This window comes from Mytilus galloprovincialis, chromosome 2, assembly GCF_965363235.1.
Source record: "Mytilus galloprovincialis chromosome 2, xbMytGall1.hap1.1, whole genome shotgun sequence".
Lineage (NCBI taxonomy): Eukaryota > Metazoa > Mollusca > Bivalvia > Mytilida > Mytilidae > Mytilus > Mytilus galloprovincialis.
The window spans coordinates 86,547,291-86,619,379 of record NC_134839.1 but is presented as its reverse complement, the minus strand read 5'-3'; the positions used below and the strand labels follow the sequence as shown (position 1 = coordinate 86,619,379).

At 32.0% G+C, this 72,089-nt stretch overlaps 2 protein-coding genes and 1 long non-coding RNA gene across 5 annotated transcripts; all 3 read left to right on the top strand.

Moving 5' to 3' along the window:
- Nucleotides 1-5,910: 5,910 nt before the first annotated feature.
- On the top strand, nucleotides 5,911-20,609 carry LOC143064709 (uncharacterized). The gene is made up of 5 exons (XM_076237742.1): nucleotides 5,911-6,008; nucleotides 8,482-8,717; nucleotides 11,453-11,915; nucleotides 17,429-17,551; nucleotides 20,096-20,609. The coding sequence occupies exons 1-5, from the start codon at nucleotides 5,933-5,935 to the stop codon at nucleotides 20,173-20,175; spliced, it is 978 nt and encodes a 325-aa protein (XP_076093857.1). The 5' UTR covers nucleotides 5,911-5,932; the 3' UTR covers nucleotides 20,176-20,609.
- Nucleotides 20,610-27,409: 6,800 nt separating this feature from the next.
- On the top strand, nucleotides 27,410-52,795 carry LOC143064708 (uncharacterized). Of its 2 annotated transcripts, XR_012975310.1 has the most exons (7): nucleotides 27,425-27,457; nucleotides 30,763-30,787; nucleotides 32,263-32,358; nucleotides 35,522-35,763; nucleotides 38,625-39,018; nucleotides 49,172-49,291; nucleotides 49,989-52,795. It is a non-coding gene; the product is annotated as an uncharacterized LOC143064708 (long non-coding RNA). The 2 variants fall into 2 exon arrangements; XR_012975311.1 differs by lacking the exon at nucleotides 30,763-30,787 and having other exon boundaries at nucleotides 27,410-27,457.
- A 5,644-nt stretch (nucleotides 52,796-58,439) lies between these two features.
- On the top strand, nucleotides 58,440-70,314 carry LOC143064707 (toll-like receptor 4). 2 transcript variants are annotated; one of them, XM_076237741.1, is made up of 3 exons: nucleotides 58,440-58,828; nucleotides 67,728-67,863; nucleotides 68,823-70,314. In XM_076237741.1, the coding sequence occupies exon 3, from the start codon at nucleotides 68,943-68,945 to the stop codon at nucleotides 70,224-70,226; it is 1,284 nt and encodes a 427-aa protein (XP_076093856.1). In that variant the 5' UTR covers nucleotides 58,440-58,828; nucleotides 67,728-67,863; nucleotides 68,823-68,942; the 3' UTR covers nucleotides 70,227-70,314. The 2 variants fall into 2 exon arrangements, with proteins under 2 accessions (XP_076093856.1, XP_076093854.1); XM_076237739.1 differs by having other exon boundaries at nucleotides 67,728-70,314.
- Nucleotides 70,315-72,089: the final 1,775 nt, after the last annotated feature.

Here is a 72,089-nt window from a genome sequence, read left to right as displayed (position 1 = left end):
TCTTCTGTCATGCGGTTCTTAATAAGTTATATTATGCAACCAGCTCAAATTCAGTGGATTCGATATCGTCTTTAAGAAAATTAAAAGACAAGAACATCAAACAATTTACAGTAAATGGGTTATGTCACAGATTGCAGTAAAACTTTGCATACAACCTTGACTCGTTGAACTACAAATGAAAATCGAAAAAATAATGCACTCATCTCTTTTATTATCTGAAATATTACAGATTTATTTATTTCAATATGAGTGAATATTTGTTTAGATAGCTCATAAAATCGGCAAAAAAATCTACTAAAATTTGACTTAAAACATCTAATCTATAATTCTACTCCATAATTTTTCTTTAAAAAACTATAAGTTGCTGACATATCAATTTCTATACAATTGATTGTAAATTGTGTGTTTCATCTGTAAAAGTTTCATTAGTGACGCTCAAATAAAAAAAGTTACAAAGGCTAAATAAAGTACAATAATAAAGATTACAGAGGAGCAACATTCCAACAGGTTTTGTAAAATTAAGCTATGATTATCTGTTATTTGGGAGCCGTATTTCAGAATAAAGGTCCGGAGTAGTTGGCTACAAAGAAACATAATAGAATGTGTACATTATAAAGCTGTCAAGTTATTACACCATTTACCTCATTTAACTCATTCGATGACAATGAATTGCATTCCTAATCAAATTAAAAAAAGTAATAGCGGAAATCAAAGTGATAACATAAAAATCCACAAACAGTAACAGAAAAAAACCCCAAAAACTAGAGTAAATCAACAAACATTTATTCCTGAAAATAAAAAGTCGTACAGAGACCAATAAATTTGAGTGAAAGTATTCTGTAGCAGCATTCAGTGTATAAACTGAGAAAGCGAGATCCATTAAAAACATATTTTTTCTGAGATGAAGTTTTACAAATCAAAATCTTGTTTATGTCAGCACCCATCACTTCAAAAACCCAAGAGTCTGAAAAGTACAATTTTGTCTTAATTTGAATTAACAATTATTCGACATTCTCAAAAAGTATCACTTGTGTCTTAATTTTTTTGGACAAATTCTGATTTATATTAAGTTTGTATGAAATGTCTCGACAGATTCTCGACATTCTTATTTTTTCTTCTTGATGACTTGGCATATTATGAACATATTTGAATTGTGTCTTAAATTTACTTGCCAATTCTGAGTTTACAAAACATGACCATATACATGATATAACTTTATCTTTATTTCTCTTCATGTAATATACTGTTATTTCAAATTACAACAAAAACTAAAGTTGGGCAAGTAAATATAAAATGATTAAAAATTTGGGTACTTAAAAGTTTTTATAAATACAAATATGGCTACAATGTATGAAATTTAAAGTATTAACAATACAAATGTGGGTATGTTGATACAAACCAATTTAAATGTGATTAGTAAATAATTACAAGTGTTGATTCCAAAATCTTACAAATAATTGCTACATGATTAAATCCCATGTACTGTATACATATTTATTTTTGTTGAGCCTTCGACTTTTGTCGAAAAAGCGAGACATGGCGATCCTACATTCCGTCGTCGACGTCGCCGTCGTCTTCGGCGGCGTCCACTTATATTCACTAGATGTGGATTAAGTTTTTGAAATTTTAATAAGTTTCTTAAACCATCCTGAATATCTACCAAATTTTGACAGAAGCTTGTTTATGATCATAAGATAGTATTCAAAAATAATTGTTTTTCTGTATTTTACTTATAAATGGACTTAGTTTTTCTGCCAGTTAACATTACATTCACTCTGTGGTTAAAGTTTTTAAAATTTAAATAACTTTCTAAAACTATCCTGGATTTCTACAAAACTTTTGTGACATAAGTTTGTTAATGATTAAAAGCTAGTATCCATAAGTCAATTTATGTTTCCAGTTTTGAGTATCATATGTTACTTATAGTGTTTCTTCCAGTTAACATTACATACAGTCTGCAGTTAAAGTTTTTAAAATATTTATTAGATTCATAAAGTATGCGAGACACTGGGTTCTGCGGAATGTCGTAAATAAACAATTATTGTACCAACATTTGGTATTAAAATAGCAAAGTATTATTGTATTCTTATTCTTCTAAGGATTTGAATATATTTAGTCTTACTATACAAATCTTTGATTTAACAGAAGAAAATTTGTGTAATGTCATCTGTTGCAATATGTTTCAAGTAATACATGTGGACAGGATGCTCTCCAGAAAATTAAGGTATTCCAAATCAGCTATACACCCCAGGGTACACACAATTGTCATATAGAAAATAGCTGCTTTATCTGTAATCAACCATTCAACTGATAAATTGAATGACTATATAACCACAATTTAAAAATTGAGAACAATTTAATTAAACGTCTAATAAAAAATTAAACAAAATTAAACTACGTAGAGGTCATTTTGGTACTACAACGCAGGGACAACTAAAGGGTATATTTAACTATACAAATCATTGATTCTTATAAGTGTAGTTCAACTATACTAAAAATGAGTATATAACAGCAAAAGAAAGTGTTAACACAGTGCAGAATTTGTCTATACACAATTTAGGCTAAATTTATACTGTTGAGATAGAACAATACTCTTAACAATAACCACAATAAACATAGAGGTTCTACAAAAAGAAATCATCAATTCACCAACATTCCAACTGACTCCATTTTCAGAAAACGACATCTGTAACAAACATAAACTTTTAGCTACCGCTTTACAAGCAGAACCAAAATTAATGAAAGTCCCAACTATGTATTGGCTTTCGAAACTACACAAAACACCTTACAAATATAGATTTATTTCGTCTTCAAGCATTGTTCCACTACTAAATTATCTATTCTTCTTACCAGTACACTTGGTACAAAAAAACCTGATAATAAATTGTTCAAATAAGGCCTTCGAAAATAGTGGAATTAATTACTTTCGGAGTGTCAAAAACTCGTTGGAAGTACTTGATAAATTGCATACTTATATTGGTGATTTTGAATCTGTTCAAAGTTTTGATTTTTCTACCCTATATACCACATTACCTCACATTCTCATTAAGAAAAAAATCACACACCTAATTAAATGGGCATTTAAAAAGTCAGAATGTGAATATATATGTTCAAACTCTTTTAGGTCATTTTTTAGTAGCAATAAACAAAAAAAAAACTATGTCAATTGGACATGCTTTGATACTATATCTGCCCTTGAAATTTTACTAGATAACATTTTTTTCGCTTTGGAGATTCCGTATATCGTCAGGTTATCGGAATTCCAATGGGGACTAACTGTGCACCACTTATTGCGGACCTGTTTTTGTATTGCTATGAGTTACAATTTATGAAAAAATCAGCAAAGACCCATCGAAACAACATCTGATACACAAATTTAATAATACTTTTAGATATTTGGATGATATTTTGGCTCTCAATACTGGCGACTTCAGTATGTATACTAAAGAAATTTATCCTGTTGAACTTAGTTTACATAAAGCTAATACTAACAATGACCACTGCCCTTTCCTCGATCTTGATATATATCATTAACGGAAAGCTTAATACTAAAATTTATGATAAAAGAGATGATTTCTCATTTCCTATCGTTAATTATCCATTTTTAGATGGTGACGTTCCCTTGTTACGGTGTTTATATATCTCAACTTGTACGATTCGCTCGTGTATGTAACAATGTTTTAGATTTTAACGAGAGAAATTTATGTATTACTGAAAAATTATTACACCAGGGTTTTCGATATCACAAACTAGTCAAAACATTTAGTAAATTTTATCATCGGTATAAGGACATCATTCGGAAATATAGCTCAACATGCAGACTTTTTATACGTTCAGGTACTTCACATTCAATATTTTATGGAAATATTCTTTATAAAGCACAAAAATGTCAGTATTCACACCAGAAGCTAACAAAACCTTTAAATAGACTTATTAAGAAAGGATATAGTTACGATACTGTTGTCAGGTCATTAAAGATTGCATATTTTGGCGTTAATATTGATTCACTTATAGGGTCTTTACATCGGTACTAAACATATTTATTATTAATAAACCAGTTGTTGGCATGACACGGGTTATGTTCTTCTCATATATGTTATGATGGTATGATACTTAACCCCTCACGGGGAGGATTGTGCTTGATATTCATATGATAAAGACATAATTTTTCAATCAGTTTAATTGAAGTCTGGAGCTTTCATGTCAGTTAACTGCTAGTAGTCTGATGTTATTTATGTATTAATGTCATTTTGTTTATTTTCTTTGGTTATATCTTCTGACATCAGACTCGGACTTCTCTTGAACAGAATTTTAATGTGCGTATTGTAATGCGTTTACTTTCCTGCATTGGCTAGAGGTATAGGGGGAGGGTTGAGATCTCACAAACATGTTTAACCTCGCCGCATTTTTGCGCCTGTCCCAAGTCAGGAGCCTCTGGCCTTTGTTAGTCTTGTATTATTTTAACTTTTAGTTTCTTGTGTACAATTTGGAGTATGGCGTTCATTATCACTGAACTAGTATATATTTGTTTAGGGGCCAGCTGAAGGACACCTTCTCGTTGCATTGAAGACCTGTTGGTGACCTTCTGCTGTTGTCTGCTCTATGGTCGGGTTGTTGTCTCTTTGGCACATTCCCCATTTCCATTCTCAATTTTATATAAAGTGTCAAGACATCTTTAAGACAGCCAGGAATTTGTCGAGATATATTTAGACAGCTCTAAGACTGTCAAGAATGTGTCAAGACATATTCAGACATTATCAAGAATGTAATGAATATGTCAAGACTGATCGAAACAAATTTAAGACAATCAAGAATTGGTCGAGACTAATCAAGACTCTTTTCAGTCGATACAGAAAGGGTTGAGAAATTTGAGGACAATGTTAATATTGTCAAGACACTTGTCAAGAAAATTCAAGAAAGTTATTAGTCAAATTCCTACTATGTTAAGAATTAAAGAAAAAATCAGAAAAAGAAAGAATGTCGAGTAAAAAATCATGCAAATTCAGACAAAAGTGGTCTTTTCCGACTTTTGGACTTTATAGTGCTTACAAAAGGTAAATTCACAACAATACTGAAATCCGAGGAAATTCAAAACGGAAATTCTCTAATAAAACGCATCAAACGGATGGACTTATTATGTCGAAACCACAATCCTTCATTTTGGGTCGATGCCTTTGTTGGTGGACTACCAGTCCCCGAGGTTATCATCAGCTCAGAAGAGTATCGTCTACTAGATTTATAACAATAACATAGCACTTCAACTGTTTCGGTTCTTATACATCACTGGCCTTCAATTATTCGGCTTCGAGCGTTAATGATAATGGTAAATCCAGTGCTCGATACACATGAAATTTATAACCGATTGTTTCATTTTGTTTTTTTGTATATTGCCTTTATCTGTTTTATTATATCTTTTGAACTATACATGTACGAGCTCCGTTTGTTTTCTCTTTCATTTTGTAGTATGATAATTGAACAAGAAACTCTTTATACTGATATGATCACAATATTTATCTCTGCTGTATATTGATATAAAAAATCTTATAAAACATCATGACTATACAAAAACTGAGTGTTTTCGCATAATTATTATTCATTATCATAGTGAAATTAAAAAAAAAATCTACAATTTTCATTACTTTGTTTTTTCAAATGGTTGGAATCAAATTCACGGTACATAATTTTTGTTTGTAAACAACATCAAGGGAAATTATTTGTACGAGAATGATTATCTGTTAAAAAGATTTTATATTTTCAAAAAACGTCATCGTAGGACACGTACAATACATTTGAGTTAGACTAACTTATATTTGCAGGGCATGTACCGTTTAACCACAGTTTCCCTCGTTAGTATATATACTTGTGCGTTCGTTTCAAGTACTGATTACAGATAACATTGCTTTTGTTTTCAGCATTTTGGTAAACATCAATCATGCCTATAAAGTATTCGGTGTTGTTTTTCTACTTAGCTCTGGAGAATGAGGCGTACTTTGCATTTAAACAGTACGGTACGTATGGCGTATATGAATTTAAAGTTATTACCAATAAGGTACTTTTAACCTATGCCGTGGCGTAGGAGTAGACTAAACAACTGGAAGGAGAAAACTTATTAAAAGAGGGACGAAAGATACCAAAGGGACAATCAAATTCATAAATCTAAAACAAACTGACAACGCCATGGATAAAAATGAAAAAGACAAACAAACAACAGCACACATGACACAACATAGAAAACTAAAGAATAAACAACACGAACCCCACCAAAAAACTAGGAGTGATCTCAGGTGCTCCGAAAGGGTAAATTATTCTACAATCATACACATATCTTAGACAAGTGTGAACCTAGCCAGCCTTAATATTACTGAGCCAATCTGTAATAATATTCACGAGAAGAGGCCGCGTTTGATGAAGTAGTTTGGAAAGAGTAATAAAAAGATAATGTCAGGAAAATAGCCGTTGTTACCTAATAGTTCGTTTCTATGTATGTTGCAGTGTCGGTTGTTTTTTTGTTGCACTTCGGTGTTTTTGTTGTTTCGTTGTTTCCCTCTATAGTTTATGTGTTTCTCTTGGTTTTAGTTTGTAATCCGGATTTGTTTTCCTGTCAATTGATTTATGACTTTTGAAAAGTAGTACTAAACCCCTCACGGGGAGGATTGTGCCTGATATTCATATGATGAAGACATAATTGTTCAATCAGTTTAATTGAAGTCCGGAGCTGGCATGTCAGTTAACTGCTAGTAGTCTGATGTTATTTATGTATTATTGTCATTTTGTTTATTTTCTTCGGTTACATCTTCTGACATCAGACTCGGACTTCTCTTGAACTGAATTTTAATGTGCTTATTGCTATGCGTTTATTTTTCTGCATTGGCTAGAGGTATAGGGGAGGGTTGAGATCTCACAAACATGTTTAACCCCGCCGCATTTTTGCGCATGTCCCAAGTCAGGAGTCTCTGGCCTTTGTTAGTCTTGTATTATTTTAACTTTTAGTTTCTTGTGTACAATTTGGAGTTTAGTATGGTGTTCATTATCACTGAACCAGCATATATTTGTTTAGGGGCCAGCTGAAAGACGCCTCCGGGTGCAAGAATTTCTCGTTGCATTGAAGACCTGTTGGCGACCTTCTGCTGTTGTCTGCTCTATGGTCGGGTTGTTGTCTCTTTGACACATTCCCCATTTCCATTCTCAATTTTACTGTTATCTTTATTAATGACAACAAATTATATTTACTGTATAAGTAATAGTCTAGAAGTAAGTCACTATCGTCTTTGTTATATTAATCTATTTTTTATTACAAAAGAATATCAAAAATATTAAGTTCTATAAGATAGTGTAAGGTACACGGACATTTTTCTTTATAAAACTTTACATTTTTCGGTAATAACAACAAAGTGGTGACTATTAACTTGTCATAAAATATAGATACACCGTTAATAAGGAAAAAAAAATAGAACTCCAGCAGATGAAGTCGCTTTTGATCTGCAAGATCTTAAAAAAAAAATTACTCAAAATTAAACTTTCAATGTCTTCTACCAACAAATCAAAAGATCAAGAAGGCGAATTAGAGTTAATTTTTTCTTCACTAAATGAGCCCATTTCAGGTTTTTCCCGGAAGAAAACTGTGAATTTAAAATAAATCATTTTTGATAGGATTACGTACTCTTATAATCTTGCATATGGTTAGAGTATCTTTTTATTTTATTTTTTATGTTTGACCTTTTTTCTTTGTTTTATTATATGTATTCATGTCATTTCCTAAGACAACGGATGATTATACTTTTCTATGATAATTATAGATTATCGTTGATCATCTCAACGAAATTGATTTTCTCGCTTCAGCCGGGACGGCGAAAGCGTGAAAGGCAATCGAATTGAGATGACCAATGATAATCTGTTGATCGCAATTTTACCTATGACAACATTGTCAATTTCATGTCAATTTCGTTAGCAACGCCACGTGCCTACTTAGTTTCTAGCGATAATTTTACATCTCAAGCGAGTAGCATGATATGAAAAATAATCACATAAAAATACACAAAATATCGATTTTTTTAAATTTTCTACATATCTATAATATACTTAAACTTGTGAATGAAAATGGGAATGCGTCAAAGATCCAACAACCCGACTGAAGAGCAGAAAACAACAAAAGGACTCTTATCAACTTACACTTATGAATGATCATGTTACTTTTATTTTTAATATAAAGCAGGATTATTATATAACTAAGGGTTAACAAATTGATGAATATTAGGTTTTATTTTGTATGTTTTAAACGAACTAGTGTAATAGTAACAAAAGCTTAAATATGCGGCCATTTTAGATCATTTGACATTTTATAGGAGTTATTTACCTTAAACAATTAAATGTGCCATTATAAATTTAATGAAAATAACAATTTATAAATTTGGTGCATTCAGTGCATTAACCAAATCATTGTTTTATTTTTGAATACATCGCCTATTTATCCTATTTTTTCAGGAAGTTTGACAGACAAATCACATTGCTCTTCACCGTTGTGGTCGACTTATCTTCGAAATGAGTTAGATGAAGCCGTGATAATATGGCAAGGAGCTAAAATCGATGAGTGTCGTGTTGTAAGGCCTTTCGAGGAAACAGGTCAAATGTGTGTCAGAATTGTAACAAACAATATTTCATGCGACAAAAATGTGACCTTAACATTGTTTAACCAACCTTTAGGAGATCTTGTTATTATGGTATCTATAAATTTATATCTTCGTTTAAGTTACAAATACATTTCAAACAATCTATAACTTTTAATTGCATTTCTTTGTTTGCATACACCGTTTTGGAGATATGATTCTTGTAAAGAAGAAAAAGACGACAATCAAAGTTTTCCAGGACACTTCAAATTGAAACAAATTCCACTTTTAAGGATGTTCGCTGCTCAGTATCGAAATAAATAACTTTTCATAAAACTAGTATGTAATGATAGGGAATAAATTGAGGAATAAAAAAAGCAAAAAAAAAATATAGGGGTCAATGTGCTTGTTTTCGAGATATTAGCCATTGGAATTTTGGTGGGAAAATGTTCTCTCTTGATTTTTCATTGATTTATCATTGACCAGTTAAAGTTCTCAAATACTATTAAAAAATAAATAAAATTTTATAAGACTTTTACAAATGACTTATAATTAGACATGTAAAAGATTTCTAAAAAGAAAAATGGGGGTTCATGGAGAATTTTTTTAAGGCATTCAAACAGATAAAACCAGAGGATTCTGAAAAATTCCAAAACATGACAAGCAGACATCCTTAACAACATAATTTAGCATTATTTGAATTCAAGAAAAATTAACAATAAAGCACTACCATAACACATCTGACGACAAGAAATGTTGTTTGATGAAATTTTGAAACATACAAATTAATTCTGCAGATGAAGATGAATCATTGGTAAAAAAACCCGTCGCGCTCAATGGATATGACAAAAGATTGGGCAATGTTTCTCTTAACCGTCTTACATCGTGACATATATCCTCTTTTGTTTTGTTTATTTCTGATATAATTGATTTTTGTTCACTCTCCCAAAAACACGGTTGACGAATATTATGAAGAGAAATCTACCAGTTGATTGCCAGATGTAAAAAAAGCAAAATAATAAAAAAACAGTTGTCGTCGAAGGTCTTTCACCGCATACATAGCGTTGCCAATTAAAGTTTAGATACAATTAAGGTTTTTTATTAACTATTCTACAGAATAAGTGCTCTTGCAAATATTCCCAAAATATATAATTTTTAGTTGTTCTTTCTTTGAGATAATTTAGATAATCAACTCCTTATATTTTCAAAATGTCATCTTAAATGTTAAAAAAGAATCATTAAATATACAATGCTCATACTTTAGAACGTCCGACGTTCAAAAGTTTTGTAAACAGTTAATTCAATAATATGACCATATCAATGATAATTCATGTCAACACAGAAGTGCTGACTACTGGGCTGGTGATACCCTCGGGGAATTAAAACTCCACAGACAAAGACATCGACCGAGTGGTTGTACATAAACGAAAGTGGTTGTAAATTCAAGGTATAGTTATCTTTTATTATTTATAACTATGGCCATATCAATTATATTGTATGTCAATACAAAGTGCTTACTACTGGACTGGCAGCAACCTCGAGAAAGAAACCTTTACCAGCAGTTGCGTTAAAGCGCATGGGACGCATTTAATTATAACGTGTTTTTTTTACAGCCCTGTGTCGATATTTCTGCTAGTGGACTATCAGACCTAGAAGGTACAAACAGCTCAGTAGTCAATATCCCGATACTGAAACGATTTATAACAAATCCTTCAAAAATTGTCCGTTAATGAATGTTATTTTATAAGAAACTTAGGTTTCAACTTATTTTTTTTAATTTTTTTTTTATTTAAACATATTTATTTATAGTGGATTGGGAAACAAGTTTTTCAACTTATATTAATCCCTTTCCACTTTGCGGGTGCGAGTGCTGCCTTGTAGCGGTATTAGCCTACTCTTTCAACTGCCTCATTCAAAGTTTGTCTTAGATGAATTTGGCTATTTTTATTTACTTTTTCTCAGATACTGTTTAACGGTTCAGGTTGCTATACATTCGTGGCTTTCAAATACTCGGCCTTCATTCCTAATTAGCGTAAGACCAGAGAGTGGGCACGAAACTTCTATTATATTCAAAGTTTATATCAAAACTTCTTGCTTTGATTTTAAAAATATTGGAACAATCTTGCTTTGAAATTACAAATCTTGGAAACTTCTTCCTTTGAATTCAAAATATTGGAAACGTCTTGCTTTGAATTTACAAATATTGGAAACAAAACTTCTTGTTTTGAATTTACAAATATTGGAAACTTCTGGCTTTGAATTTACAAATATTGGAAACTTCTGGCTTTGAATTTACAAATATTGGAAACTTCTGGCTTTGAAATTACAAATATTGGAAACTTCTTGTTTTGACCTTAAATATTGGAAACTTCTTGCTTGGAATTAAAAATAATTGAATCTTCTTGCTTTGAATTTACAAATATTGGAAACGTCTTACTTTGAATTTACAAATGTAAAAAACTTTGTGAATAACATTTACAAATAAGGAAACTTTTCGTATTGAAATTAAAGATATAGAAAACTTTGCGTATTGAGTACAAATATTGGAAACTTCAGTGTTTTGAATTTACAAATATATGACTTTACTAGTAGGAACTAAACATGTAACTATATCGTCCTGGATTACGATAATACAAATACAACTGAGTTAGACAATCTTTGGTTTTGATTAAAAAAAGAACACCCTCGCGAAAACGGCCTTCATTGTAGCTTTTTTTCTAATTAAGAGTTGAATCAACCTGTGTGTCATTTGCAAAATATAAATAAATGCATGCCGAAAAATCCTGATTACAGTATACAATATAGACTTACATATTAGAGATTTCTTAACTTTTATTTTTACTTTTCAGACTTATCTGGTAGGGTGTAATGTGAACCCAGTGCAGTGCTTGGTTTTCAAGTCAAATGTAATGTTTAAAATTAAAGCACCTAACGAGATTGCAACACATAACGATGCTTATCGATTGAGGCTGGAAATAATTGTCACTTTACTTCCTACAATTACAAAAGACGTGTGGACTGTGACAGCTGAATATCTTTTAAAAAATTATGAAGGAGTCTGCAAAATACCAGTGGACAGACCTGATATATATTTTGTGACATTAGAATACTGTTTGATTTATAAATGTTCCACATTAGTTGATTGTATAGCAGCGTATAATTATGATCTTCTGTATGAATTTAATATAAACCGATACAGCACACCTGCTACACCAAGACTTCACAACGATGACAATCGTGACAACCATGACAACCATGACAACCATGACAACAATGATCATCACGAATCACCTACTACAGAGTCCAAGCTAGGTATTAATTATAAGATTGGTAGTATTGATGAAAGTTTTGTTGGTAAAAGGTGATCTAGAACAAAGTTTAGGTAAAAATTCTACTTGTTAGGTAAGAAATGACTATAATATATTTTCTGTCTATGAAGAAATAACAACAAAAATGTTATGCACATTGATTAAATTGCGTAGCGAGTTATTCTAAACTGTGCAACATGTTTAACCCCGCCACATTATTTATGTATGTGTCTGTCCCTAGTCAGGAGCCTGTAATTCAGTGTCGTTTGTTTATGTGTTACATATTTGTTTTTCATTAATTTTTTTTTTTATATAAATAAGGCCATTAGTTTTCTCGTTTGAATTGTTTTACATTGTCTTATCGGGGCCTTTTATAGCTGACTATGCTGTATGGGTTTTGCTCATTGTTGAAGGCCGTACGGTGACCTATAATTGTTAATGTCTGTGTCATTTCGGTCTCTTGTGGACAGATGTCTCATACCATATCTTCTTTTTTATATTACGTTTTATTAATGTTATTTCCAATATACAGAAAAAATATTAAAGTTATTTCTTATACTGTGGATCTATTTGCTTTCGTGGGTATCAATTTTCGTGGCTTGCTGAAAACTTTCATTTTTGTGAATTCATATTTGTTTTCGTGGATTTGCCAATCACTGTATACAGAGCCTATCAAAAAAAAATGTTATTCGTTGAACATTTTAATTCGTGGTTCACCCACGAAACCCACAAAAATTGGTATCCAACGAATAATTATGAATTCACAATTATTTTAAAAATTATAAAAATAAGTAAAATATAAAGATGTAAATAAATACTTTATTACTCGAGTATCGCTCGGTAGTACCGAGTATCGATTACCAAAATGATACTGGGCTTATCGGTCTTCTGTTCGAGTTTTTAAAGAGTGGCTCCCGGGAAATTGTAATTTAGTAAGAACAAAATCGTTGCGTCCTGTGTTGACCCTCAGAAAATGATTGAAAGTATTAGTAAGTTCTAACCATCACCTCTTTGTTTGTTATGAAAATGTGTTTTTTTACGGTTCCGAAATACTGTTGTTTGAGTAATCGTTTTTCTCTAAGAAATTAATTAATTACTTGATTAGATTATCGGTAGTTTACATAAATAGTACATGTAGTACACTGAGCTATTTCATTATCTAGCCTAAGATAAAAATATTGAGGTTTTACGCTCATAAGACAACGACCCACAATAGATAAAATGGGAATAATTTTGTGTTTCCATTTGGAAAATGTTTTACCGATCGAGTACTCGAGTATCGCTTGGTAAATCCAACCAGTGATCAATAAATAAATCTTCACTGAGCTGACAATCCTAGTAAATAATGATAAAAACGTCGATGACGTCGCGGTCACATAACCAAGTTGTGTCTATGAGTTGATAGACAAAACACTTTTAGTCAATCAGAAGACGTGTTGCATCCAAAATTAAATTATTTGTAATTGGCTTTAATTAGCATTCAGTTACTGCAATTACTCTTATACCGATTATTTGCGTCTTTTGTCTTTTGTCCCACCTTAGAAACAATATACCAAATTCACCTGCATACATTTCCCAACTTATTCCGTATTCAAGAGCGTGCAGTTGCTAACCAGACTTTATCAAACGTAACCAGTGTCTGAGAAGAAACCAGGATTAGGACAAAGAACATCTCGTCGTTTTTCTAAAATAGTTCATCGGAAGATACGAAGACCTTGTTGATAAAAATCCCAATCAACTTTACAAATTTATAATACGTGATGGTCTAGGTGTATAGATTCTATATACTGACGTTGTTTATCATCTTATCTATGTGTTAAAATGTTCCTTTCTTTTATATGTCTTTGACAATCATTTAACCTTACTGTTTAGTTCTTTGTTGGTAATATTCTTATGGCGTGGCTCGGTAATATGCATCCCAATGTGTTTTTTTTTCATAAAAAAGAAAGGGCAACGTAGATACACATGTCTTGTCTCACGGAAAGGATAAATCCCACTTTGATTTCTTGATTGAGAACATATTTGTTACGTTTGGAGGTGTGTTTTTTAACAAGTATTCGGCATTCCCATGGGAACCAACTGTGCCCCTCATCTTACCGACTTGTTTCTTTATTCTTATGAGGTTGACTTCTTACAAGAACTTCTAAGAAACAAAGAAAAGGAGTTAGCTATATTCGTTAACTTTACTTTCTGCTATAAAGATGAGGTTATCCCACTAAATAATTCAAAATTGTGTGACTATCCAATCGAACTAGAGATAAAGAATACAACTGATACAGCTAAGTCTGCCTCATATCTTTACAAAGTTTTACAACAACAGAGAGGCTTCAGCTTCCCAATTATGAACTTTCCATTTCAATGTAGCAACATTGACCGTTACGGAATATCCGTTGTACAGATACTATCGGATATGTTCCTTGTGACGTAACTACAATCCCGTTCCCTTTCTCGAATGTGACTTTCCGATTAAGATGTTTTACCGGGTTTGTTATAATATGAGCAACACTACGGGCGTCTCATGTGGAGCAGGATCTACTTACCCTTCAGGAGCACCTGATATCACCCCAGTTCTTGGTGGGGTTCGTGTTGCTTAGTCTTTATTTTTCAGTATTTTGTATGTAAACTACTGCATCTTTGTCATTTTTCGTTTTAACGATGGCGTTGTCAGTTCACATTTGATTTATGAGTTTGGATGTCTCTTTGGTATCTTCGCCCCTTTTTAATGAATTTCAATTGTTTAAGAATAAATACGATTTAGGATTTTCAAATGAATGGTCTCAAAAGTCTCAAAGGGGCATTGGCCGTCAGATTCATGTTCTCAGATAAAATATCTATTGCACATTTAAGCTGATTCGTGTCGGCCATGGATTTAATTGAGGTTTTATTGTCAATTTGAAAATCGATAATACATTATCGATGTTTTAGTGATTATTTTGACACAATTGAGCGAAACTGACTCCTTTAAACGAAATATTTTAAAATTACCCATATATCAATATTTGAAACAGAGGAATAATGATATTTTGATTTTTTCCTAAATGGTAGCAAGTGAATAGTACGTTGTTTTGAGCTTATTTTGGCAAATTTGGCCAAGCTGACTGCTTATAACAAAATCTAATTTCAAAAATTCTGCTTTAATTAAAATTTTGAATAAAGGGAATCGTATTCTTATGCCTTTTTAATATTTGTTTTCGCATTTTTATTTATGAATTTTATACTTTATGTTGTAATATACATGTAAGTACATGTATATAATGTAAACTAGTATTTTGACTAAATATGTTATCCTTCTGAAATGAAGGAAATTATTGTTATCAAATTCTGGTTGCCAAAGCAAATAAAGATAGGAGATCTTATTCAGGAAGCTATCACATGAATAATATTATAAGGAAAATTTGTCCAAAAGCCATATTTGTTGTCTTTTTCGTACTTTTGTTTCTATGTGTGTTATCAGTTGTTTTTGTTGCGCTTCAGTACTCCTGTTGTACATTTGCTTTCCTGTAATAGTTGGTGTGTTTGAACAGTGTTTCTCTAGGTTTTAGCTTGTTAAATGGATTTGATTTCTCCCAATCGATTTATGACTTTTGAACAGCGGTATTATTCTGTGTCCTTTAACTAGGACTATCCTAAGACACCTCTGTATGTATCAAATTCTATGATGAAATTTAAGACATATCTTATCTAAGGAGACTTTCGTTAACCTAAGTTAGGACCATAATAAGACAAGTCCTTTTCTTAAGACAATTTCAATGACACGGCCCCTGATTGGTTAATCAAATTGTTCAATTACTTTATTTCAAAGGAATTTGGATTAACTGATTATAATTGTTCTCAATGCTCTCCAAGTTCGTACTTGTTTGGCTTTATAAATATTTTGATATGAGCGTTACTGATGAGTCTTGTGTAGACGAAACGCTCGTCTGGCGTACTAAATTATAATCCTGGTAACTTTGATAACTATCAATACCACTGGGTCGATGCCACTGCTGGTGGACGTTTCGTCCCCGAGGGTATCACCATCCCAGTAGTCAACATTTCGGTGTTGACATGAATATCAATAATGTGGTCATTTTTATGAATTTCCTGTTTACAAAACTTTGAATTTTTCAAAAAAACTAAGGATTTTCTTATCCCAGGCATAGATTACCTTAGCCGTATTTGGCACATTCTTTTTGGAATTTTGAATCCTCAATGCTCTTCAACTTCGTACTTGTTTGGCTTTATAAATATTTTGATATGAGCGTCACTGATGAGTCTTGTTTAGACGAAACGCGCGTCTGGCGTACTAAATTATAATCCTGGTACCTTTGATAACTATTATATACTTTTATTAAACATATGACATTTACATAACGTAAATGTGACGATTATTTACAAATGTAGGACAGAAGGCACACGACTAAATTTCACAAACAAAATGACACGGGCAAAAAAGTAACTAGCCAAAAAGATCCCAACTCAGTTTTAAGTTCTTTGAGAAAAACACTTATTTGAAAAAAGAAAATTATAGTTTCTTGAGTAATTATATGTAAGAAACTTTGAAAAAAATGTAACCTTGAAAATCATTTTACAGCTTGGAAAATTGTTCATAAGTCTTGATAAACGAAGACTAATCAAATTTTAATCAGGCAAAGGATATATATTTTTTGCACAATAATACAAAAACAAAGAATATGGGGTATCCATCCATGACACAAATCAGGACATGCATAAAAAAAACCACAAACAACAAGAACAACAAATCCGTTTATTATTTTAACGCCGTAGTTAAATCTATGACTGTATTATTTATCGGTGTTAACATTGATTTTGTTTTTAATAGATAATAACTTTATAAGTATGTATTGGAATACATATAGCCTTTAACGTACAGTTCTTTGTCCCATCAATACTATGTACTTATAATCTAGCATTATATAATTTCATATTGGTTATGGCGTCTTTACATTTAATCTATTGGATGATTGCGGTTCGTGCTAATTTGACGAGTCTAAATATATCCAACTCTTTTTTACAGTTTGATTATAACATTGTACTGTTACATATGTATTGTCGAGATGCGCATCTGGTGCAAGAAAATTGTTTATTTTATTACACTACTTTTTGCGCTTATGAATATGTTTAACCTCGCTACATTCGATATGTGCATGTCCAAAGCCAGGAGCTTGATATTTAGAGGTTGTTGATTGCTGTCTTTCATATTTGGTTTTGTTTGTTGTTTTGTAATCAATCAGGCCGTTTGCTTTTTTGTTTTGGACTGTTTATTATATGAAAGCGTACTATATGGATTTTGATCATTGTTGAATGCTGCATGGTGACATATGTTTGCTTTAACTCACATCATTAAGATTCTGTTTGGCAAAAGATCCTGCGATGTTCATACAAACTCTATGTTGTTTCACCAAGGAAAGCAGTCTTGTATGGCGTCATTCTCCCATGCACTGTCCAATGTACATTAATTATGCACAATAAACGTCAATGTACTGTGAACCTTACTTTTTACTTTATTTTTTTTAGATGTGAATAGTATCATTGCAATCATTGGAGGTGTTGTTACAAGCTTATTTATACCTATTATTCTGCTAGTTGTTAGGAGAAAAATGCAAACGCCAAAAAACGAAACTATTACAGTTGATAATAGTGAGTATAATTATTTACTGTTAGTAGTAAGAAGGAGCAGACATAAACCTCTAATTTGAATTAGATTAACCTTAAGAGTAAACAAACCGGAAGAAACAAATAAAAAACATTATTGAACGAGGACTATATTAACACATATAAAACAAACATAATTTTGTTTATAATAGATGCAAGTGTAGCCTCAAAATCAAAATAATAAAATTGAGAATGGAAATGGGGAATATTGCAAAGAGATAAGCAACCCGACCACAAAGTGAAGAAAACAGGCCAACAACGTGTCTTCAACGCAGCGACAAAATCCCGCACCCGAAGCTAAGTGGTCCTCAGCTGGCCCTACATAAAATTGTATATTAGTTCAGTGAAAATAGACGGCACACTAAATTCCAAAACATATAAATGAACTTGAATTTACAACATACAAGACTTATAAAGGCCAGAGGCTCCTGATTTGGGACATGCATAAACATGTTGCGGGTTTAAACATGTTTTGATAGTTATCAACCCTCTCCCTATACCTTTAGACAATGTATAATAAAGAAACGTACAGGAAAACTCAGTTTAAAGGCGAATTCGATGTCAGAATAGGTAACAAAAACAAAACGATAATGATACATAACTTATCAAAAAACTACTAGCAGTTACAGACATGACACTTCAATTATACTGATTGAAAGATTATGTTTTCATCTTGTGAACATTGAGTACAATCCCTACCGTTAAGTGTTTAATATCATAACATCAGAAAATATATGAGGAGAACATAACCCGTATCAAGGCAAAAACTAGTTTTTAGAAAAAATGTGTTGGTTTCCGATGTAAAGACCATATGAGTGAATCAATAGAAATACCAAAATATGCAATTCTTAATGACCTGACAACAATATCATAACTATTTCCTTTCCGTTTGTTTAAAGATTTTGGTTAGCTTTCGAGAAGAATGCCGACATGTTTTGCTTTGTAAAAAATATAGCCATAAAATAGTTGATGTGAAATACCTGAACGTTTAAGATGTTGCATGCTGATTTATATTTACGCTAGAATGTCCTTGTACTGATGGTAGCATAAAGTAAATGTGTTGACAAGTTTGTGATATCGAAAACCTCGGTGTAATAATTTTCCATTTAAATCAAATGCGTTGTTACATACTAGAGCGAATCGAACAAATTGAGATATATAAACACCATAAGATGGTGACAAGGGAACGTCACCTTTGTAAAATGGATAATTAACAATAGGAAATGAAAAATCATCTCTTTTAATATAAATATTAGTATTAAGCTTCCCATTAAAGATATATAGATCAAGATTCAGGAAAGGGTAGTGTTCATAGTTAGTATGAGCTTTAATTAAAGTCAGTTCGGCAGGACAAAGCATATTTACTTATAAAGGTAGTTACATTATGACTATATTTCTTAAAATACTTATTATAGTCGATAATTTAGTCTGGTAGTTTTAAAGCGACCAACAAGGTTTAAACAATAAACTCATAATATATACCATGATTTAATTTGGTATCAACGCCAGACGCGCGTTTTGTCTACAAAAGACTCATCAGTGACGCTCGAATCTATAAAAGTTAAAAAGGCCAAATAAAATACGAAGTTGCAGAGCGTTGAGGACCAAAATTCCTAAACGTTTTGCCAAATACAGCTAATGCAATCTATTCCTAAGGACAAAAAGTCTTAAAATTTCAAAACTTCAAAAGTTTTGTAAACAGTTAATTTATAAATATGACCATCTCAATGATAATTCATGTCAGCACAGAAAAAGCGCTGACTACTGGGCTGGTGATACCCTCGGGAAATTAAAATGCCATCAACAGTGGCAACGACCGAGGGGTTGTAAATAAACTCACAATAGGTGTCGATCTTTGTAAACACAAAAGCAGCAAAATGATAAAACGAAAATATGAACACTGTTTATAACTTATTAATATATCTTTGTAATCAATATTTAAAATTGAACGAAAAAAGTATGAAGATTTTACATTAAAAAACAATCATCTCGTTTTTGAAATTTTATATTGAAGGGAAATATCGAAATATCAAAAGTGCATTTAATATTTTGTACTATTTGGTTTGTTAGATACATTTAAATGTTTCTTGTCAGATATAAATTGATAAAATATACTTTTGAAGTTTTAAAAAAATTCAGTTACTGAATTCATAACGGAAAATTATCACTTATCAGTTTTTATGGGCCAAATGGTCTTATGCTTCAAATATTTTATTGATAATGTTTTGGTTAAATATAACAAATGTGACTGAAAAAATTCGCAGAGGTCTTACCTATACAAACTTTTTTATGAACTATAAGCAGTTCATTATGGGAATTTTAAATATCTAAGAGCATCGGATTTTAAAGCTTTTCTTGGTATATTTTTTTAGAAAATATATGTACATGCTTATTGCGTTGGGTTTATAAGTCTATACTGTAATTGATATATCACAGCAAACGTTAAAATATGTCATTTATGGTCAGTTTGCTAGCTGTGTTATCTGCATACGCTCTGAAAAATTTAATAATAATCACTGTATATTTTAGATCCAGAACAGGAAGAAGACCAAGAAAAGGAAAGTAATCGACAATCATTAATAAGCGAAGAATCATTTCAAACAATTTGAACCAACTTTGAATCATCTTAAAAATGTACCATCGTTAATTTTCGTGTTCAGAACTATGTATCGATGGATTGCAGATAATGGTAGTCTGGTTTAGTGTTTTTACTACAAGTGAAAGATTATTTACCAAATGCAATTCATTTTCAAGGTGTATTATACTATCCAACTTACCTCAACGTAGTTTGAGAAGAAGAATAATGGCGGGAAGCGATATGATTCGACTATTTCAGATGAGTCCCTTTTGGTTTAGGAGGAAATATGTGGTGGCTGTCGTATTTGTAGCATGAGAAGATATAAAGAAAAGATCACGTGACATATACCATATACTGTCCTGTTTCGGTTCTTATATTATCCCTAATCGTATTTGTTAAATTAAACTTTCATGTTTAACTTACTAAAATATTTTTCTTAAATATAATAAGAAAAAAGAAAGGGGAGTGCAATTCTAATTTGTTACTCGAAGAAATACAAATACGGAAACGTTTTAAGAACAAACGCAAAATTTGGCCTTTAAAATTTGGGAAAAATTTCGACATTTAAAAACTCAAAATTTCAACTGTTTTGAATATCGATATTTTGTCTGGAAAATCTCAGTTTAAAATTTTAGATTTCTGTTCTCATGTCAAATTCTAGAATATTTTGTTTGGTTTACCGAGTGTCATATTTATGAGAAATAAATGGAGATACAATCCTGAAATTTGGTAACAGCTAGCTAGCATATTTAGATGAAACATTATCCGCATATACCTTTAGTACTTGCTATACTGGGCTGCTGAAACACTTCGGTATATACAGTCCAACAGCAGAGGTATCGGCACAGTGTTAATATTAATGCTATGGCATTTTATAACTATGGGGTATGGGCTTTTACATTGTTCGTACGGTGACTTATAGTTTATATATTTATATATATTTTTGTGACATTTTGTCGCTTGCGAATAGTTGGCAATCATATCACTCTTCCTTTTTATATGTATACGACGGACATCCAACATATACTAGAATACCGACATATCAGTCACAACATATTAAGATAGGCTATATAGAAAGGTCAATGAAAGATTCGGGTCATTTTTATATGACGGACAGCCGAAACATTTAATAATGGACTTTCCTGTTGAATTTTCCTTGGAGTTTTATATATTATTTTTTTCTATACATATAAAGGTAACGGCCAAAACAGGCTTTCTTTTGTCAGAACAGTCAATACAGGTTATGATAATCGATTCAAATGTATGAAATCTGCTTTCTGTAATACAGCAAAACAAAGAAATGTTATACCAATTAAGTTTCCAAAATAGAATGAAAGAGATATTCTAAGAACTCCGCGTTTGAATAAGCACAAAAGTGTTAAGATAAATGAACAAAAGGGAAAAAAATATCGACACATTATGAATTACAAAATATACAAAACAATGTGCCTAAACAGTTATCAAAGGTACTTGGTATATACTTTGATACTCAACACCCGCGATTTGTCTACATGAGACTTATCATTGACGATCAGATCAAAATAGTTAGTGCCAAACAAGTATAAAGTTGAAGAGTATTGAGGACCCAAAATTGAAAATATTTAGTATTTGGAATTGCTCATACTTTTGCAAACAGTAAATTTATAAAATGACCAAAGAGTTCATATACATGTCAACACCCCTTCGTGGACGAAACTTCCACCAGTAGTGGGATTGACCCAGTGATGTAAATCGTTTTCAGAGCTATTAGGTTAAGCGACAACTGTTATTATAAATGGTGGACAGATAGTATACAAATATCAATTATTTAAGTCATACTATGACTCATAGTATTAAACTGTTGTGAGCCTCAAACATTTCTTCTATTATCTTATCAATTACATTTCTTTGAACCAGTGGTCTTTTATTTAAAGGTAGACTCCTAGGTAAATCTTTCCATTTTTTTCCCTTCTTAATACTTTATGGAATGTGAAATAAAATAAATGGTACCAATTTTTCTGCAAAAAGTAAAATAACAAAATACTGAACTCGCAGAAGAATTCGAAACGGAAAGGCCCTAATCAAATGGCAAACTCAAATGTTAAAACACATCAAACGAATGGACAACAAATGTCATATTCCTGACTTTTGTGGTGATGTTTAGGTCCAACAATATTCAAAACACCAAAGGTAAAGGCAACCCCGAACAAGTAATAAGAATTATGAACGGCGGAGATACATTTCCTACTTTAAACTAATTTTCATACAATGTTATGACACAAATTTCATAAAAAAAATATTCACAGGCTATTGGTTTCGAATTGTATTTGGCCGATCATTCTGTGCCCCTAGTAATATTTTATAAGACACCTCGTGAACTCTTGAATATCATTCTCAAGGGCTAAAAAGTGTATTTTCTTGTCCATAAGGTACTGGGAAGTCTTTTCTAATCTCTGACGAGACTTGTATTTTAAGGTGGTACTAAACACATTGACTAAACTACTTTTGCATGTTTAATTTTCCTATTCTTTATGGTTTAACACTCCATTATTCTGTAATTTTATTTTTTTAACCTATTAATCTTTATTTTAACTTTTTGGTATTTATTTTGAAGATTAAGTTAATTAATCTTTATTCGCCTATTGTTTTGGGGGAAGGGGTGAGTAACAACAAATGAAATATTTCATATATATAATATATCCAAGTGAACTTGAAATTAAAGATACTACCGACACAGATAAATCTGCTTCCTATTTAGACCTTTTTCTCAAAATGACTACTGATGGTAGGTTAAATACCAAAATTTATGACAAACGCGATGATTTAAATTTTCCTATAGTCAACTTTCCAGTTCTGTGTAGCAACATCCCAGCGGCACCAGCATATGGAGTATATGTGTCTCAATTGATACGTTACGCTAGAGGTAGCTCAAAGTACGTTGATTTTGTTGAACGAGGAATACTGCTTGCTCAAAAGTTGCTAAGACAGGGCTATGAATCAATCAAATTAAGGTCCTCACTCAAGAAATTTTACGGTCGCCATCATGAGCTGATTGGCAATTATGACAAAAGTAAGTCAGAAATGATATCTGATATTCTTCTTCATTCATAATAACCTTCCATCATTACCGGACTGAACAAAGAAATAACACGTCGGGTGCCGTATACGGTGCAGGAAATGTTTACCCTTCCGCAGCACCTGATTTCACTCCCTGTTTTAGTGGATTTCGTGTTGTTTCTTATTTATTATTTATAACTGTTGATGTAAATGTCTTTTGGTTTTATGAGTCTTTGTTTACTCCTTGGTTTTGATTGTTACTGTCTTTCAGTACTTCGGAGAATATATACCAAAATTTCTAATGTGGATGTTGCACCGCAAAATATATCTAGACATGATTACATGTTTAACACCGAACACATTCTGTTTGTATGTGCCTGTCCCAAATCCGAAGCCTGTAATTAGATGGTTGTCACTTGTTCCTGTGTTACATATTGGTTTTTCGTTTGATATCTGTACATTGATTATGCTGTTTGTTTTCTCATTGTTTTATACACAGATCTTAAAAAATACTTGGATGATTTTCGAGCAATTAACAAAATTAAATCGTGATGTAAAAACATTGACTACTATCTGTGATTATTACACCAAGGAGTTAATATATATGTAGGACTCAAATCTATGGCGGGTTCCAAATATGTGGTAGATTCATAATCTATGGCAAACGTGACGTTACAACCGTCAAACAGATCAAATCTATGGCAGATTTTTTGTTTTCTCCAAATTTATGGCAGATATTTTTCATAACGTCACAATTGAATAACGCACTATTACATCGTCACAGCTGATTACGATGGCGGAACCAATATATCTTCCAAATGAAGGTATTTCCCAATTTGCGGATTGTATAAAGAAAGATTTGACCTTTTATCCGAAAGAGGGACAAAATGTGCTGAATAAGGACATCGCTTTTTTCAGTACCGGATGGTTTAAAAAAGAATTTCTCTAATTCTTCGTCAATTTATCCCTTTCTGCACCCATTGTATAAAAAAAATTAATCAGCGTGTGGTTCGTTTGATCTCAGTACTTCATTGGTTAAAATCCGATTATGACGTCGAATTTTCTTGCTTTCCTGTGAAATTCCTATTGTGACGGCATGAAAAAAGGCGACCATGTCTGATGACGTCACATAGAAAGAACACATCTTTTTGCAGATCATTGGAAAAGAAGGTATAAGTTTGCCTGCATAATGTTAGAAAATCATTAGAGAAACAGTTAAATTTTAAATATTTAAAACGCTCGGGCAAGCCTCGCGTTTTAAATTTGAAAATTTAACTGTCTCGAGTGGATAAATATCGTATTACACTCGATGCAGTGGTAGAATCTATATTTCTATGATTTATATGTGGTATAAGTGCCAATGAGACAACTCTCCATCCAAGTCAAAATTTATAAAAGTAAACCATTATAAGTCAAGGTACGGCCTTCAACACGGAGCTTTGGCTCACAGCGAACATCAAGCTATAAAGGGCCCTAAAAATTACTAGCGTTAAACGATTCAAACGGGAAAACCAACGATCTAATTTATACTAAAAACGAGTAACGAGAAGTCCACTTGTTTAAGACAAGTCATTGGTCGTATATGTACTTCCTTATTCTACGTTTGCACAAAATATGGCATAGATTTGGAATGGCATGACGTCATAGTTACCATAGATTAGGAATCTGTCCTAGATTTGGATCCCACCAAAGATTTGAGTCCTACATATATATATAATAAGATACCTTATTGTATGAATCCTTTATTACACTTACAATATCAGTTATGACCATAGTTATACTTTTGATGACATGGTATTGACCAAGTTGAATTTTTCTTTTGCCAAAGAGGGTCGATCAAGTTGTTTGGTTGATTCCTGTTTAATTCCGCAAACAATCATTGTGTTCCAGCTGAAAATGTTCAAAGAAATTGCTATACTAGAAGAAACAGGCCAAAATGTATTTTCCAATGATTTTTTTAAAATGCTGAAAAAATGAAAAAAGATGGCCCAACGGTAAGACAAATCGAGAAGGGAATATCTTTTTCATATTGCCAGAGAATTGATGTCAATGTGTTGTTTAAAGACAGTGTGAGTCAGACCACTTGAAATGTAATTTATTCAAATTTCCTTGAAGGCTACATACTGATTTGCTGTGCAGGACAAGTCACAAAGTTAAAATAAGAAGTTGCAACAATCATTAAAATGTATAAATGAACGTTCACAGCTATGTTCAACATATAAGGACTAGGGGCAATAAGGGCCATTTTTGGCCCCACCCTCAAGTTTTATTTAATTTGTCATGTTGTAACTCTATACCAACGACCTTCTGAAAATAATTTGCATTTTGAGTCTAACTCGTTTATTCTGTTGCCTAGCAATCAATATAATGGCAGAGGTTAATATACAGCTTAAATCTATCTATATTTGAAATTAAACCCGTTGAGCATGAAGTGAACTTTACACTTGTTCACTATTTAAATATTACATAATTAAATGCACATTTCTACCAAATTCACTGTTGTTTCTCCCTAGCAACACATATGTGCCCATGGCAACGGCAATTTGTTTTCTATTTTACAAGATTTAATTTTAAATAGGTTGCAGCAGAAAGGCAATTTAAGATGCAAATTATAAAAAGTAAAAGCAATATTGAAACATCAACAAACAAAACAAAACAAAAATTGCTGATATATACAGATTGTGCATTCAATGCTGGGTGGGGTCTCGCTTATCAGCGATAAGAAGAATAATATAACGACAAGAACTCCTATTTAGTTCTAAGAAATCTTTATATTAATTATCTAAAATAAATAGATACATACACATGCATTAAAAGGGTGTTTATAAATATCGGTGTATTTCCATTACAGTACTTATGTTTCAGGTATGGAGGAGGGGACACTTCTTTTTACAAGGCGATAGGATCTGCCTCTGGAATAGGTCACCTTTTTAAGCTTAAAATAAGTGAAAAGTTAAGGAAACTATCAGATATATATGATAAGGACAATAAAGTTCCCATTATTTCTTCGGCTTTCAACTTGTTTGGTTGTTCCCGCTGTGTCTTTATCAACCAATTTTTCTCATTTGACACTTAAGTATTCAAAATTTACATAAAACCACAAGAAACCAAATCAATATGGGAAAAGGTATCTTTTTTTCCTACGCAATATATGAAAAGATTTATATTTTTAAAAACTAAAACAGGTTGAGGTTACAACACAGCAGCACCCCTTATCAATTAAGTATTGAAGTACATCATCCCCCCTCTAGACATATATAGATGAACGTTAGGAACACGCCTTTTTGGGACGATCAATGCATTTGAATGGAAGCATGGAAGCATATAGTTGCCCCCCTTTTACTCTGGGTTGGGACCCCCTTTTTTAAATGACTGGATCCGCCCCTGTTATGACAATATTTATAATATATAGGTCAAAATAGTTGAAAAAAAATGTGTCTAAAGTACATGGATGCCCGAATCGCAAGACTAATAAAGGACAGAGGCTCCTGAATTGGGACAGATTTTGTTATATTGCATGCCTATCTAAAATTTCAAAATTAAAAAACAAATGTCCTCAAAGTTGTTATTAAACCCTTACAATATGAAGTTCATTGCTTCCGGATTTTTTTACAAGTTTAACTACATATACCAATGGAAATGATATTAGGAATACACGTTACATTCCTAAACAAAAAAGTAAAGTTCCTACAGGCATAAGAATGTATAAACTAAACTTTGTCAGATGAATAGGTCCAATTTGGATGGCAAATTTTAGCTTTTTATTGCTCCGCTTGGCTAGGAAAATATAAAAAACTATCGCACCAACCTTGCACAAAAAAGATTTTTTATCCAAAGTTTGATATGTATGAACTTGTTAAAATGTTAAAATTTCTAATTGGTTCAAGCATGGTGCGGTGGTAAAAATTTCGAAAAACCATCCAAATTTCAGTATTTTTGCTTATTTTCCCAATTATGACGTCATTGAACCTTTTTTGTTAGATAAAATCAGTATTTTTTAATCATTGACTTATATTCTAATAATTTATGGAGAAAAATCTGCTCTGTTAGAATTTTAATTATCTTGTAAATCTGGGACCATTTTAGGCCATTTTAGCCCTACTCCTTTGCTAAATATAGCTTTTGATTTGCATGGTTAATAAACATTATCCATTCGTCTAATAACTTGATATGATTTTAAATGATCTCGTATTTCATGTAGACTCGTTAGAATTTTGTTTGCACTTTTAGTAGTTTTGTAATACGGACAAGGTATACACGTTAAAATATTTAAAAAGGTATGTAAAATGTATAAAAACATAAACATAGATATTCATTTTGTATAATGTTTGTTTGATACAAGATTGGCACTTGTTGTGGAGAAATAGTTGTATTTCTAGATACTATTATAAAATACTTTTAGTTATATGTTTGAATATCTAACCTTTCATGACGTAAAATATTGACAATAATCTCGGATTATTACACCATTGATTTAATATGTAAGATGTGCTATCTTACTATATAAATCCTTGATTAAGCTAGCACTATCAGTTCCAGCCATTATTCAACTTTCAGATGACATTACATTGACCAATATGACGTTCTCTTTTGCCGAAGACTTATTTGATGGATTCCTGTTCATTATTTCAAAAGATCAATGTGTTCCAGTTATCCAACAAATACTTGGTATATCTCTTTACGCCACTCTTTTAATACATTTTATGGAATTAAAATTATAGTATATTTGCAAAAACTAAAGACTTGTTTAGTTCTAATCTTGTTTGTATCTTTTTAATATAGATATTCTCTTGTTTAGTTAAATTCTGTAAACAGAAACTAATAACTTTTGGTATGATTGCCAATGAGACATCTCTTCACAAGAGGCAAAAATGAAATACAGAAATTAACAACTATAGGTCACATTACAATCAACAGTAATAAAACCCATACTGCATATTTAGTTATAAAACGCCATTTAATGACAAATCTGAAACAATTCAAACGATAAAACTGACGGCCTGATTTATTTTCAAAATGATGAACAAATATGATATAGCAACAAAAGACAACCATGCAATTAAAAGACTACTGACTTGGGACAGACACATACAAAACGTGGTGGGTCAAACTGTTTGAAGGCGCTTATCCCCCTCTTAACCAGGTAAAGTGGTGTAACAGTACAAACTATAAAAATCAGTTGAAAAGAGCATACGTTACAACTCATCAGATCGATACAAAGCAGAAATACATCTACCATATAGTACACGTAATAGGGAACTAATATTTCCCTACAACTACATACTACTTTAAAACTATTTATACACAGACGTGAACAGGAAATTTACACCTGATAGATCTTCCTTATTATCTTAATTACTATTAACAATTTCCATGATTTTTTATCAGACTTAGATCGACATTTTTTGTTTTTGTTAACCGATCATGCAATTGTTTTTTTTCTCTCCAATATTTTCTCCTTTTCTCTATCATTCAATTTAACTTCCCTTTTTGGTCTTGCTTTTTCTTTCTCTTGAACTGGTGTAAAATCATGTTCTGTAGAACTCCATCTCTGTCTAACTGCACATATCCTTATATTTATCTAGTATACATGATTCTGTCAAAATGACAAACCATTCTCATTTTTAAAACATTTTTTTTTATCTTCTACAAAAATAAATAAAACAATGTTTAACTTTCTAAACACATGGTAAACTATATGATCAAAAAGGACTTTGCCCGCAAAAGTTCTAAACATCAATATACTTTTAAAATTTAGACAGAATTAAGAAACTTAGATTCCAAACCACTTAGGTGATTTTGACGTACAACGGATGCTATTATTTTAGGTTCCATTTGGTAACTGGTATTTGGGTCTCCACTTGTTTCGGTACTCATACATCTTTCGCTTTCAAATAAAGTGTGTTTTGTTAATTTTGTTTTATAATACTGGGTTGATACCTCTTGCGGTGGTCTTATAGTTCCGAGCGTGTCATCAGCTTAATAGTTATTGTTTAGGTACTAACAGGATTAACATCTTTCCTATCTTAAATGTTTCGTTTTTTAAATTGATGAATTATTAATGTAATACAAATTTCAACACCCTCAAGCAAAGTGGACCCTAGATGTATTTGGCTATTCCTTTTGTTCATATGTTTACATGTTTCGGTACTCATACATCATTCGCTTTCAAATAACCGGTTTACAGCGTTCTAGATGTAGATAGATTCAGAAAAGGCTTATTTCATTTTTGCAACACTGGGTTGATACCTCTTCTTGTGGTCTTATAGTCCCCGAGGGTATCGTCAGCTCAGAATTCGCTGTTAATGTACGCAATGACAGATATCATGCTTTCTTAAATTGTCCATTTATGAATTAAGGAGTTATTAAGTAATTAAGGTTTAAACTCAGACAAAGTTGACCCTAGATGGATGTGGCTATTATGTTTTTCACAAGGTCCTTTTGGTCATATATTTACATGTTTCGATGGTTTTATTTAATGAAGCACTTCAAAAACAAACAAATTATCAAAGTGTTATTTACATTTTTGGGGTATATTTTTTTTTAACAAATCGTTAAAATTCGAATTATTTCTCAAATTTACAGGTGTTTGCTCTAAAATGTAAGTAGAATAAACAAGAAATTTACTTTCAAAAATGTTAAAAGTTTCATATAATTTTTCAGATAAAATCGGTTTGTGATGAAATGCTGTTAAAAATATCAAATTGTGTATGATTAACATTAACTAGGCTAGTTGCTATTCAGTGATCATGTAGTGTTATTACGTCCAAACAAAGGAAAAAATACCTACCACATTTTTTGTGTTCTCTTCATGGAGTATCATGAAGTATATGAACATCATTGCCTATGTATCATGTTGTTTCTGGTGTCATAATAAGTTTTAGTATACAACCAGCTCAAATTCAGTTGATTCGATATCATCTTTAAGAAAATAAACGTAACAAAATATACACACAAAAAAGCTAGAACATGATACCAAATAAACATTAACGATTTTAAAAGGAAATATGATCTGCATACACTTAAACGCTAGGCACACCATATTAACCGATTGAAAAATTAAATAAATATGTTGAAGCACTAGTAATAGTCATAGTATCGTCTGTAAAAGGAAGGTAATTTGTGATGGCCTTTCGTATGTCTGTCCGTCAAACACATGGTATAAGGGTGCATACTAAATTAAGCGCCAGTTCACAAAATCTTTAAGATTTCGAAAAAATGTTATGTACTGATCAAATCCGGTTATTTTTGTTTTAGCACACTTCGTTCTTTTCGGGGGGGGGGGGGGGCTCAATATCTGTACTAATGTTATGTTCGGTGTTCATAAGCATAAGTCTATTTATACCAATATTTGCATAATCGAAACTAACATATGCAAACCACTGACTCACTACAACTGTTCTTGTCAATGTTATAAAAATTTTCTCAGTTTTTTGCCCAAAAATCATTTCTTACGATACGAAGTTTAAGTGCACCGAGGACCAAAATTCTAGCAATTTTTGCCAAATGAGGCTTTTGTTATCTATTATGAAGTTAAACGACACCTAGTCATTGTCATTTAACGCCAATTGTCGTTTTTCAGAATAAAGGTCCGGAGTAGATCGTGGGTAATATAAATATAAATAATAGAATGCAAGCACTATAAAGCTTTTATGTTTTTACAACATTTGCTGTATCCACCGACAATGAATTGCATTTGTTCTCCTGATCAACGTTCGTATGAAAAGGTTAACAAATTTCGAAAATCGAAAATGACAACATCAAAATACGCAAACAGTAACAGAAAAAAATAAAAAAATACTAGAGTAAATCAACAAACATTTATTCCTGAAAAATTGCAATCGTACAAAGACCAATGAAAATTAAGTAATAGAATTCTGTAACAGCATGCAGTGTAAAAATTGAGAAAGCAAGAACAATAGAAACGTAATTCTTATGAGGATGAAGTTTCCAAATCATCAGCTTGGGTGTGTCGGCAGCCAAAAGTTATTTCGAAACCACAATCGTACATTTTGGGTAAATACCTTTGGTAGTTGGCTATCAGTCCTCGAAGTGTACTCACATAATTTACAACAAACTTGGCTCTTCAACTGTTTCGGTTCTTATACATCATCTGCTTTCAATTATTCGGCTTTGAGCGTTGATGATAAAGGTAAATTCAGATAAAAGCCCTACACTTATGGAATTTATAACATGTTGTTTTAATTTTTGAAATATTTCCATTTAAACTATTACATTTGAACTTAATATATACGATTTCGTTTGGTTTTCTTTTTCATTTTGTAGTATTATAATTGAATAATGACAATAATGATAATAATGATAATAGTAATAATTCTTTTTTTTCGCAAAATTATCATGATGAAATTAAAAAAAAAATCTTCATATTTCCATACTGCGTTATTTGATTGGTGTGAATCAAGTTAAGGATATTAATGTTTTGTTTGTTAACAACATTAAGGAAAAATATTTTTTTCAAGAATGATTATCCGTGAAAAGATTTTATATATTTTCCTAGAAATTGTAAGAAAGGGTATTCCAAATTTTGTACATATATGTACTGTGTCTCTGATTTTAATGTTTATAGAATTATAATGTCAAATTTGCGTAAAGACTTAAATCAAAAGCATTTTATATTTGCTAAATATCAATTGATTTTGTAAATATATTCTCTTGAACTTCTTTGAACTATATGCTTATGTATACGCAGAATTGTTATGTTCCATAAATATATACAACATGTTGACAATAAAACAGAATGAGATAGGTACATGTACGTAGGAAATAAATCCAAAAGCCAGCATTGCATAACTATATAGAAACATTACATAGTTTGGTGTCCTCATTACGTGATACATTTAGAAAATATGATAACAATATATGGATTGGTTTTCTCTTTTCATTGCACCTGTACGTTTTCTTGTGAAATAACAATTAGAAAAAGCGTCATCACTTGGTACGTACATTACATTAGAGTTAAATTAATCAATTTTTGCAGGGCAGGTTTAACAAGTTACCCTCGTTATAATACATTCTTGAACATTCATTTCAAAGTATAATAATACAATTACTACTTTTTCAGCAGTTTGGTAAACATAAATTATGCTTACAAAGTATTCGGTGCTGTTTTTCTTCTTAGCTCTGGCTAATGAGAAGTACTTTGCATTTATACAGTTCCGTGAGTATGGTTTATATGAATTTAAAAGTTATAAGTAACAAGGTACGTTTTACCTATGCCGTGTCGTAGGAATAAACTGCAAAATTAGAAGTAGTACACTTCTGCAATTATTCTACTATTTTACATATATCTTAGACAAGTGTGAAGCTAGCCGACGTTGATATGTAATGATATTCATGAGAAGCGTTGGATGAAGTAGTTTCGGTAATAAGTAGATTGTGACAAATAAAATTTTATAAGTTATAGTCTAGAAATAAGTCACTATCTTAATTGTTATATTATTTTATGTTTAATTACCAAATAGTATTAAAAAGTTTTAAGTTCACTACAAGATAGTATTAGCTACATTATCATTTCTGATTAACTTATAGATATTTCTATAATTACAATAGAGAGGTGACTATTTACTAAAATCCAGATACACCGTCTGTAAAAAAAAGAATAAAACTCCAGCAGTCGAAGCGCTCTTTACATCAACAAATCAAAAGAACAAGAATGTGAATTAAACCTAATTTTTTTCTTCACTTATTAAACACTCGCGAAATATGAGGATAATTATTTCAAGTTTTTACCCGAAGAAAACTAAAAAAATAAATGTAATAATCATTTTTGATAGGATCACGTACCCCTTATAATCTTGCATATGGTTACGGTCTCCTTTTGTTTTGTTTTTCGTGTTTGACCTTTCTTTTTGTTTTATGATATTTATTCAGGTATTTCCCTTATACAACGGAAGATTATACTTTTTATAGCTTCATAAAATTCTGTACAAACAACGGTATATTGCTGGCTCATCTTCATGTTCCACTAAAGAGTTGTCCATTAGATTGACTAAAATTCTATCCGCAGTGAAAGAGAGTCTACAGAAATACTGTGAAACTGTTCACTCGTGTAGTGGTATTAAGCATATGTGGATTCTTAAAAATTCTAAAGAACTTCTAGACAATTTTAAATCTCGGTCTTTTTCTGAAATTAGTTCTATCAAAACTTTTGATTTTTCAACCCTGTATACCACCATCCCCTATGTGAAATTGAAAAATCGCCTAAAAGAAATAATCCACAATGCCTTTCAACATAAAAATGGTAGCATACGCTATAAATTTATTACTTTGGGATTTCATAAGACATATTTCGTTAATAGTGACAAACAAAAAGGTAAAACATGCTACACAGAAGAACAAGTGGTCAGTATGCTGGAGTTTCTTATCGACAACATATTTGTTGAGTTTGGAGGTAGACTTTTCCAACAAATTGTCGACATTCCTATGGGAACAAACTGTGCGCCTCTTCTTGCCGACCTCTTCTTATTTTCATATGAATCGGAGTTCCTCCAGACACTTGTCAAAAACAAGAAGATCAAAGAAGTCAGATTATTTAATTTCACTTTCAGATATATTGATGATGTTCTTTCTATAAACAATCCGAACTTTTCTGATTGGGTTCCATTAATACATCCCCCAGAACTAGAGATTAAAGAAACAACAGACACGGCTTCCTCCGCCTCATTTTTAGACTTACATCTCGAATTTGACTCACACAGTCATCTCAGTACCAGAATCTATGACAAACGAGACGATTTCAATTTTGAAATTATAAATCTCCCCACCTTAGTAGCAATATACCAACTTCACCTGCATATGGGATATATATTTCCCAACTTATTCGATATTCAAGAGCTTGCAGCTCCTACTCAGACTTTGTAAAACGTCATCAGTGTCTGAGTAGAAAGTTGATGAACCAGGGGTATGTCAAAGAACGTTTCGTCCTTTTTCTAAAAAAGTTCATCGGAAGGTACCAAGACCTTGTTGATAAATATTCTGTATCAACTTCACAAATAATACACGATGGTCTTGATGTATAGATTCTGCCTACTGATGTTGTTTATCATATTAACTACGTGTTTTATAGTTCTTTCATTTGTCCTTGTTCTATTCTTTTATTTGTCTTTATTAACATTACTTTTACTATTAAGTCTGTTTTTTTTTTGTTATATCCTTTTGACGTTACTCTGTTCTTATGTATCCCATCATACTTTGAACGACAAAATTATTTTATGATATGTCTCTGTACCTATGTATCTTGTCATGCTTTGAATGACAAAATTATTTTATTTATTAATATTACTTTTACTGTTATGTCTGTTTTCTGTGATACACATTTGACGTGACTCTGACCTTATAATCATCATACTTTGAACCACACTATTATTTTATTTATTATTATTACTTTTACTGTTAAGTCTGTTTTTGTTATATCTATTTTACGTGACTGTATTTATGTATCCCGTCATACTTTGAACGACAAAAGTATTTCATGTCTACCTGTTCGAATTTTAAACGCGCAATTTTACTTAATACCCTCCATCCTTTATGGGTGCATTTTACATAGATAAATTAAATCGTACAATATAAACAAAATGAGGATGTTAATTTGATGTATGCCTTTTTGTGCTTCTTCGTTACATTTGTTGTTTTAATAGTGATTTAGATGATAACACTATGTTGACTGCTGTACCCCTATTTTTTTTACCTTTTTACCTATTGTGTCTGTTTGTTTAGTTTACGCATCGGTGACAATATAATGGAATTTGATGCGACTGTCATACAAGTGAGAGGTTTAGCTAGCTTTAAAACCAGGTTCAATCCACCATTTTCTACATTTGAAAATGCCTGTACCAAGTCAGGAATATGACAGTTCTTGTCCATTCGTTTTTGATGCGTTTTGTTATTTGATATTGCCATGTGATTATAGACTTTCCAATTTGATTCTCCTCTGAGTTCAGTATTTTTGTGATTTTACTTTTTATGATTATTTTTATTTTCTATATATTTATTAAATACTTATCTTCTTATACTTATGAATGATCGTGTTACTTAATTTCTAAATTTTCTAGAAGGATTATTGTGGAATCATAAAGGGTAAGAAAAATTGATGAATATTAGGTTTGAATTTTAGACAAACTAGTCTATCAGTTACAAAAGCTTTAATCTTTGGCTGATTTAGATCAAAGCGATCCTTTGACATCTTATAGGAGTTATTTAGCTCAGATAAATAAATTTGCCGTTATGATATAAAAAAAATCATAAATTTGGTGCGTTCAGTGCATTAACCCAATCATTTTTTTTATTCTTGAAAACATGAACTATTTATCTTATTTTTGCAGGAAGTTTGACAGATAGATCACATTGCTCGGAAAGGCCGTTGCGGGTAATTTATCTTCGAAATGAGTCAGATGAAGCTGTGATAACATGGCAAGGAGGTATAATCGAAAATTGTCGTATAAGTGTGAGGCCTGTCAAGAAAACAGACTATATGTGTCTCAGAATTAAAACAAACAATATTCCATGCGACAAAAATGTGACCTTAACATTTGTAAACCAACCTGAAGGAGTTCACGATGTTATGGTATTTATGAATTTATATCATTGTTTAAGTTTCAAATACATTTCAAACCATATATCGAATTTAATCAAATAAGAACATGCATTTTCTTTGTCTGAAAACCTCGTTTTGGATGTATGTGATCCTTGTAAAGAACAATCCAGGAATCAAAGTTTTCCATGACGCTTCAATTAAAAATAATTCTCCTTTTTGATAACATACTTTATAAATTTTCTGTTACAAAACTTTGAATTTTTCGAAAAACTAAGGATTTTCTTATCCCAGGAACAGATTACCTTGGCGATATTTGGCACAACTTTTTGGAATTTCGGGTCCTCAATGCTCTCCAACTTTGTACTTGTTTGGCTTTACAACTATTTTGATCTGAGCGTCACTGATGAGTCTTATGTAGACGAAACGCGCGTCTGGCGTATTAAATTATAATTTTGGTACTATTAGCATAATTAAAAAAAATAACAAGGAAACGTTACTATATTACGTCTGACTACAAACAATGTTGTTTGTTGAAATTTTCGAACATAGAGATAAATTCTGCAGATGATTTAGTCCGTAAAAGAGGGGCGAAATATATCAGAGGTACAGTCAACCTACTAGATGGAAAATAGACTGACAACGCAATGGCTAAAACAAAATCAAACAGACAATTTACGAACGGATGATTGCAACTTCATCATTTGGAACTCTTGGTTTAAAAGCTTCCATGTTAGCAGCAAAGCTTTATCAAGGGAATCATGATAGGAAAAACAAACCCGAGAATATCGTATCAATTGGCAGATGTATACTCCGTATACAGGCGCCGCTGGAATGTTGCTACATAGAGATGGAAAGTTCACCATTTGTAAGCTGAAATCATCTCTTTTGTTGTAAAGTTTTTTTATCAACCGACCTTCATTGTCAGAGGTATCATTATAATTAAACTACATACATAGAATCATTTTAACTACAGTAAATTTTCCCGAGCAAGCACTCACTGCATATCAAAGGTCAAGTATACCTTATCCAAACTAGTAAGTCTTAGTCTTAAATATTCATCAAATATGTTCTGCAGTATGGAACCATCTGGAGGTAAGCCAAGATAGTAATGTTTTAATGACAGGTCGAGTACGGATTTCAAAATGACGTTAGTTACTACAGTAAATTTCAATTTAAAAAAATTATGCAAAAGGATGTCATGACACGGAAAGGCCTCTTGCGAACACCGATTTGGTCTTGATCGTTTTGTTAAAACAAGCATCTTGAAAAGTATAATTAATAAAACTTTAAAAAATAAGATAAGATCTACATAAATATGAACGTGACTAAAATTGTCAGTAAACTGTTAATAGTTGTAAGTATTTTCTCCAGTACTTTGTCAGTGTCTCTGATGTTTGACTATTAGTACCTGATGGTATCATCAGCTCAGTAGTCAGTACTTCTGAACATACATGATGTATAACAAATTGTCCATTGATAAATTTTAAATTATAAGAAACTAAGGTTCCAACTTCCTCATTCAAAGTTTGCCTTAGATAAATAGTTTTTTAAAATCTTTTTTTTCTAATATACCTCTCCAACTGTTCAGTTCATTATACATTCTGGGCTTTCAAATATTTGGCTTTGGGAGTTACTGATGAAAGTGAATTCATATTTCTTCTGTTTAATTTCTAATCAGCTGATCACAAAACTTCTATCTATTATAGTCAATGTTATTAAAACTTCTTCCTTTGAATTAACAAATATAGGAAACTTCTTGTTTTGAATTTACAATATTAGGAAACTTCTTGTTTTGAATTTACAATGTTAGGAAACTTTTTGTTTGAATTTACAACTGTAAAAATTTCGTGAATTCAATTTTCAAATATAGGAGACATCGTGTATTGAATTTACAAATATCCGATCATTATATCAAAATTTATGATACGTTCAAAGGATCATTTTACTTTTACTCTTATATATTTTCTACGGACACCTTGTCAAGTACGTCTGAATTAAAAACAAAGTATTTGCCTCTCTTGAGTTAGTTCGTCTTTTGCTTTAATATATGGATATATGTATTCATATATTAATTACACCTCATGTAAGAATGCTGAATTTTGATTGGTTAAGAACCAGTGTATTTTTTGCACATTCTAACTTTTTTTCCTCATTTCAAAGAATTCGCCCTTTTTTCACCAATGCCGGTTAATTTGCCTCAAATACCATGGTATTTGCCATTTTGGATATTTCTTTTTTACCCGCGCAAGCATTTTCCCGCTAAATTATTCGGAACCTTTCTTACTTCATCCCGATTATTAAGACTAATAAGACAACATGTTAAGCACTATTGATTGAGTTAGACCGAAAACTAAACAAAAAAATAATAAATGTCAGCGATATACATATATAGTGGAAAAAAATCTATTCAAATAAACGATTTAATGATAATTATGATTAATTAATGATAACAATGACGTTTTAACACATAGATACCATGACGTTACAAAAAGACGCGTAAAAGTACATGTGTAATTCCCGCGGTACTACGATTTCCTTTTACCTGTACCGTCAGTTTCAATCAAAATCTATTCGGTGTAACTAAACAGATATATCATGTTATGGAGGTGTATTTCCGAATAATACCAGTCTTGGGACCAAATTTCCCTCACCTGGCGGCTTGGGAAATTTGTAATCCCTCGACTGCTATTTTTCGCAAATACCCGTCCATAACATGATATATCTGTTCAATAATCCTATATAGGACCCTCATACATTTTTTTTTCTAATTTAGATTTGAATCAACTTTTGTGTCATCAGCAAAATATAAAAAAAATGCATGATGAAAAATCCTGATTTCAATATGACAAAAACACATTAGATATTTCTGAACTTTTATTTGTGCTTTTCAGATTTATCAGGTAGGGTGTAATGTAAACCCAGTGGAGTGTTTGCCTTTCCAGTCAAAAGTAATTATTAAAGCTAATGCACCTTACGTAACTGTATCATATAACGATTCTTTCCGATTGAGGCTGGAAATTGTTGTCACTTTACTTTCTTCAATTGGAAACGACGTTTCCAAGACAGACGTGACAACTGAAACTCTTGGCTTAACTAATGGAGGCTGCCAATTACCAGTGGACACACCTGGTATATCTTTGTTGTCACTAGAATACTGTTATAAATGTTCCCCATTAGTTGGATGTTTAGCTGCATTTATATGGTATGTTAAGAATGGTTTCGACGTTACACAAGGACATGACAACAATGGTCATCATGAATCGAATACTACAGACTCTAAGCTAGGTATTTAATCATAATTCTTATATGATTTGCATATCTCTATATAATTAACTGTTATTGTTCAATTTCACTTTCTATTCTCGGTTTAAATTTCGATAGACTGGGTTGCCGGAACTACTTTTGTAACTAATGTAAACAATATGTCTGCTCTAAATCGGCGAACAGCAATCGTGTAAATATAACCAGGCTTAAGTTAATTTATATTTTATAATTGTATATAATTGTAGTAAAAGTTTAATAAAACGGAGTTCATAATTGATCATAATTACAGCTGTAAACCATTTATTTAATTGTTAAAAATACGGAAATCAAATGACCTTCCATTCATCTGAAAACATCGTCTGCTAAAATCTGTACAGTAAACATGGAGCTTGATGCGGATTTTGACATATCTACGTTGCCAGATCTGTCAAAAACTTTCGAATTGAAACTGCCAGAAGAAATGAATACCGAAGTTGTTGAACTATTTGAAATAATGCACCAAGAAGTTGAAGGTTTTGACAAATGCTACTTCATGCCATCAACAATGATCAAACCCTTCCAGTACCTAACACAACTTCTGCTGAAACAGTTAATTTTCCAGCACAACAACTTAATCAAGAACCTGCACCAATACAGGACTCAGAAGATATAAAACTCTAGACAAAGACGACTTGCTTGAAATAGAGCAAAATCAATACAGTGCATCAACTAAAAAGAATACAAAATGGGGAGCTGGAGTCTTTAATGACAATGATCCGTTTTGACAGACAATATAAATCAAAACTTGACCATTTCCCAGAAAGGAGTGGATTCATCTCAATCTTGACTTTAAATGCCACAAGATAAAATAAACATTAAACACGAATTAACACAACATGATAAAATATTAATCTTATACATTTCGATTTTTATTACCTGACGATAGAAAAAATACTTTTAAAGGGACAACTTTCTAATCTGTGCTCTTTAACCATCAATTCCTAGTTATATCACGGACACAATACTTGTATTATTACCTTACAGTAATATCGATTCTTTTCAATGTCATTGTTTACTCCAATTGACCATGGGTAAAAAATAATAACTTGAGATTCCAGGTGTACACAATGTTTTATATGACTTAATTAATGAAATACAACAAAACAAAGATATATTTTAGAAAATATGAATGAAAGGAGATGGGCATATATGCTATACAAATAGGTTAATTAGACAGCAACCAAACAACAAAAGTAACATTAAAAAAATATCTTCTAGTGTGAATATTTTATATCGTAGATAAAAATAAACATAATCAGATGAACTTGTTTGTAATAGAACTATATTTGTACATCATTACTTTTCAGCTTGGTGTTCTGAAAGACTGGCAAGTACTTTAGACTTTCAGACGGTGTCTGTAGATAGTCTTAATAGCAGTTTCAGGCAATTTTATGCTGAGGCTCAACCTCAAAACATATCCAAAAGGGCTCTAAAATGCAAGAAGAGCACGCACAGGAATACTGTGGATTCATTTATTTTCGTGGGTACCAATTTTCGTGGATAAGGGAAAACTTGGATGTTCGTGGATATTTAATTTCGTGGTTTTGATGCAGTCTTCCTATAAGCCCATAGAAAATTTGTCATTCGTGGAACATTTAATTTCGTGGTTTACCTGTAACCACGAAACCCACGAAAATTGGTATCCAACGAAAATTAATGAATCCACAGTACCACAAAAATTGTTTAAAAATGTACGTGCTGCTTTGAACAGACATCTCAAAGACATAGGCTGCGGCATTGACATTGTCCGTGATTCAGAATTTAAAGCTGCAAATTCCATGTTGAGTGCCAAGCTGAAATTTAACTTGCTCAACGGATTGTCAAGACCAACACATCAACACCCTATATTAACAATTCCTGAATTGCTGAAAATAAACACCTACCTTATGAGAAAAGAGGACCCTGTAGCACTACGTTTCAGAGTATGGTACCTTTTAGGCATTCATTTCGTCAGCCGTGGGGTAGAATTCCATCATCAATTGAGCATTAATTTCTTCAAATTTGAAAGTGATGAAATGGGATCTGAATTCCTGTCAATTTTGCATGAGACACACCAAAAGAATCACCAAGGTGGACTCGATGATGCAACAGAAGAAACACAAGATAAGAGAATGTATGCCGTACCCAATTTTCCGTCCTGTCCTCTTACTACAATAAAGCACTTTCTTTCCAAATGTGATCCAGCCGCGAAATCACTGTCCAACCAGTGCTGCAGAGAAGTCCATCTATGTACAACACATGGTATAATGTAACGCCTGTGAAAGTTAAAAACTTCTCAGCTTTCATGCCCGACATATGTAAAAATGCTGGTGTTAAACGTTGTACAGGGCATTCACTCAGATCTACAGCTATAACTGCCATAAGTGATGTTGGTTTAACAGATAGGAGCATCATGTTTATGTCGGACCATAAATGTGAGGAAAGTCTAAAATCATATTGCAGAAAACCAAGCACAGTTCAGAAGCATACCATTAGTTCGGTGTTAGACAAGGTAGCAACGGATAATTCTTCGTCATCAGTAGCAATTGTACCAGTTACCCCTTCTACTTCAATTTCTACCGCCATTTCTCTAATTCAAATAATGTCACGGACACCGAAACTGGACAATCTGTTCTTACCGAAAGAACCCCACTCCGCTCTCTTGATATACCAAATCAGAACGTTCTAGTAAACAGCCAGTGCACTCTTCAAAACCACAAAATGTCTGGTTTTGAAGCAAAATCTGTATTTCACAATTGTAGTTTCAATTTCACTTAACATGTGAAATTTTTGAACTGTGTAGTTGTGTATCGCGTGTACACATTGATGGCGTGGATTAAAAATCCGGATTATTTGACTTTTGACTGTAAACATTCAGTTATTCACATTGAACGATTTTGTTGTTCTGTTATTGTTTCTTTTATATGTTTTAATACATAATTATTTAGCAGAATGTGTTGTTAATTCTTACTTTTTAGTCTTTTACGAGAACGAGTGTTGGCCTACATTAACTTCCTTGTGTATCGATTCACTCTGATATATTTATGCGCATTGCCCTTATATGTAACCCTGGTGCTCCACAAACGGAAAAAACAAATATATATATTTTTTTTTAACAAAAAACAACTAAATATCTTTTAATTAAGAATTATAAGGATTAAACAAATTTTTTCTAGAGGTTATTTGTGTAATCTAAGGTGATTAACTCACAAACTTAACATAAAAGTCCGAAGACTTTTATTCAGTTTGTGAGTTAATCACCCGAGTTTGCACATCAATAACCTCTAGAAATGCGTTTAATCCTATAATAAGATTGCTATAGTGTGTGATAACATGTTTTGAGGGAATTCGATGTTTGATATACCACTGTTCATTTCAACTCACTTTATGACAATCCCGCTGTATCAATTAGAACGATTTTTTTGCAATGTTTTAAGAAATGATTTTTACTTTGAAATCACATATTATTTGCAAAACAGTAAATGTTTATAAATGACGAATGTTCTGTATTAGGTCAATTAGTATGTAGACTTTTGAAGCCCAATCTTTTTATCACCTTAAATACGCAAATGAAAAATCCTAAAACTATACCAATACAGACCATGTTTTTGAAATTAAAACAAAATTTTGGGTTGACAAAATTTTATTCGTTATTACATAAATCTCAACTTAAAATACCTTACCTTGTTTACTAGTTTTTACTTATTATGTTGTGGACCGGTCATTGTTATTGAATCGTTTGCAATTTAATTTAAGTTATTATTAGTTTACTTTCAACCTGGGTATGCTTTTCATACTAGTATACTGATTAAATAAGACCAATCATGAATGTGTACGGTAACCTGAATGACATTAAAAATGGACACAGGACAAGTTCATATTACGTTTTACCAATGAAACTGAAGATATGAAAGGTGAGAATTGCCACTCCTTATAATTTCACAAAATTGTCCCTATACACATTTGATCAATTATTTGTAAATAGCCTATTGAGGAAGAAGAGAAAGGTTACCAATAAGACGTTGTATTCCATTAAATAATTCATTTTTGGAAGAGAAATGCCGAAATACATTTTTAGCACGGCTATGTCATGTAAAGATATTGTTATCTTAACAGTGTCATTGAAAAATTATAATTCTTATTAATCCTAAACTTATGTAGTCAGTAAATTATGTTAAATTATGTCTGATCTGCTTATTTTTGGACAGCAAAAGTCAATACGATCGTTTTAAGGCCATTTGTGTTTACCTCACACAATCTTGTAAGGCACTTAAGTATTGATTAAATCTCTGTTACTGCGATAACTCGTTTATCAGTGCTTTGCGGTTATTTTCTTTTGCTCCAACTAGTTGCAATAAACCACCTTTAAGCTTTGTTCATTGTTGAAGACAGTTAGTTTTCTCGTTTGAATATTTTTACAATGTCTTATTGGGGCCTTTTATAGCTCACTATGCGGTATGGGCTTTGCTCATTGTTGAAGGCCGTACGGTGACCTATAGTTGTTAATATCTGTGTCATTTTGGGCTTTTGTGGATAGTTGTCTCATTGGCAATCATACCACATCTTCTTTTTTTATATTGTAAAAACAAAACAACAATATCAACATCGACGGCGTCACGCTTTCACACTATTTACATTCAATATTTGTTAGTGAGAAAAAGTTACCCAGAATAAATACACGGTAGAATTTACGCTTACACCTGGTTGTTAACTTCTTTGTTATTGGTCTCTTGTGGAGAGATGACACATTGGCAATCATACCACACCTTCTTTTTCATACTCACCTGCATATGGATATACATTTCCACTCATTTGGTATTCAAGGGCTTGAATCAGGTATCCAGACTTCATAAATTAATAACCTATTAGCTAAATTAGAATGTTATTACGCATGTATTAGTCATGTTCAGCCATTAAAGAGAAAATAACGTCAACATTATGATTGTGAAACTGCTAACTATTTAATTCGTTGACTGGTTCGTTTAACAGAAAAACATTATTATACATGTACAGGAAAAACTATGGAGAAGTTATTCTTTAACCTATAACATGAAATCCAACATACCTAGAAAAGTCCAATTACGAGGTCACTATCTATTCAAATTAATGGTTGTGTTCATCAGATGTTTTTGAATTTGTTTTGACAAATTATTGCCAAGCTGACTGTTATAGGTTGCATTTCTGTAAATATTGACAATGCAATTTCCCATAGGAACTCCTTTTGCGGCTAAAAACGGTCAAAATATAGGGCTATTTTCAACGTTTATATGCCATGAACTTCTCATAGTTGAAACTAACACTAATTTTCTTAACTACCCCTACCTCGAATAAAAGGTTACCACAGATTTCAATATAAACAATATGCACATGTATATTTACTGCTAACATTCCTAAGTTATGTCTCTGTGAGATGGAACACAGAAGCATAACTGGGAACAAAGTTATTTTTCTATGAATATTCAAGATCTTCCCAAAAGAGGCGTGTTTGAGGACAGCTGTATTTACAAAGTGCAACCTATACAAACATTTATTCAAATAGAAAACTCTCTAAAATCATTTTTTTTCTCTCACATTAATACTCATTTATCAGAATGATCGCCCTTAAGAAATCACTGCGTCTACTCTAAGTTTTTCTTTACTATACATGTTATACCCCCTCCCCTGTTTCAATTTTTTTTTAAAGAATTTGAAAACATGACTTTAATTATTGTCAGCTTACTCTATTTGCATATTTTCTGATAAAAAAATGCCTAGAAGCTGTTTAAAACTGTTTTGATAACATATTGAAAGCATATCAAAATACTATAAATGTAATGTTTAGCAGTCAATCATTACAACATTAAAGATTATATAAAGTATCCAATCCAGCCTCTGTCTCCAATCCACATCTTACTTTATGCATATTTGTCAATTAAAGTACACATTTTCTGACTCAAATGGTCGATTTAGAATTCATGTCACAACAGTATCATCTGTAATCATATATCTGACACAATTTAGCTAATATATGTTCTAGAACTGTTCAAACAAAGCCATATTTGCAATAGATGTATGTTTGCAGATACCAGTCTGAGATATAAATTCACTTAAAATGTTATAGAAATGACTGCTAACATCTGATTTTTGCATAACTTCCTACCATAGTTATTCGGTTTTTTTATATCAAGAGCTTTAATATCATAAAATCATATCATTAACAAGTAAAATTATTTGTTTTATGACCCAGGGGGTAGGCAGTTTTCTATGCTTTTTGCCCCTGGGGCTTCAAATTTCCTAAATCATTCTGCTGTTTCTAGTAATTTGGAATATTTAGTACATATCCAGGATAGAACACGTCTTTATTATGCCGTGGTGACAAAAAAAAAACAGATTAAGGTGTTGCGGCTTACTTTTGGGTAATCGAAAGGACACAAAAACCCCATAAATAATATTCAGGAAGGATCCATGAGTTTCAATGACTGCGAAGAGTAAATATAAGCACTTCTTAAGAATTTAACTTACAAATATGCCAAAAATTATGAATTAATTTTGTATCCAGGACTTTAAGTAAACTATGCATACTGTAAACTGTGAATTTATGCTGAGTCATCACATTTAAGGCCTAGTTTTCTATCAATCTTCATTGAATATTCATAAAACTTCATATTTGAGTTTATTTCTTTAAAATCTATGAAATAAAGCAAATTTGGTTAAATTCCGAATGTTCCCCTTTTTCACCCTATATAGGTTGCAATTCTGTAAATATTGACAATGCAATGTCCCATAGGAACTCCTTTTGCGGCTAAAACAGTACCACTTATACTATATGAAGTTTTGAAAACAAACCTATCCTAGAATTGAAAGTTTATATGCAACACAATTTTTTTCAAAAGTAAAAATATAGGGCTGTGCGGCACATTTTCAACGTTTATATACCATGAACTTCTCATAGTTGAAACTAACATTAATTGTCTTAACTACCCCTACCTCGAATGAAAGGTTACCACAGATTTCAATGTAAACAATATGGACTTGTATATTTACTGGTAACATTCCCTAGTTATGTCTCTGTGAGATGGAACACAGAGAGCATAACTGGGAACCAGTATGTAAACAAAGTTAATTTTCTATGAATATTCAAAATCTCCCCAAAAGAGGCGTGTTTTGTATCTTATGTCATTTTAACATTTGTGTACGCAATTGTATTAATGAATATCATTCTTTATGTTGAAATATACTTGTTAGTTCATGTTTATAATGCCTGACTTTTTTGTAAACTAGTATTCTTTTTTATTTTCAAAGAATTATAAACAAATATTTGTGACTTTTTGTCCTCTAATTTTTTATCTTATCACATTTGTGAAGTACTGGCCTGTGACTTTTTGTCCTTTGATTATTTGTCCGATTACCTTACACATACATAAAAAAAAGATGTGGCATGATTGCCGATGGTACAAGTCGGAACAAGAACCTAAATGACATTGAAATTAACAACAATAGGTCACCGTACGACCTCAAATAATGTGTTTAATCCACACGGCATAGTCAGCGCTAAAAGGGCTCGAACCGGCAAATGCATAACATTTCAAACAAGAAAACTAACAGCCTGTATTATATACAAAAACTTTACCGAAAAAACATATATGTAACACAGCAACAAACGTCAACCACTGAATTACAGGCTCCCGACTTGGGACAGTCACATGCATAACCAGATGCTCCGCAGGGCGCAGCTATATACGACCGCAGAGGTTGAACCCTGAACAGTTGGGGCAAGTATGGACACAACATTTAAGCTGGATTCAGCTCTAAATTTGGATTGTGATTAAATAGTTGACACAGCATAGGTTTCTAACACAGAATGAATGTGGTCTAATGAACTTAAAATATTTTTTTTGCCTTTGAGCAATTCACTATGCTGTTGAATATTAATCCTCTCAAAAAAATGTTTGAAGAAATTTTCTTTTTATTTATGAAATCTGAAATGAGAAAAATTTAACCCTCCCCCATTGTTTTCACATCCCCCTTTCCCTTTTTCCAAAACTGATCTCAATTCAAATTCCTAATGGAGTTTGCAACAATAACTACTCATTTAAATACATCATAAAATATTAAAATGTAAAATAAAGTGCTTGTTATCACTGAATGGTAAAGATTGTTTTAATTTATCAGTTGGTAGTAAAAGTGAATATACATTGTATATTGTATCAAACAATGATTTAAGTTGATTCAACTACTATTCTGGACAAAGAAAGATAACTCCAATTGAAAATTTCTTGCTATTGCACAATATTGTGCAATTAGATATTTCTTGCTATTGCGCAATACTGTGCAATTGAAAATATTTGCTATTGCACAATACTGTGCAATTGAAGATTTCTTGCTATTGCTCAATACTGTGCAATTGAAAATTGCTTGCTATTGCACAATACTGTGCAATTTAAGATTTCTTGCTATTGCTGAATACTGTGCAATTGAAAATTTCTTGCTATTGCACAATACTTAATATAATAATTTTGGATCCTGATTTGAACCAACTTGAAAACTGGGCCCATAATCAAAAATCTAAGTATATGTTTTAGATTCAGCATATCAAAAAAGCCCAAGAATTCAATTTTTGTTAAAATCAAACTTAGTTTAATTTTGGACCCTTTGGACTTTAATGTAGACCAATTTGAAAACGGGACCAAAAATTAAGGATCTACATACACAGTTAGATTTGGCATATCAAAGAACCCCAATTACTCAATTTTTGATGAAATCAAACAAAGTTTAATTTTGGACCCCGATTTGGACCAACTTGAAAACTGGGCCAATAATCAAAAATCTAAGTACATTTTTAGATTCAGCATATCAAAGAACCCCAAGGATTCAATTTTTGTTAAAATCAAACTAAGTTTAATTTTGGACCCTTTAGACCTTAATGTAGACCAATTTGAAAACGGGACCAAAAATTAAGAATCTACATACACAGTTAGATTCGGCATATCAAAAAACCCCAAATATTCAATTTTTGATGAAATCAAACAAAGTTAAATTTTGGACCCTTTGGGCCCCTTATTCCTAAACTGTTGGGACCAAACCTCCCAAAATCAAACCCAACCTTCCTTTTATGGTCATAAACCTTGTGTTTAAATTTCATAGATTTCTATTTACTAATACTAAAGTTATGGTGCGAAAACCAAGAATAATGCTTATTTGGGCCCCTTTTTGGCCCCTAATTCCTAAACTGTTGGGACCAAAACTCCAAAAATCAATCCCAACCTTCCTTTTGTGTTCATAAACCTTGTGTTTAAATTTCATAGATTTCAATTTACTTAAACTAAAGTTATAGTGCGAAAACCAAGAAAATTCTTATTTGGGCCCTTTTTGGCCCCTAATTCCTAAAATGTTGGGACCAAAACTCCCAAAATCAATCCCAACCTTCCTTTTGTGGTCATAAACCTTGTGTTAAAATTTCATAGATTTCTATTCACTTTTACTTAAGTTAGAGTACGAAAACTAAAAGTATTCGGACGACGACGACGCAAGACGACGCAAGACGACGACGCAAGACGACGACGACGACGCCAACGTGATAGCAATATACGACGAAAAATTAAAATTTTTGCGGTCGTATAAAAAGTAAAGTTTTTTTATTTTCTCGATATTATGTACTTATTTTGTTGGTTATGGCGCTTTACATTAAATCTATTGGATGAGTGCGGTGTGTGCTAATTTGACGAGTCTAACCATATATTCCCGAAAATTACAGTTTGATTTTTCTGTTGTGCTGTTACACTACTTTTTGCGCTTATGAATATGTTCAACCCCGCCACATTCTATATTTGCACGTCCACATTCTGGAGCTTAAATTAAGAGATTAACGTCGTTGGTTTCTGTCTGTTATATTTGTTATGTTTGTTGTTTTGTAATAAATTAGACAGTTGTTTTGAATGGTTATTATATGAAAGAGTACTATACAGATACTATCCTCATTGTTGAATGCTGCATGGTGACATATTAATGCTTTAATTCACATCATTAAGAATCTGTTTGGCAAAAGATCATGCGATGTTGCTAAAAACACTATGTTGTTGCAACGAGAAAAACATTCTTGCTTTGCGTCATTCTCCTACCGACATTAAATATATACAATAAACGTTAAAGTACTGTGATCTTTACTTTTACTTTTTAGATATGAATAGTATCATTGCAATCATTGGAGGTGTTGTTACAAGCTTATTTATACCTATTATTCTGCTAGTTGTTAAGAGAAAAATCCAAACTGCAAAAACTGAAACTGTAATAATTAATAGTGAGTAAAATTATTTACTGTTAGTAGTTAGAAGGAGCACTTATAAACCTCTAATTTGAATAAAATTAACCTTAAGTGTTAACAAACATGGAGAAACAAATGAAAAACGTCATTACATGATTGAACGAGGACTATATAAACGCAATACAAACAAAAAGTAAAAGATGCAAGTGCAGCATCGAAATCAAAAGCATTAATTATACAGTTAGTTACATTATGACTATATGTCTCATAATACTAATTGTTGTCGATGATTAAGTATGATATGAAGATTTAACAATAAAAAACAATCATCATATGTTTTTCTCTCTATTTTGCATGGGAGATAGATATTTAAACTCAATATTTTGCCTTATTGAAGGATTTAATATTTTGTACATTTTGTTTTTAAGTCTATCTAATTTTTTCTTGTCAGATAAATATGTAATCTCAATATCTTGCCTTATGAGTGCATTTAATATTTTGAACATTTTGTTTTTAAGTCTATCTATTTTTTTCTTGTCAGATAAATATTTAAATCTCAATATCTTGCCTTATGAGTGCATTTAATATTTTGTACATTTTGTTTTTAAGTCTATCTATTATCTTCTTGTCAGATACTAATTGATTCTATATATTTTAAGTTTAAAAGAACATTCAATTATTGAACTTCATAATTGGGACCAATTAGTTTCATGTTTCAAATATTTTATTTCAGATCCAGATAGGGAAGACCAGGAAAAGCAAAACAATAGACAATCATTAATAAGCGAAGATTCGTTTCAAACAATTTGAACCAACTTTAATCATCACAAAAATGTACAATCTTTAATCTTCGTGTTCAAAACTATTTATCTATGGATTGCAGATTATATTAGTCTGATCTATTTCTTTTAGTTACATATGCAAGATTATTTCCCAAATGCAATTCATTTTCATGTTGCATTATGCTATACATATAAATACATTAACGTCGTTTAATAAGAAGTATAATAGCGGGAAGCTGTTATAGATGAAGTGGTCGTATTTTAAGATAAAGTTGTAGAATAATGATATATAAGGATATATAAAGAAGAGTTCACGTGAAATATGACATATACTGTTTTGAGATTTTGTGTTAAGAGCCGAAATGTTTACTCTTTCAAATTCAAAAATAGTGTTTGAAAGTAGAAACAGTTGAAATTTCGAGTTTTTAAAAAGTTGAAATTTCGAGATTTAAAAAGTCAAAACCGACTTCGAAAAAATGTTCAAGCACATTTTACGCTTCCGTAGGGAACACATTGGACATTGCAAAACCTAAAAGAGTAAACAATCTATAGAAAATGTTTCACATAAAACTCAGGGGGGGGGGGGTGTAACTTCGATATTTTTTTGGTAGGGGTGTGCCATTTTTGCCTAAAAAAACGTACCCATAAAACATTCACCGAAATTCAGTACCTGTTGTTATATAAATATTTAAGAAAGAATGACCTATACTTATATACAATATTTAAAATATGACCTATGCTTATATAAGCACTAACTCACCGGAGTTCATTTGGGAACTTATTTGAAAGCACTTTGTTTGAAAGGTGAACTTTCAAATGAATTGATTTAATTTAATATAATAATTGACCATTTATAATGTAAGATTCTCAATAGCATATTTATATATGATACGTAGATCATACCCTAAATCAATATACAGTTATCAAACGCATAAATGCATTTTAATATAGGATGTCATTAAAAAGGAGGGTCATTTTATATAAAATCTCGCAAAATTATGACCCATATTTTTGGCACATTCCCGTATACCCAATAATAGGAAATTACCCCCCCCCCCCCGTGATAAAACTAAAATTTGAGCAACATAAAACTGTGTTTAACTTAGGTGTACAAAGTCACGAATATGACAGTTATTTTCCATTTGGTGATAATGTGTGGTTATTTTTTTATTATTATCTATTGGATAAAGTGTGGTAATTTTTTATTAACATTTTCTATAAAAATCGCTTTTTAAGGATGATTGTAAAAAATATAAGACTTTAGCAATAGAAACATAACAATGAGATTAGAATAAACTCAGATGACGCGAAATGATGTTCAGTTTTTTCTCCATTAGTTAAACTGGAGTTCGTCGTGAGTGACAAAAACAACTCGTGAGAAGTCGCGTTTCAGAAATGGAACTTCACTAATATCGTACGAACTGACAGAAAAATACACCAAACAATGACGTTTTGTAAGGAGGTAGACATAGGTTAAGGGTAATAGCTCTTAAAGTCATCAGTACATTTTTGGCAACCATTTTCATAAATATATTTTAAGCTTCTATGTTACATAAATTATTTCCAATCTGTTTCAGGTAAATGCTTAAAATACACAGATGATTTGACTTTTACAAACGCATTTGTAAAGAGTTATCTGCCTGAACCAAGTTCTTCCCCCTTAACATTACCGTAAATTACCTGAGCTGTATTTGGCACAACTTTTTGGAATTTTGGGTTCTCAATGCTCTTCAACTTTGTACTTGTTTAGCTTCATAACTGTTTTGATCTGAGCGTCATTGGCGAGTCTTATGTAGACGAAACGCGCTTTTGGCGTATTAAATTATTAGCCTGGTACTTTTGATAACTATTATATACTTTTATTAAACATATGACATTTACATAACGTAAATGTGACGATTATTTACAAATGTAGGACAGAAAGTCACACGACTAAATTTCACAAACAAAATGACACGGGCAAAAAGTAACTAGCCGAAAAGATCCCAATTTAGTTTTAACTATTGGCACTATTTTACAATAACTTTGGTGCATCAGTTTTGAAAATTCATTATCAGAACAGAATTTAACCTTTTCTACAAAACTAAGTACTTGAACAGTTTAAAATAATTATTGACAAAAATAACTAACCAGTTCACCTTTAAATATAACTGCTTATTATTAGGAACACTTGATGTAAAAGCGGTCTTGTAACCAATAACCAGGAATCTTTAAAAGAAATTCGTATTAACTTAAGATTAAAATCCATATATAGACGATGTTGTGACGATGATACATACAAAAATAAAAAGGGGACAATTTGAAAACTCAAATAACTTCTTTCGTTGTAACATTAATTTGACAGACATCTGCATAGTTGAACGTTAAAGTTAAAAAAATTGCTACCGTCATTTTACTCTTCAAGAAAAACTCCTGCATGTTTACAGTCTGATATAAATAAAGGTAGATGTTGGCAAATAGAGCATTGTTAATTTCCATAGCCATAGAAGTGCCGATTGATTGTCTTTCGAATGTACAAATATTTGTTTTACATTGAATAACTGCCTTCTGAATATTTATATAAAAGAATTATGGTGATGATGAATATGGAAAATAACATTCTAAAATAAACAATATAATTGTTAAGAAGATATTTTAGCAAATATCCTTGCATGTAGTATAGGTCATTTAAAATCCAATCACATAAACATTATTTGCATAAACATAATTTGATAATCTTATATATTATTGTTGTAATAAAGTGCATCTTCTTTGTTATTTGACTACACACATACAATTAGATCTATTATGTTCTATCCTAATGTCTGTAAATAGATAGTTGACGTTTTGGCAAGGTATTATTCAATCTTCTTTCTTAGCGCAACAGTAGTTTACCTATTTTGAAATCTAATGAATCGATTAAAATGACACATCAAGATAGCAAATAAAAAACTGATGGAGTGACATGAGCTCCTTCAGAACCGAGATCTTACCCGTTATGCCAATCCACACTCAATCGAAATGTCACAAACGGGGAAAGGAATATAATCGGCAAAATACAGATAAGACAGACTTTTCTTGTAGCCAAATACCTAAAGCTGCGAAAACATGCTGCATGTGAGTGTGGGATAAATTCATATCGTAACGTTAAACTTATGTAGTGTCAATTTCAGGCTTCCGTATGATAACCAAATTGGAGCAGTTTTTGTGTAACATGAACACCACCTTTAACCTTTAATTTACCTCCTAGAATGAATGTTAAAATATTAATAATATAACAAAGAAGTTAACTTGCATTAATCAGATAATATGTTGTTTCCACAATGAATGAAAACAATACAGGTATATAAATTCGGGATACAATATAATGCGACTGTAGTTTTCAATCTCGTTCAAATCTACCTGGTCAATACAAAATATAAATTGACCCCGAAATCGCAATGACCAATCAGATAAGTGATTCAAGGTAAGAACCTTTTGAATATTCATGAACCTAATAGAAAAATTAAAATGTAGATTGCCGTTAGTTTTCTCGTTTGAATTGTTTTACATTGTCTTATCGGGGCCTTTTATAGCTGACTATGCGGTATGGCTTTGCTCATTGTTGAAGGCCGTACGGTGATCTATAGTTGTTTATGTCTGTGTCAGTTTGGTCTTTTGTGGATAGTTGTCTCATTGGCAATCATACTACATCTTCTTTTTTATATATTGGATTTAAATAATAATATTCCTTTATCCTTTATCTAATTATATAATCATTAGATGGTGGCACAAGCCTTCAGCTTCCAACTTTGATTGAATGCGACATACCGAACATCAGAGAGGAGATCCCATCTCCAGCTGTAGCACGGCATCACGATCACCTCCGGGAAATCGCAGATTACATATCTGAAATTGATGACACCGTTTCTATCTTACTATTGATTGGTCGTGACTTACCAGAAGCACATCATGTGATAGAGCAGCTTACAGGTCATATTTACTCTCTATACGCACAGAAACAACGTTTAGGTTGGTTGATAGTTGGTGAAACATGTCTTAACCAGTTTCATCGTCCTGCTACAGTTATCGTCAATAAAACTTACCTGTTACGTAACGGTAGATCTTCAATTTGTAAGCCGTGTCCAAATAATTTTGAAATTAAGGAGAACTTATCAGCAGATCCATTTGACACAAATTGTTACCTCTCCGAGTCAGAGTCGGAAACATTCGCAAGGACGAATGATGATGATACCATTGGAATGTCAATTGAAGATAAGGAATTTCTACAAATTATGGATGAAATCGTTTCTAAAGATGCACAAGGTTATTGGGAAGCACCCCTACCTTTTCGATCTCCGAAGCCGAAACTTCCAAATAATCGATTTCAAGTACTGCGACGAGCAAAGTCCTTTTATTTTACCCTTCGAAAGAATGATGTAAAAAGAGAACACCTTTAGCATTCATGCAAAAGATCTTCGACAACACCCATGCTGAAATCGCGCCTGCTTTGTCAGATGGAGAGGAAAGCTGGTACTTACCTATTTTCGGGGTAAATCATCCGAAGAAACCCACACAAATCAGAGTAGTTTTCGATTCATCGGCCAAATATGACAATACTTCATTGAACGATGTCCTCATTACTGGTCCCGATTTAACTAACAGTCTTGTGGGTGTTCTGTTACGTTTCCGCAAATATCTTGTCGCTATCACCATTGATATCCAGCAGATGTTCTATTGCTTAGTTGTGAAAAAACACAGGAATTTCTTGCCTTTCTTTTGGTATAAAGATAACGACCAACAAAATGAACTTATCGAATATCGTATGTGAGTGCACGTCTTTGGGAACAGTCCATCCCCGGCAGTAGCTACAAACGGACTAAAGAAAACCGCACAATCTGGTGAAAAAACTTTATGGATCCGATGTTTTAGATTTCGTTAACAATAATTTCTATGTTGATGATGGACTTATGTCACTACCGACAGCTTCCGCAGCTATCGATCTCAAGAAAAGAACACAGGAAACATTGATGAAAGAAGGAAACTTGTGCTTACATAAAATAGCATCTAACAATCAGGACGTCATGCATGCCTTTTCTGAGGATGACATAGCAAGCAATTTAAAGGACCTTGATCTTGGTGTTTCTGATGTTCCTATGCAGCGTAGTCTAGGACTGTACTGGAACTTGCAAAATGACTCATTTACTTACCGTGTGTCTATAGAGGAGAAGCCGTTCAGCAAGCGAGGAATCTTATCCGTCGTTAACAGCCTCTATAATCCTGTAGGTTTCATTGCTCCAGTTGTGATTTTGGGAAAGTTACTCCTTTGTGAATTAATGACAAGTACAAAGAATTGGGACGAGCCTCTTTCGGAACTTATGTGTGATAAATAGGAACTCTGGAAAGATTCTTTACAAGGACTACATCAGTTGTCAATTCCACGCTCTTATGTAATTTTCTCATGGAGAGACATGAGTCAAAGAGAAGTTTACGTGTATTGTGATGCATCGGAGAAAGCAATCGCTGCTGTTGCCTTTCTTAAAGCTACAGACTTAGAAGGCGAGGTTCACGTTGGATATATCATTTGCAAGGCTAAGGTTGCACCATTGCACGTTACTGAATACACAGCAGGACAAGGAAATTTGACCAAACGTACAAGTTATGAAAACAGGTCTACAGGAGAGTACGCTTGCACTTACTCATCGTATAGAGAGGTCTCTGTTTGGAAACGAGTGCCATATTTTGCAGATATGTTCTGGCAACGATGGAACAAGGGGTATCTTCAAACTCTACAAACACGTCGCAAATGGACAGATTCTTCTCCGAATATGAAACAAGGAGATATAGTGTTAATAAAGGACAAAAACGTTTCAAGAAATGAGTGGCCAACGGGCATTATCGTTAATCCTCTAACAGGTCATGATGGACGAGTTAGAAAGTCAGATGTCCGAGTCGCAAGAAATGGTTCAACTTACACCCGACCTATTTCCAAAATGGTGCTGTTGCTAAGAGTGTAGACTTTGAACAATGGCTTCATCAAACATTATTCTGTTGTCCATTTGCAAGATATGCTAGGGATAAGATTTTTTGTTCATTCATGGTTCATGACTGTTTGATTAGTATATGTTTAAGATAGTGATATTATATATTAATATCAGGTGAGGAGTGTTCTGTAACATTTTTACATGGTTTCCATAGATACTTTTTATATGATTATCTCCCTTCATCAACACAACTCGTGTATGCTCACTTCAGAACTTTGGATCAATTTTTGGCGTATTATTGTCCACCACACTGTAGGTTATGCTATTTTTGTATTAGTATGTATATTTTTATATGTATCGCTAGTTCCATAATGATTTTTATGACGATTTGAAGAAATTTCACGTAAAAGCCTTTGCTTAAGGTTGTTTTTATTTTTTATCTTTTGTAGTTTTGACCTTTTGACATCCAATAAAGATGTGTTTGGAGAACTTTGTGTTTTTTTCATTGCATGTTGGATTCAACCGGTTAAACTAACTGTCACCCCCGGGATCGGACAGATCATACTATGTTAACAATGTAACCAGATGTATAACATGTATAAAGAACTTATTAGTAAAGCGAAGCAGTTACATACATGTGCATCTTTTGAATCAGGGTGCAACTATGTTATTTTCATATATACTGCAGCTGTGCTATTTGAGCAGTCAAATTGCATTGACTGTATATTTATATGTGATATACAGTCACTGACCGTATATCACCTTGTTTATGACGTTGACAATGCTTTTCCGTAAAGTTTTATTTATGACGTCAATAAAACATACAGGTTCGCGGCAATTTTACGTTGTCCGCTCACAATTAAAGAATGACGGTTTTTACCCTAAATACTTCATTTTGAAGATTATAAGAGTTGCAGTATATAAAGAATAACCATACATTGTCTCGAAATATCAATCTGTTATTTGTACTCGGCTCGAAACAGGTAGAAATGCTCGGCACAGCCTCGCTTTCTACCTGTTTCTAAGCCTTGTACAAATAACATTGATATTTCGAGACAATGTATGGCTATTAGGTCTTTCCACTTTTCGTGGAAAGACCTTTTGTTTTTCTTCTGATTTATTTGTTTTTCTTCTTCTGACGTTTGAGATGCTTTTTTGTCTTACAACATATCGAATGGATTTTTTGGCCAATGATGTTGTACAGAAATGGGGGTTTCAAAACTCACCCTGTGTGACCGAACACTTATTTTTATAGGAGTTATCTCCCCACGTCCCCTTTTTCTTGTTATCGCTATTTCTCTAAAACAGTAAAAGATTTTAGCAAACTGTTTTCACCAAATTGTTCGTCTACTTGAAAATGATTTGGTTTATTTTGACTTGAGTGATCGGAAGACATCTTATGGGAGTTATTTCCCTTAGACGATTTGTTGGATAAATTCATACGTTTTAAGTCGTAGAGGCCTACAATCTTTTGATATGAAGTCCTTGGTCCATTTGAAGGAAATTGAGGTCAAGGTCAAAGGTCAAGGTCAAAGGTCAAGGTCATGTTCTAAATTTTGAATTTTGCTTGTTACCGTTATTCCACAGAAACTGTGACAGTAAATGATATGATGTGTTTGCCAAATAACTGTTTACAATTAGGCGCAACTTTAACCTATTTCAGTCAAAGTGTTTTGGTTAACCCTTATAGGAGTTTTCTCCCCTTGTGTATTTCAAATCAGTATTTCTCCACAACCATACAAGTGATTGACCTCCGGTCTTCCGTTTTGAGTTCACTGACCTATGACCTTGAAATTGAGATCAAGGTCGAAGGTCAAGGTCATGTTATAAATTTTGAATTTTGCTTGTTATCGTTGTTCAAAAGAAACTGCTACAGTTATTGGTATGATTTGTTTGCCAAATTACTGTTTACAAAAAGGCGCAACTTCAACCTATTTCAGTCGAAGTGTTTTGGTTAACCCTTATAGGAGTTTTCTCCCCTTATGTATTTCAAATCATTATTTCTCCACAACCATACAAATGATTGACCTGGGGTCTTTTGATTTGAGATCACTGACCTATGACCTTGAAATTGAGGTCAAGGTCAAGGTCAATTTGACGTTCTAGATTTTGACCTTTGCTGAAAATGATTTTCTGTTCATAATAAAACAATTAAGTCTTCTGCATATACCTATTAATCTTATTTATTTATATCAATTTGAAGAACCAAATTACATCAACAAGGAGTGACATTTTCTCACATCGATTTTTAAATTTCATTCTTATTATCGAGGTGGAAAGACCTTCAATTGTTCTCTGAAGAATTGATTTTTAATTCTATATATATAATACGAAAACTGAACGTTATGATAATAAATGCCTCTTATAGCATTTCTGATGTGCATAAGAGTATTGATTTCATTTCATCGTCAATATTATGTATATTAAAGGATATACGATCTGGATCACATCCTAAGTAATAAAACGCCATAGGAGTTGACTAACAAAGTTTACTATTTAAAGAGCCATATCTTATTCAACTTTTGTAAACATCTGTTGTGAAAACAAGTATAAATATAAAACAGAAATTTTCTGTATGTAACAGTGTTTTAAATATGAAAACCGGATGAAAAATATTCGACATTTCTGTGATAATCTCTTCGGGAAATGGAAGTTGGCCACAAATTCGACGACAAGGTGAAAAGAGGAAGTCAAAATTTCACTCGCACAAAATTGGGACAGTAAGGTCGTTGAGAAAAATTTCGTCTGTGACGTGTCAATTAGGTTTATTCCAAATATACACTGGTGGCAAATCCAAGCAAAGTTAATGATGACATTTCCAGGTCCAAAATAGAGATATCTAAAGAAAGGTATGGATTATCATTTAGGGAGCTACCATTTAATTTTTATAAGAAGGGGGGATTTTGTCCTGGATTTGTTTAGTTGTAATCTCTGTCCTGCCTTTTTTACACTCTATCCGGTTCTACCTTTTTTCTAATTTATCCTGACTTTTCTTTACATAAATTGTAATCCTGCCTTTTTTTGTAAAGTTGCTCATCCTGCCTTTTTTACTCAAAACTCCTGTCCTGCTTATTTTTCAAATTTCATCCTAGCCCTCACATACAAGTCAAATGGTAGCTCTCTTATAACAGTATCTGGTAATCCATTTTTCAGTATTTAGAATTTGGCTTTATTATTGAGTTCTTGTAAAGAGACTGTTGCATTTTCTTTTGCAAATACTTCTATGTATGATCAACACAAAAGTTTACCTTCTGTATTTATTTTGTAACTGTATCCTAATGTTTGAACAGTTCCACCAATTACATTTGAAAAATAACAAAGAGTAATAGAAAAATTGGATTGACACGACCCATGAGTCTGTAATGAGGAGAACCCTAATTGCAACCATGCTTAAAGGGACATTATCTGTTAAATTCTTATATTTGATTTATAACATACTTATATACACGTATATCCAAATCGAAATAAGTCTAAAGATAAAAAAAAATAGCCAAAGTATAGACTTTGATAAAATGTATCAGCAATTCGTGTGTATTTTAGTCTATACGCCATCTAATAAAATATAGAGATCGTATCAGAAGAATGTTGACGACAGAAACATAAATATATAAATATGAATAGATAGCGAGCACTGTGGTGTACATATTCAGACATGTTGAAATACGTAATGTCCAGTCATAAAAGTACAAATTGTTTCTAATAAAACGTGTACGCTTCTATTTTTAACTAAATGTGCGCAATTTGGGTTCTTTGACCTAACCAGTATATCTTTCATAGTTACATTTTCCATTAAAAATCGCATTGATTATTAAAATTTCAGATTTATTTTATGGTAGTTGAGTTTATATTCTATCTTTATAGTAATGTCATATGAACGCTGTCATTTAATAAAATATTTTTATGAGTTTTATATTCAAATTTTCAAAAAAATAAATAGCTATAGGTGCTTTCACGGTCAATTCATTCGCTAAAATAAAGTTTATGTGTTTAGGTTTAAAAACAAGTTTTTGAAATTAGATCTTTTAAAACCTTAATTGTATAAAAAAAATTCACTGTTCTGATTCGATATACACTGGAAAACAACAACAATAAACAAAGACAGAAAAACGCCCCAAAGCAATGCAATTCAAAATTAGATTTTAAATCACTTCAGTTACCGCTGTCGTACGTGGTCAATTTGTTTTTACATCTTCGTGCTCTTTTTGCAACGCAGTCTATATATTTTGACCAAACCTGTCAGACATATTGCAAGGAACGTTCTGTACAGATGATCCTTATGTCGACCAATGTAAATATGCAGGCACATTTGTCTTTAAATCATGCTTTCATCCTCTCAGACTATAATGGCTAATTTGCCTATATTCAGATTTATAGGAATCTTTCTTTATTTTATGATTTGTTTTGTTCACGCAGGCAGGTTAATGCAGTTTAAAAAAAATTTAGCAATGATTTTCGGTGTTTGCATCGCAATCTAAATCTGACGTCATTTTCCTAACTATTCGACACGTGATTGGCTAGAACGTTTCGTCGACGTCAAATTTGAGCTTGTCACCAACAGCTGATCGGGCACCTTGTTATGATAAAAGTCAGTGTCTTCAGTTCGACAACAACACGTTAATATAGATGTGGGCTGCTTATATTTTGAGGTACGTTAGTTTTAAATTATTTTAGCCTTCTTCCGAGGATCTTGGATATTCATTTAATTCACGATTATGAATGTAGTCTGAAGAGAAAGCTGTATGTTTACTTAAAAAATGTGGTTATTTACAGGTTTCGCTGTCAGCATGATGTGGGCAGTCTGTTGAAACTTCCTTTGAATTAATTTTTCACGTTAACACTATTTTACTTCCTTATAAACAATCCAATCTTTATTAGCTATTGACTTTATAAAAATAGTTTCACGTCGACAGTTTGCAGACTGACCAGGGATGCATTCATGCGGGTCATCAAATATTTAAATATGGGATCTCGGTGGTCAGAAACCATGATCAACCATGCAACGTAAGCAGTAGCATTTGTTAAAATGTCCGAACAACATGCCGGCTGAGGCCCGCCACCTTTCACCTATGCCTTTATCACCCCTCCCCCCCCTTGATTAGTCTCGTATGCAAACACCTTAACATTTTCTTTAAATATCTATTAGGTATATTTGTACCTGAATCTTAAAATCGATCGCATGTTAAATCATTCCTTATTCCAATTTATAACATATTGTAGAAGTAAAACAAAGAATTATTCAAAATATATGCATGCATGACTCTGTGCATCATACTTATGCCTCAGTCTGTATTTAGTAAAATTATGTAAGCATTCACATGAGATGTTTTATGTGAGAAATATTATTTATTATCATGGCCATAATTTATTAACAACTTAAAGTTTTCATTTATGGTTTTAAATTTGATGCTAAGTCATTATAGTATTATTTTTAAATCATCCTTTTTAGTGTACATTTGAATTTTTTGTCTTTATTAATTTTTTGTCTTATCTTTTTTTATATATAGACATAAGATTAAATTAAATATGTACTTTTAATATTGATTAACTATAATAATGTGTATCTGAAGTATATGTGTGTTTGTGTAAATCTTTTCAAATTTTGACACACTTGTTATAAAACAATTTACACCAACAGATCAATCTTAATTGTGTAATTATTGTAACTTTTGATTGATTTACAACTGGCACATATAAGTTGACTGTTAATGCATAAAGAGTGTAGTTTCTATGATATGAGGTCTACACAATTAAATGTAAGTATTAATTGTATTATAATGAATGATTCCCTTCAATTCTATATTTTATATACCATTTTCTATAATCTGTATTGCTCATTATTCTCTATTCTTTGTATTTTAACACACCATCATTCTCTTTTATTATCAGTGTTTTCTTAATCTTTAATGTCTCAGCCTTTAAATTTTGCACTTTTGCCCATAGGGATTATTACATGATTGGTGTATCTATTCTGTAAACACCATCCAGACCCTCAGTTTATGTGACTATTTAAAGTTATCTGGTGTATTTAGTCACACTCACCCAATCTTGATTAAGTCATATTGATTATTAATAACAAATTGGCAAAGCAATGTGATGGGTAAATATCAGTTAATGTAAGTTGTACTTACAAACTTTATTGTACTTTTACAGACAATTCATCAATTAAACTTTGTGTCAAGTTTTCTTTTAATTCAATAATAATTAAGGAATACACAAATGTGACAATTTTGACTGAAGTTTTCTATTTGTATCATAATATGAATACCAATTACTTTTAAATGCCATTAATGGTTTACATATTTTTTTCAGTACATGCATGAAGATGACTTGGAGGTAATGGTGTCATACATGTTAGTTTTAACTATAATAGCCTAACTGAAATTTGAAAAAAGTTATCAGAGGAAAAGAGTGACCACTTCTTTCTTGTGAAGATCAACACACACAAGGAAATTATCAGACAATTTGTAACCAGATATGGGGGCAGTATTAGATATATGCATGAAAAGAAAGCTTGATGATATAACAAAAATATTAAAACAGTGCTGAATATGAAAACCCCATGCCATGTCACATGTAACTTTTGGAATGCAGAGATTTTCAGTATTACAATAAAAGGAAGGATTTGATTACTGTTAAAACTGACTCTGGAACATTCAAGAAAAAGAAATAAAGAAATAAAAACATGAGAGGAAATGACTGTGCACTTCTTTTTTGAAGGATCAACACACAAAAGGAAATATTCATATCATTATGCATCATGTGCAGTAGTTGAGATAATTTTGGATATATACATATATAAAGCTGTGAACTAAGTGATAATTATAATTCAAACATCATATGTGGTACCTGCATGTACTTACTGGTATATATATTGTAATTCACAACATTTTACATGGATATATATAGGAATATTCTTTGCATGATACATGTGAAATAAAAAAAAGAAGACAAGTATAGGAATAAAGAATTATCTAGTACAGCATTATCATATGAAAACCAGCAGGATGATACATGTATATGTCTATACATTTATTATGGATCATTGAAACCTACAAGGAAGTATTGTATGCATTGTTATAAGGATTATTAGTTTAAATTCAATGTGACATATGCAAATTGCATGCCTTTTGTTTTAATTTTGAGAAAACTATTTGAAATGAATGAAAAATTATAAGTTTCTTTGACATTGAAACCTTTGAAATAGTTATATTTGTATGTAATAGGCAGATAATACTCATACTGAACTCAATGCTCTCACATGCATACAACTTTATTGAATAAACAAATAGATTTATCTCTGACAAGGAAATTTCTTTTTTTAATGTTTTTTTTTCTATAATAATTTACTGTTTTGTACTGGAAAAAGTGCAATGAATGAATGATGAACGTTCAAAAAATGAACAAAGCTCTAGAAATTATTGCTTATAGCTGATATAGTTTTAAAAAAGACCCATTCACACATGTGATGTGAAAGTAACGGATCCTTATAATTCAGTGAATTAATTAAAAATGTTTTTAAATAAAAAAAACATTGAAAAAACTTTAATAGGGCTGAATAGATAAATATTTCTCATAAAACATGAGTTTGATAGAAGGGGCTACATACTACCATGCACTAGTGCTTGTTTTAAAAAGTGTTTTCCCTATCAGGAGAATCATTTTGTTTTAGAAATACTGTTATGCCGTTCGTCATCACGTTATTTCACCATGCTAAACCTTGGTAATCTAAAAGTCGTAAAGACCCTATGATATTCAAATTTAAGGAAGGAAGCCAGATAATATTATTTGCAATCGGTAGATATGACACATATATGTTTAGAAATGAACATTTGGTTACGAAAACCCTCACAAAGTATAACGTCAGAGTATCCCCCCTTTTTCTCTTCGTAAGCATGGTGATTCTTTAAAGATTCATGAACAACTCAAGTATGAAAATGTGAAGAAAAAAAACATTATTTTACATCTTTAATGTGTTTATCTCTAGTCAGAAACTATCAAAATGTCAATTATTTCTTTCCCTGCATTTTTACACCGAAAAGGGGAATAATCGATCTGAATTAATTCAGTGTTTAAATGTCGCCGAGTAAGGCAGCAACCATTTGATTTTCTGGGGGGGGGGGGGGGCTATGGTTTTTTTTTCTGCGCAAACTTTTTTTTTCGCCTTCGGCGAAGAACAATCTATTTTTTTAGCGACAAAACAATTTTTTTTCTTTCAATTTTAGCATTACATATAGTGGGAGCTGAGGGTGAAACAAACAATTTTTTTTTCTCAGGGTCCAAAACAAATTATTTTTTTCACCAAAACCTGGAAACAAACTTTTTTTTCCAAAAAAAACCATAGCCCCCCCAGAAAATCAAATGGTTGCTGCCTAAGAACTTGAATATCATTCATCTATAAAGATCGCATTGGCACATCCCGTTAACATTTATTGATCTCTTTAAAACTTGGCATATTTATTCTTGAAAAGCTCATGAATACGAAGATTGCTGTTTCTTGTTTTTAAAATGAATATAACATATCTAAAATTGGTAAAATAGTTGACTTTTGGTGGGGCCACGGTTGGATTGTATGTCATTTCTGTTATTTTTTATTATAAAAGGGCACATTTAAAAAATGAAACAGCTGTTACGGGAAAGATAACATATTTGTCAACCAAATACAACTTTATTTTTATTCATTTGTCTAGTTCTATGGGGTGTGCCAGGCTCTTGAAGTTGGACGTTCACACGCCATCTTTGAATGCTGCCCGTTACCATGGCAACCAGATGGAGGGTTCTGAGACACCAGAAATTAAAACTTTGGATTATATTAGGGATGATAAAAATAAGTTCTGGGTATGAAAGTTTCTAGACAAAAATTCTAAATAATTTCAAATTTCATTGATTTTTATATGAATAAATAGCCGATTTACTCTCGAACAGCATTAACCTACCTGCGCAATCATTGATGGAGGTAAAAAAGTGAAATAACTATTCGCCTCTAGCAGACTGTTTTGTTCAATTTTGTCAAAATACACAGGTAAATTTAACTCATATCAATTTCACGTGAAATTAAATTCATATGTGAATCTCACGTGAAATTCACATCAATTTCAACTCAAACGAGCTTATACGTGAAACTCACGTGAAATCAGTTTTTGTGAGTTTCACATGAACCTCATGTAAAACTGATGTGAATTTCACATGGAAATCACGTAAAAAATTTCATGTGAAATTCACATGATTTTTTAAAATAGAGTATTTCAAATAACATCTAAATTTTCAAACTTTATCAAAATCATGTAAAATATCATTTTTTTGTAAATTTCACGTGAAATTCATGTGAAAAAATTCACATCAGATTCGTGTGAAACTCAATTCACGTGAAATTCACATGAAAATTTTCACGTGAGTTTCATGTATAAGCTCGTTTGAGGTGAATCTCAGGTGAAATTTTTCTTGACAATTTCACGTGAGATTCATGTGAAATTCATGTGAGCAAATTTTGCCTGTGTAAGCCAAGAAACCTTGCTGAATAATTATTCGCTTACAAGTGATAAATTCGACCTCATTGAACCTATATTCATGTGACATCCAATTTAACCCCTCAGCTAGAGATGAATTATGCGTGTTCAGTTTTAAAAAGGACAAAATAGGTCAACATTGAAAGTGAAACAAGGTCAAATCATTTGCTTGACTAATTCGATTTAAAAAAAAACTCATTCTTATAAAGTAAACACGATGATTAACATACATTCTAACCTATCGAAAGACAGTAAACAGACCTAGAAAATTTCCAATTCACAAAAAAAATTCTGTGGAAAAAAATCAGGGGAGGCAGTTGCCTCCCCTGCCTCATAGTTAGTTACGGCCCTGAATTGCACGTTCTCACTATCTGTTTATATCTGTAGCTATGTTTATATCAGGCAATATGACCGTTGATCATGATTGTCTTCGAAGATTGCTTCCTGGTGAATTTTATGGCCTCTAGACTAAAATGTACAAGAAGTGTTGAAACATATTATCGAGCCTTTGTATTGTAAACTGTTTATTTTAGATTTTTTATAATTTGAGTATACGTTTTAGTGTGTTAAAAATTAAATATGAGAATTTGACCCAAATCGGTGAACATTAATTTGACAACATTACAACTCCTACAAATCTTCAAATTTTACCGATAAATGCTTGATTCTCCTCCGCATGGTCAGAGGAAACGGTCGTACTCCCAAGACTGCATTAGAATTCGATCAAAACATTTTGTAGTACTCAATTATTCCGAAAATTAAGAACAAAGGTATATAAATTTAATTGTGTATCTTAATTCATTTTGTTCAAGATACGCTCTTCTATTCATAACATGACAGTCAAAATTTAGTTCTTGTCGAGCCTGCGACTTTTGTCGCAGAAAGCTCGACATAGGGATAGTAATCCGGCGGCGGCGGCGGCGGCGGCGGCGTTAGCTAACTTCTTAAAAGCTTTATATTTTAGAAGGTGGAAGACCTGGATGCTTCATACTTTGTATATAGATGCCTCATGTTACGAATTTTCCATCAGTTTGTGACATGTTCAATGTCCTTGACCTCATTTTCATGGTTCAGTGACTACTTGAAAAAAAAGTTAAATTTTTTTGTAATGTTAAATTCTCTCTTATTATAATTAATAGGATAACTATATTTGGTATGTGCGTACCTTGTAAGGTCCTCATGTTAAGTTTTGTGGTCAAGTCCATATCTTGGATACTATAAGCAATAGGTCTAGTATATTCGGTGTATGGAAGGACTGTAAGGTGTACATGTCCAACTGGCAGGTGTCATCTGACCTTGACCCCATCTTCATGGTTCAGTGGTTATAGTTAAGTTTTTGAATTTTGGTCTTTTTTATATGCAATAGGTCAACTATATTTGGTGTATGGAAATATTTTATGATCTATATATCAGTCGCGCAGGTTTAATTTGACCTTGACCTCATTTTCACGGTTCATTGATCAGTGTTAAGTTTTTGCGTTTTGGTCTATTTTTCTTATCCTGTATGCAATACGTCTACTATATTTGGTATATGGAATGATTTTAAGTTGTACATGTCTAGTTGGCAGGTGTCATCTGACCGTAACCTCATTTTCATGGTTCAGTGGTCAAAGTTAAGTTTTTGAGTTTTGGTCTTTTTTTCTAATACTATAAGCCATAGGTCAACTATATCTGGTGTATGGAAATATTTTATGATCTTTATGTCAGTCACGCAGGTTTTATTTGATCTTGACCTCATTTTCATGGTTCATTGAACAGTGCTAAGTTTTTGTGTTTTGTCTGTTTTTCTTAAACTATAAGCAACAGGTCAACTATATTTGTTGTACGGAAGAATTGTTAGCTGTACATGTCTGCCTGGCATGGTTCATCTGACCGTACCTCATTTTTATGGTTCATTGGTCAATGTTTAGTTTTCTTGATTAATGTTAAGTTTACGTGACAGTGTAATAAAGCTTTACATTTAGGATGTATCAACATAATATCAATGATTAGTAAAAAAGGTGAGACAAGCCAGCGTGTGCACTCTTGTTCATGCAATGTGTCAAAAAGTGTTTTTTAATTTGCCCGATTTAGGGGATGTATATACAAAGAAGCATGCTGATTTAAACTTCTTAAGACAAGCCAATAGAAAAAGAAATGAGTCGGGTAAGTGAAATTGAGTTTAAAAAAATCCCGTCCATGTTCATTTTTTTCAAAAATGTATTCACAGAATGATATGGAAGTATAGTATCTCTATTTTACACAGGTTTCGTCAGTTTGTTATATCTCTATGGTCACGATGGACGTTTCAGTATTGACTTGTAGCCTTGTGTTAATGATTATTACAGCGGATCAAGTATATATGTGTCCGGGAAAATGTTCATGTGGATATAGAGATAACCGTACGTATCGAGTAAACTGTTCATACGAAGGACTAACACATGTACCAACAGATATTCGAAACTACAAAGAACTTAAATTTATTCTATTGAACAATAATCATATTTCAGCACTGAAAAATGGTCAGTTCAGTGGGTTAAATGAATTAAATTATTTAGACTTATCAAATAATCATCTTGAAGAACTGTCGAGCGAAATGTTTATAGGAATGATAAATCTAAAAACGTTAAAACTGAACTACAACCGAATGTACATGGGTGAAATCTATGAAAATGCATTCAAATTTCTTGAAAATGTCCAAGTTTTTGAAATGTATGGAATCTATAATGATTTTTTGGTTGAAGATTCTTCATATCCTGTTAGTGTTTTGAATCTTAAAAAAGTAACTACTTTGAAACTTGATGGACAAAACCATGGTAGTTTTGATAAGGCATTTATGCAGTTGAAAAACTTGCAGATTTTATCTCTTTCTGGAATAAATGGGTACTGTACCATTAACAGAATACGTGAAGATCATTTCGTAAATTGTCCATATCTCGTTAAATTAGATCTCAGTTTATGTGACATCTATTCAATTGATGCAGGAGCATTTTCCAATCTTGAGAAGCTTGAAGATTTAAATCTTTCTTTCAATCATCATTTAGAAATGACGGGGGTGAAAAACGCAACAGTAAATTTAAAAAGGACTAATATAAAAGCTCTTAAGCTTAAGTACATACATAGAAAACATCAAATTATTATCGAAAAAGATGCTTTTACGGAATTAAAAAACACAAATTTGGAGATGCTTTACTTAGATCAAAATAAAATCGCAAGTATGGAACAAGATGTGATTTATACACTTCCAAAAACGATGAAGTTTTTATCTGTCAGGGATAATAGATTTACCAATGGCAAATTTGTAAAAGTACTTTACAAACTTGAAAATCTAGAGTCGTTTGATTGTAGTTTCCAATTGCAGAGTACTTTGTCCCATGGAGAGAGTCCTTCATTTATCAGTGTGTTCCTTCAAAGTATCGCAAGCGAAAAGAAAGATGAACCTAAGTTTCCACCTAAATTACGACACATATATGCCAGCCATATGAATTTACATTACTCATTGATACCGCCTGCTAGTTTTCCTAACAACTGTCTGGAAACTCTGGATGTGTCAACCAACAGATTTGAAACATTTGGTGGAGAATGGAAAGGATTACATTCACTAAAACTGTTCAACTTATCAAGTATTGGAGTGCGTTTTATACATCCCGATTTTTTTAATGATATGAAAAATTTGTCTGTTTTACTATTAAATGACAACCATATCGGGAAAACAATCGCAACAGATACACAATTTAAAATATTTTCTTCTCAAGTGAATTTAAAATATCTTGATTTATCACACAATGAAATTAAAGAACTCCCAAAGTTTATCTTTTCAAATTTAGGAAATCTTGAACAACTCCTTTTAAAAGACAATGTTTTAACAGCACTGGATTTTCATTTGCAAGATCTATATAAAATAGAATTCATTGACTTCCAAAACAATTCGATATTCGAATTCTCAGATATACAACATGACATCCTGAGTAAGTTATTTAGGACTAATAATCTAACTATAAATTTAGAAAACAACAAACTAAAATGCGACTGTCAGAATCCAGATTTTCTTAAGTGGTTTAATGAGAATCATATTCATTTCGTAAATTTTTATAATTATAAATGTAAGTTTAAAAATGGATCTTACGTTTTTCTAAATCGGGCAAGCGAACTATTCTCCGAGCTGAGTAATTCGTGTAAGTCACTGCAAATCACAATTTATAGTGTGATAGGATGCCTTCTCTATACCCTGTTACTATCAATGATTGCAATAATTTACTATAATAAACGTAAACTAAAACACTTCATCAGTTTATTCAGTCGACATGTACAACCATATGAAGTGCTTGACCATGATGGAAAATATGTAGTTTATTTGTCATATTCAGATCGCTCGTCGGAAGTCGTTTCAAGAGTAGAAGAACATTTAGAAAAAATGGATATTTCCTGTTTTGGAAAACATAAAATTGAGTATGGTGAGCTAGAAGTACCAGGATTAACAGCTGGTCTAGGACAGAGTGACTGTATTGTGTGTTTTTTAACACAGGATTATCTCGACGATGGTTTATGTGTTCAAGAGTTTCGATCTGGGATTCACAAAGGATATGAGACCGGAAGGCAAATTTTAATACTAATTTTACTAGAAGATATTGATGAGACAAATTCGTTAATTCAAAATGAAGAATTTTATCGTTATGTTTTAAAAAATACGCCATATACTCCAAGAAGTGGAGAAGATTTACTTTCTTACGTTGAAAAACAAGTAAGGGAGATTCAAAGTTTGTAAAAGTATACAATGTAAAAGTTCATATCGTTTTATATATGTGATTTCTGATAGATATTTACTTTTAAACATATAAACGATTAGTTTTGTATGTAGTCTTGTTTGATAATAGATATAGGAAGATGTGGTGTGAGTGCCAATGAGACAACTCTCCACCCAAATAACAATTTAAAAAAAGTAAACCATTATAGGTCAATGTACGGCCTTCAACACGGAGCCTTGGCTCACACCGAACAACAAGCTATAAAGGACCCCCAAATTACTAGTGTAAAACCATTCAAACGGGAAAACCAACGGTTTAATCTATATAAAATAAAAAAAACGAGAAACGAGAAACACGTACAAATTACATAAACAAACGACAACTACTGTACATGAGATTCCTGACTTAGAACAGGTGCAAACATTTGCAGCGGGATTAAACGTGTTAATGGATACAAACCTTCTCCCTTTTTCTGAAACAATACCATAACATCACAACATAGAAAAACACACGATAGGATATCAACTGGCAGGCTTAACTCAATCAAAAAACGTACATAAATACACTATAAACGAATAAATTTGATCTGCGATATCTGAATACAAACATTTTTAATAATGGATAAACAATATATTATGATCATGAATAAACTGTAATGTGAACAAGTCAGTTAAATTAATAACAGCCATGGTAGGACAAAACTTTTTAAAAGCCGAAAAATCACATACTGTGTATACCAGTATTATACATCTCATTAAATACATATGTGATACATTTCTAAAAATTCTGAAAACAGTGGAATATTGCAGGTGCTTACAAAATATGTCGTTCTATCGAAGGTAATTTGAACATTGTAAAAACAAGAATATCATCGAATGCAAACTAATCCCGAAAAATCTGTTAACAGAAAAAAAAAACGAAACCTCATCTGCAAATCACCTATATACAGTAATGTATAAAAGTCAACACCAAATCTGAAAAAAAATGTATAATTTTTTTTCTAATTCCAAGGGCCATAATTCCAATTAATTCCGTCAACAGCAAAAAGTAGAAACTAGAGCCTGTGTCGCTCACCTTGGTCTGTGTGTTTATTAAACAAATGACGCAGATGGATTGATGATAAAATTGTGTTTTGCTGATGGTGATGTGTTTGTAGATCTTACTTTACTGAACATTTTTGATGTTTACAATTATCTCTTTCTATAATGAACTTGGCTTAGTAGTTACAGTACTAGTGGAAAATATTTTGTAAAAATTTACAAAATTTACAAAATTTATGAAAAATGTAAAAAAATTACTAAAAAGGGCAATAACTCCTTAAGGGGTCAATTGACCATTTTGGTCGTGTTGAATTATTGGTAGATCTTACTTTGTTGTACATGATTGCTGTTTACAATTTATCTCTATCTATAATAATATTCAAGATGATAACCAAAAATAGCAAATTTCCTTAAATTACCAATTCAGGGCCAACAACTCAACAACGACAGCCTGATTTGTCTAAAAATTTCAGGGGCAGATTGATATTGACCTAATGAATAATTGTTTCCCGTCAGATTGGCTCTAAATGCTTTGGTTTCAGAGATATGAGCCAAAAACTGCATTTTACCATATGAACTATTTTAGCCATGTCAGCCATCTTGGTTCGCGGTCGTGGTCATTGACCACATTTTTAAAATTAGATACCCTCAGGATGATTGTGGAGAAGTTTGGTTAAATTTGTCTCAGTAGTTTTAGAGGAGAAGATTTTTTGTAAAAGATTACAAATATTTACGAAAAATTGTTAAAAATGACTATAAAGGACAATAACTTCTTAAGGGATCAACTGACCATTTTGATCATGTTGGCGTATTTGTAGATATTACTTTGCTGAACATTAGTGA

Bases quoted from the DNA above. Each gene is read 5' to 3' on its own strand.
- LOC143064709 (XM_076237742.1), top strand. From the start codon at position 5,933: ATGCCTATAAAGTATTCGGTGTTGTTTTTCTACTTAGCTCTGGAGAAT. The intron at 11,916-17,428 runs GTATTAATTATA...TATTTTTTTTAG, and splicing joins TACTACAGAGTCCAAGCTAG to ATGTGAATAGTATCATTGCA. The intron at 17,552-20,095 runs GTGAGTATAATT...TGTATATTTTAG, and splicing joins AACTATTACAGTTGATAATA to ATCCAGAACAGGAAGAAGAC.
- LOC143064707 (XM_076237739.1), top strand. From the start codon at position 67,752: ATGGTCACGATGGACGTTTCAGTATTGACTTGTAGCCTTGTGTTAATG.